The 71285-nt window shown below is 46.8% G+C and overlaps 1 protein-coding gene across 2 annotated transcripts; it reads left to right on the forward strand.

The window, feature by feature from the left end:
- The first annotated feature begins 220 nt into the window (after positions 1-220).
- On the forward strand, positions 221-33999 carry LOC117354483 (zinc finger protein 879-like). Of its 2 annotated transcripts, XM_033932115.1 has the most exons (6): positions 221-501; positions 5664-5790; positions 24707-24820; positions 25447-25560; positions 28366-28494; positions 32524-33999. In XM_033932115.1, exons 1-6 carry the CDS (start codon positions 478-480, stop codon positions 33972-33974), a joined length of 1959 nt encoding a protein of 652 aa, XP_033788006.1. In that variant the 5' UTR covers positions 221-477; the 3' UTR covers positions 33975-33999. The 2 variants fall into 2 exon arrangements, with proteins under 2 accessions (XP_033788006.1, XP_033788007.1); XM_033932116.1 differs by lacking the exon at positions 28366-28494.
- The last annotated feature ends 37286 nt before the right edge of the window (positions 34000-71285 follow it).

A 71285-nucleotide genomic window follows, 5' to 3' on the forward strand; every position in this document is an offset into this window, starting at 1 on the left:
GACAGCAACTGAGCATGTGCAGAGCTCTTCATCCCCACCCCCTACTGTGAGGTCATCCTGGAGTATCCCGCCTCCTTAAGGTAGTTCTGTAGAGACAGCCGTACAGGTAACACACAAGAAAGACCTGTATTTGCTTTTTCTACAGCTCCACCTTAAGGGGGTGGGATATTCCAGGATGAGCTCAGCAAGGGGGAAGGTTGAAGAGCTTTGAGCAGGCTCAGCTGCTTTCTCTACTTCCCCAGAGCTGCAAAACAGGAAAAGATTCAGAAGAGGAAGTAGAAACTTTCTGTGTCCTGCAACTGGAAATCCCTGCAAGCCATAGTCCCAGATCTGCAGGGGAGGAGAAGAGGGATTACATCTGAGACTCAGGAATCAGCCCCGTCTGCTCCTGCCTTGCTCATCTTTCCAGGAAGAGGGAAATCTCCAGCCTGAATCCATCCCAGCTGCTGAAGAATTCAGAGGGAAACAGGGGGGGAAATGTCTGCCCTGGGTTCTGATCAGGTAATTTTTTTAAAAAAAGGATGTAGTCTAATCAAAAGGCATCATCGTCATCTTTGCGTCATTTTCTATTTATTGTCTTGTATCAGGTAAGAAATTCTTCTGTCTACTCTTGTAAAAGGAAAACCTTTCCCTGTGCATCTCTTCCAGCCTTCCCTTCTTTTTTCTAGTTTGCAATACAGTAATAATAATAATTTTTTATTTTCTTATATACCGCCGTACCAATAGTTCTAGGTGGTTCACAACAGGAAAAAAACTGAGACATTTCAGCACATGATACAATTTCAAAACAGCATTCCAAAATTTCCGAATTCTGGGACATAACCAAAAAGCATGACCCAATATATTATCCAACTAGAATTTAAGCCCATTACATTAACGGGTGCTAGAATAGATGTGTGTGTATTTCTTTCTTTCTTTCTGTCCTTGGCCACTTTCTGTCTCTCTCTTTCCTTGGCTGTCCACCATCACCCCTTGCCTGTTCCACCTGCCCAGCAGTAGGCCTTCTCCCTTCCTTTTACCTCCCCCTGTCCAGCAGCACTTCTTACCTGCTCCCCTGTTCCTCTTCCCTGCTCCCCCCTGTCCAGCAGCACTCCTTACCTGCTCCCCCTGTCCAGCATGCGGCTACTCTTCTTTAAAACAACCTACTGGCTGTAACGAACCTCGCAGGCCGCTCTGAGGCATGGTGACATGATACCGTGCATCAGAAGGAACATGCTATCGAGGTGCACAGCGGCCTGCGAGGTTTGCTACAGCCGGCGATCAGAGATGGAGCAGCAGCAGTTGGTGAATGAGGGTGGGAGGGGGGAGTCGCCAGCGTGTCTCCTGCCTCCATGTTCTCCCTGCCTCTGTGTTTGAAAATCGAATTCTGCACGGAAGCACACCTCACGGAGGCAGGAAACATAAAACCCTAAGTGCGCATGTGCGCTTAGGGTTTTATTATAGAGGATTATTATTCTTCCCCATACACATATTTACCAATCCCCATACCCCTTCCACAAACCTACCCAGCCAACCACACCTCCACCACATACGCACAACATCTACCCACCCCACACTCACACATCTTTTCACACCCAACCACAAATATATGTAGGTCTTATGTAAAATGTGACCCATTTTCTAACAAATCTACATGAAAGAAGGGTTTAGACACCAAGAGAAACAACTTCTATCCTGTTCAAATTAGAATTCATCTTGCTTAAAATAAATACCATTCTTTAGTTCCAAAGAAAAGGAAATTGTGGGGTAGTAAATAGACTATTTATAGAGAAAAAAAAGATTTGTTCTCCCAAGCTGACAGTTTTATATTACTTAACAAATATAAATGACTCCCCCCCCCCCCGAGACACGCCATACTGAAAGCTCCGGGGGAAGCTGTTCTCCTATCCCTCGGTGCCGCTGTTGCGCTGAGGGGGGGGCGTCTGCTTCCGTTTCCTGCGTTCTCAGCGCTCCCTTCTGGAAGCAGCGACTCCGACCTTGCACGAAACCTCCTCAGCGGATCCCAGTTGTTTAAAGTAGCGTGGCCCTCCCCCTCCTCCCTTCCTGCCGAGAGTTTGCGTGTGCAGCACTCTCCACATGCTGCTTCGGGGCCTTGTACTGCCCTGATTTACTCTGGCATGTCCCTGATGATATCATCAGAGACGCGGCAGAGCAAATCAGGGCAGTAGAAGGCCTTGAAGCAGTGTGTGGAGAGTGCTGCACATGCTGCTTGAATCGGCGTTTGGATTCGGGCCCGCGAAAAAAGTAGCAGCTGGACTTTTTTTTCTGCGCTTCCCTTCCTACCCCTTGAGGTGTCGCCGCGGCTCCTCTCGATCCCCGCCAGCGTCGGAAGCCTTCTCCGACGCTGGTGCGGCTCGTGAGAAGAGCCGACAGGAGAGCAGGATGTCCAGCACTGGGGTCCAGTCCTTCCGGCGAGTGTAGGTAAGTGCTGGGGATTCGCGCATGCGCACTCCTGCGGCCACGGAACTACTGATCATGGAAGCACGCAGATAGGAGTGCGCATGCGCGAGTTAGGCTTCTATTATATAGGATTTTTTACATTTTAGGCATATTCTTTTCTCAACACAACCAAAATGTAAAGCTTGACCTTGAGAAAAAGAAGCTCTCGAAATAGACTCTCTCTATAATAAGTGCTAGAAATTGATGAAATATCTAGGACCCAAACCATTGGGAAATATGGACCCAACACGGTCCGTGTTTCGACAGTGTTGTCGTCCTCAGGGGTCCTATAAATAACAGCTTAATGAGTGTAATCTTACAATATGTAACGAACGCATTCCTGTCTTTGCGTGTGTAGTGGATGTGCTAAATTAATGAAATTACAAATTTATAAAGTGACTGGTGCAAGGTGCCAAAGTGTATACAAATAAAAATAAAAAAACATTGCATTGAAAATAAAGGACGCCAATTAATTTCATTAATTTAGCACATCACTAGACACGCAAATATAGGAATGCGTTCATTACATATTGCAAAATTACACTCATAAGAACATAAGAATTGCCGCTGCTGGGTCAGACCAGTGGTCCATCGTGCCCAGCAGTCCGCTCACGCGGTGGCCCTTAGGTCAAAGACCAGTGCCCTAACTGAGACAAGCCTTACCTGTGTACGTTCTGGTTCAGCAGGAATTTGTCTAACTTTGTCTTGAATTCCTGGAGGGTGATTTTCCCTATAACAGCCTCCGGAAGAGCGTTCCAGTTTTCCACCACTCTCTGGGTGAAGAACTTCCTTATGTTTGTACGGAATCTATCCCCTTTCAACTTTAGAGAGTGCCCTCTCGTTCTCTCCACCTTCGAGAGGGTGAACAATCTCTTTCTCTACCAAGTCTATTCCCTTCAATATCTTGAATGTCTAGATCATGATCCCTCTTTTCAAGGGAGAAGAGGCCCAGTTTCTCTAATCTCTCACTGTATGGCAACTCCTTCAGCCCCTTAACCATTTTAGTCGCTCTTCTCTGGATCCTTTCAAGCAGTACTATGTTCTTCTTCATGTACGGCGACCAGTGCTGGACGCAGTATTCCAGGTGGGGACGTACCATGGCCCGGTATAGCGGCATGATAACCTTCTCCGATCTGTTCGTGATCCCCTTCTTAATCATTCCTAGCATTCTGTTTGCCCTTTTCGCCACTGCTGCACATTGCGCAGACAGCTTCATTGACTTGTCGACCAGCACTCCAAAGTCTCTTTCCTGGGGGGTCTCTCCAAACACTGCACCGGACATCCTGTATTCGTGTATAAGATTTTTGTTACTGACATGCATCACCTTACACGTTGTCGCCCACCAGGCCTCTAGTCAGGACAGCAGAGGGCGCTGGTGGGGACTAGATTCGGATCCCTGGCGTGTTCCCTTGGAACTAGGGTAACCCTTAGGAGTAAACACTGGCCTGGGAGCTTGCCCAGGTCCAGCTGGTATGCTGGCTGTAATAGCATACCATACAAAACAAGTAGTGAAAAGAAAAAGTAGTCTTTATTTAGCCCTTTCACTGTGCTTAAAACAAAATAGTCAGGCTGGCAATTGTAATTCACAAAGGCAATCCACACCACAGTTTTCATGAAACTCAAAATGAAAGAAAACTTTACAGAGAAACATGCAATGCCAGACAGAAAGATGATACACCATAAACTGCACCACTGAGTTGTAGCTGTTTGCAATGGCTTGTGCTGCAGGTGGTCTCACAGGGTTAATCAGGTCCTGTAATGGCTTTATGCTGGTAAGTACTTCAAAGAAAGGAAGGTTGTACCTTTTCCTCATGGTTGAAGTGGTAAGTGTGGTCTGGCTTGCACAAAGGAGAAAAAATTCACAAATATAGCATTAAACCCCCCCCTCAAAATAAATGCCAATCCTCTTGGTCTGACTTCTAGGGCTCTTGCCTTCTCCCCAGGATCACACTCCCAATAGTCCACACCTGGCTGCAATTACTGCCAAACTGAGCAGCCAAAAAGAAATGCAGGAATTGCAGGAAAAGAAAAAACTCCAAAACACTGATTGAGGAAAAGAGACAAAACTCCCCCAAGTCAGCTTCCTGCTTGTACCTATAGAAGCTTCGGCTTCCCAGCTCCAGCTTACACCAAACAGGCAAAGGATAAAAAAAACCCCCAATTCAAAACAGTTCAAAGGTTTAACCTTTCAGGGACCCACCTCCATAACTTCAGGAAGGTAACTGACCTCCTCTGGCCCACAGGTGGTATCCATGGCTTCCCAATCTGGTGGTTCCCTGGAGGTTTGGGGTGAAGTCAGTCCCTCCTCAAGCATGTCCACCTCTTGGCCCAACCATGGCTCAGCAAGACACTGCTTTGCTCCCTTGGTCCTTTCCACCAGCTCTTGCTGCCTCCAACACTGCTCCTGAGGCTGTTTCACCTGCTTCTCTTGCTTCTTCCCTGGCTCCTCCTCTAGCTGTTCCAAGCCCTGCATTTTATGCTTGGAAGAGCCACGCCTGCTGCACCTGGAGCGGAGGAGGGGAACTGATTGTCTAAGCTGAGGAGCCTGGCTTCCTCCATATTGCTTTTAAAGGGATTGTCTCAAAATAACAGGCTTCTCTTTAAAAACAGTAAACCTTCTTGGCTCAGAAATAAACCTTTCCTGAGGTCTTCTTTGTGTGTGGCTAGGTAACCAGTCCCTGACTTGCTCAGCTTCACTGCCTGGGGAGTAGCCAGCTATCGCCTGACTATGGCTACTGACCTGGTCAGCTCTTTTGGTAAGGGACCGTAAGTTCCTAATGCTGCCTTTTCTTGGGAGTAAGCCAGCACTGGTGCTGGGTTGGTCACAACGTATTCATGTTAAACCTCATTTGCCATGTCGCAACCCTTTTCTGTTATTTATAGGACCCCTGAGGAAGACAATATTGTCGAAACACGGACCGTGTTGGGTCCCTATTTTCCAACGGTTTGGGTCCTAGATATATTTTATGTGGATTGGGAATTTGTATATTTTTAAATAAAGCCTGCGTCTTGAACAGCAAGCACCATTTCCACAGAGTTTTCGTTTTCGTTGGATTTGCATTTTCTGTGAGATTAAGGATCAGTCTCTTGCTTGTTTTCCTGTAAAGTTTATTCATACTATAATGCACCAGAGATCTGCTCTTACTGACAGAAGTCGTATAACAAAGTCTGCTACAAAAACACGATAAGGAAACTGACTGACTGTGTCCTTGTCTACTTTCCAGACATCGGTCACATTCAGGGATGTCGCGGCTTATTTCCTGGAAATGGAGTGGGACATTCTGGGAGAATGGCAGAAAGAGCTGTACAAGAGGGTCATCGAGGAGATTCATGACATCCTCATCTCACGAGGTAAATGCACCTTCTCTATCATCTGTCGCAGGTACATTATGGAATGGGTGCTGACGGGACAAAAGCGCGCGAGACTTTAGCATCCCGACATTGCAGCGATGACAATTCGGCACAAGACACCAGCGCGCTGCCTAAAAAGTGACTTTTAAAGAGCTCCGACGGGGTGTGTGTGGGGGGGAACCCCCCACTTTACTTCTGACTGTTCGCGCTGCCGTTGGGGGGAGTGTGGGGGGTGCAACCCCTCACATTAAAGAGAAAATTTATAGAGAAAACTTAACTTTTTCCTAAAAAATCGGAAAAAGTTAAGTTTGCTCTATAATGGAGGGTTCCAACCTCCCCAAGCCCCCCCCCCCCCCCCCGCAACGGCAGTGCGAAGAGTATGAAGGAAACTGGGGGGGTTCCTCACTCACACCCCACATCGGAGCTCTTTAAAAGTCACAGTCACTTCTGACTGTTCGCGCTGCCGTTGGGGGGAGTGTGGGGGGTGCAACCCCTCACATTAAAGAGAAAATTTATAGAGAAAACGTAACTTTTTCCTAAAAAATCGGAAAAAGTTAAGTTTGCTCTATAATGGAGGGTTCCAACCTCCCCAAGCCCCCCCCCCTCCGCAACGGCAGTGCGAAGAGTATGAAGGAAACTGAGGGGGTTCTTCACTCACACCCCACATCGGAGCTCTTTAAAAGTCACAGTCACTTCTGACTGTTCGCGCTGCCGTTGGGGGGAGTGTGGGGGGTGCAACCCCTCACATTAAAGAGAAAATTTATAGAGAAAACTTAACTTTTTCCTAAAAAATCGGAAAAAGTTAAGTTTGCTCTATAATGGAGGGTTCCAACCCCCCCAAGCCCCCCCCCCCCCCGCAACGGCAGTGCGAAGAGTATGAAGGAAACTGAGGGGGTTCTTCACTCACACCCCACATCGGAGCTCTTTAAAAGTCACAGTCACTTCTGACTGTTCGCGCTGCCGTTGGGGGGAGTGTGGGGGGTGCAACCCCTCACATTAAAGAGAAAATTTATAGAGAAAACTTAACTTTTTCCTAAAAAATCGGAAAAAGTTAAGTTTGCTCTATAATGGAGGGTTCCAACCTCCCCAAGCCCCCCCCCCCCCCCGCAACGGCAGTGCGAAGAGTATGAAGGAAACTGAGGGGGTTCTTCACTCACACCCCACATCGGAGCTCTTTAAAAGTCACAGTCACTTCTGACTGTTCGCGCTGCCGTTGGGGGGAGTGTGGGGGGTGCAACCCCTCACATTAAAGAGAAAATTTATAGAGAAAACTTAACTTTTTCCTAAAAAATCGGAAAAAGTTAAGTTTGCTCTATAATGGAGGGTTCCAACCTCCCCAAGCCCCCCCCCCCCCGCAACGGCAGTGCGAAGAGTATGAAGGAAACTGAGGGGGTTCTTCACTCACACCCCACATCGGAGCTCTTTAAAAGTCACAGTCACTTCTGACTGTTCGCGCTGCCGTTGGGGGGAGTGTGGGGGGTGCAACCCCTCACATTAAAGAGAAAATTTATAGAGAAAACTTAACTTTTTCCTAAAAAATCGGAAAAAGTTAAGTTTGCTCTATAATGGAGGGTTCCAACCTCCCCAAGCCCCCCCCCCCCCGCAACGGCAGTGCGAAGAGTATGAAGGAAACTGGGGGGTTCCTCACTCACACCCCACATCGGAGCTCTTTAAAAGTCACAGTCACTTCTGACTGTTCGCGCTGCCGTTGGGGGGAGTGTGGGGGGTGCAACCCCTCACATTAAAGAGAAAATTTATAGAGAAAACTTAACTTTTTCCTACAAAATCGGAAAAAGTTAAGTTTGCTCTATAATGGAGGGTTCCAACCTCCCCAAGCCCCCCCCCCCCCCCAACGGCAGTGCGAAGAGTATGAAAGAAACTGAGGGGGTTCTTCACTCACACCCCACATCGGAGCTCTTTAAAAGTCACAGTCACTTCTGACTGTTCGCGCTGCCGTTGGGGGGAGTGTGGGGGGTGCAACCCCTCACATTAAAGAGAAAATTTATAGAGAAAACTTAACTTTTTCCTACAAAATCGGAAAAAGTTAAGTTTGCTCTATAATGGAGGGTTCCAACCTCCCCAAGCCCCCCCCCCCCCCGCAACGGCAGTGCGAAGAGTATGAAGGAAACTGAGGGGGTTCTTCACTCACACCCCACATCGGAGCTCTTTAAAAGTCACAGTCACTTCTGACTGTTCGCGCTGCCGTTGGGGGGAGTGTGGGGGGTGCAACCCCTCACATTAAAGAGAAAATTTATAGAGAAAACTTAACTTTTTCCTAAAAAATCGGAAAAAGTTAAGTTTGCTCTATAATGGAGGGTTCCAACCTCCCCAAGCCCCCCCCCCCCCGCAACGGCAGTGCGAAGAGTATGAAGGAAACTGGGGGGGTTCCTCACTCACACCCCACATCGGAGCTCTTTAAAAGTCACAGTCACTTCTGACTGTTCGCGCTGCCGTTGGGGGGAGTGTGGGGGGTGCAACCCCTCACATTAAAGAGAAAATTTATAGAGAAAACTTAACTTTTTCCTAAAAAATCGGAAAAAGTTAAGTTTGCTCTATAATGGAGGGTTCCAACCCCCCCAAGCCCCCCCCCCCCCCCGCAACGGCAGTGCGAAGAGTATGAAGGAAACTGAGGGGGTTCTTCACTCACACCCCACATCGGAGCTCTTTAAAAGTCACAGTCACTTCTGACTGTTCGCGCTGCCGTTGGGGGGAGTGTGGGGGGTGCAACCCCTCACATTAAAGAGAAAATTTATAGAGAAAACTTAACTTTTTCCTAAAAAATCGGAAAAAGTTAAGTTTGCTCTATAATGGAGGGTTCCAACCTCCCCAAGCCCCCCCCCCCCCGCAACGGCAGTGCGAAGAGTATGAAGGAAACTGAGGGGGTTCTTCACTCACACCCCACATCGGAGCTCTTTAAAAGTCACAGTCACTTCTGACTGTTCGCGCTGCCGTTGGGGGGAGTGTGGGGGGTGCAACCCCTCACATTAAAGAGAAAATTTATAGAGAAAACGTAACTTTTTCCTAAAAAAATCGGAAAAAGTTAAGTTTGCTCTATAATGGAGGGTTCCAACCTCCCCAAGCCCCCCCCCCCCCCCCGCAACGGCAGTGCGAAGAGTATGAAGGAAACTGAGGGGGTTCTTCACTCACACCCCACATCGGAGATCTTTAAAAGTCACAGTCACTTCTGACTGTTCGCGCTGCCGTTGGGGGGAGTGTGGGGGGTGCAACCCCTCACATTAAAGAGAAAATTTATAGAGAAAACTTAACTTTTTCCTAAAAAATCGGAAAAAGTTAAGTTTGCTCTATAATGGAGGGTTCCAACCTCCCCAAGCTCCCCCCCCCCCCCCGCAACGGCAGTGCGAAGAGTATGAAGGAAACTGAGGGGGTTCTTCACTCACACCCCACATCGGAGCTCTTTAAAAGTCACAGTCACTTCTGACTGTTCGCGCTGCCGTTGGGGGGAGTGTGGGGGGTGCAACCCCTCACATTAAAGAGAAAATTTATAGAGAAAACTTAACTTTTTCCTAAAAAATCGGAAAAAGTTAAGTTTGCTCTATAATGGAGGGTTCCAACCTCCCCAAGCCCCCCCCCCCCGCAACGGCAGTGCGAAGAGTATGAAGGAAACTGAGGGGGTTCTTCACTCACACCCCACATCGGAGCTCTTTAAAAGTCACAGTCACTTCTGACTGTTCGCGCTGCCGTTGGGAGTGTGGGGGGTGCAACCCCTCACATTAAAGAGAAAATTTATAGAGAAAACTTAACTTTTTCCTAAAAAATCGGAAAAAGTTAAGTTTGCTCTATAATGGAGGGTTCCAACCTCCCCAAGCCCCCCCCCCCCGCAACGGCAGTGCGAAGAGTATGAAGGAAACTGGGGGGGTTCCTCACTCACACCCCACATCGGAGCTCTTTAAAAGTCACAGTCACTTCTGACTGTTCGCGCTGCCGTTGGGGGGAGTGTGGGGGGTGCAACCCCTCACATTAAAGAGAAAATTTATAGAGAAAACTTAACTTTTTCCTACAAAATCGGAAAAAGTTAAGTTTGCTCTATAATGGAGGGTTCCAACCTCCCCAAGCCCCCCCCCCCCCCGCAACGGCAGTGCGAAGAGTATGAAGGAAACTGAGGGGGTTCTTCACTCACACCCCACATCGGAGCTCTTTAAAAGTCACAGTCACTTCTGACTGTTCGCGCTGCCGTTGGGGGGAGTGTGGGGGGTGCAACCCCTCACATTAAAGAGAAAATTTATAGAGAAAACTTAACTTTTTCCTAAAAAATCGGAAAAAGTTAAGTTTGCTCTATAATGGAGGGTTCCAACCTCCCCAAGCCCCCCCCCCCTGCAACGGCAGTGCGAAGAGTATGAAAGAAACTGAGGGGGTTCTTCACTCACACCCCACATCGGAGCTCTTTAAAAGTCACAGTCACTTCTGACTGTTCGCGCTGCCGTTGGGGGGAGTGTGGGGGGTGCAACCCCTCACATTAAAGAGAAAATTTATAGACAAAACTTAACTTTTTCCTAAAAAAATCGGAAAAAGTTAAGTTTGCTCTATAATGGAGGGTTCCACCCCCCCCAAGCCCCCCCCCCCCCGCAACGGCAGTGCGAAGAGTATGAAGGAAACTGGGGGGGTTCCTCACTCACACCCCACATCGGAGCTCTTTAAAAGTCACAGTCACTTCTGACTGTTCGCGCTGCCGTTGGGGGGAGTGTGGGGGGTGCAACCCCTCACATTAAAGAGAAAATTTATAGAGAAAACTTAACTTTTTCCTAAAAAATCGGAAAAAGTTAAGTTTGCTCTATAATGGAGGGTTCCAACCTCCCCAAGCCCCCCCCCCCCCGCAACGGCAGTGCGAAGAGTATGAAGGAAACTGAGGGGGTTCTTCACTCACACCCCACATCGGAGCTCTTTAAAAGTCACAGTCACTTCTGACTGTTCGCGCTGCCGTTGGGGGGAGTGTGGGGGGTGCAACCCCTCACATTAAAGAGAAAATTTATAGAGAAAACTTAACTTTTTCCTAAAAAAATCGGAAAAAGTTAAGTTTGCTCTATAATGGAGGGTTCCAACCTCCCCAAGCCCCCCCCCCCCCCCAACGGCAGTGCGAAGAGTATGAAGGAAACTGAGGGGGTTCTTCACTCACACCCCACATCGGAGCTCTTTAAAAGTCACAGTCACTTCTGACTGTTCGCGCTGCCGTTGGGGGGAGTGTGGGGGGTGCAACCCCTCACATTAAAGAGAAAATTTATAGAGAAAACGTAACTTTTTCCTAAAAAATCGGAAAAAGTTAAGTTTGCTCTATAATGGAGGGTTCCAACCTCCCCAAGCCCCCCCCCCCCCCCCGCAACGGCAGTGCGAAGAGTATGAAGGAAACTGAGGGGGTTCTTCACTCACACCCCACATCGGAGATCTTTAAAAGTCACAGTCACTTCTGACTGTTCGCGCTGCCGTTGGGGGGAGTGTGGGGGGTGCAACCCCTCACATTAAAGAGAAAATTTATAGAGAAAACTTAACTTTTTCCTAAAAAATCGGAAAAAGTTAAGTTTGCTCTATAATGGAGGGTTCCAACCTCCCCAAGCTCCCCCCCCCCCCCGCAACGGCAGTGCGAAGAGTATGAAGGAAACTGAGGGGGTTCTTCACTCACACCCCACATCGGAGCTCTTTAAAAGTCACAGTCACTTCTGACTGTTCGCGCTGCCGTTGGGGGGAGTGTGGGGGGTGCAACCCCTCACATTAAAGAGAAAATTTATAGAGAAAACTTAACTTTTTCCTAAAAAATCGGAAAAAGTTAAGTTTGCTCTATAATGGAGGGTTCCAACCTCCCCAAGCCCCCCCCCCCCCGCAACGGCAGTGCGAAGAGTATGAAGGAAACTGAGGGGGTTCTTCACTCACACCCCACATCGGAGCTCTTTAAAAGTCACAGTCACTTCTGACTGTTCGCGCTGCCGTTGGGAGTGTGGGGGGTGCAACCCCTCACATTAAAGAGAAAATTTATAGAGAAAACTTAACTTTTTCCTAAAAAATCGGAAAAAGTTAAGTTTGCTCTATAATGGAGGGTTCCAACCTCCCCAAGCCCCCCCCCCCCCGCAACGGCAGTGCGAAGAGTATGAAGGAAACTGGGGGGGTTCCTCACTCACACCCCACATCGGAGCTCTTTAAAAGTCACAGTCACTTCTGACTGTTCGCGCTGCCGTTGGGGGGAGTGTGGGGGGTGCAACCCCTCACATTAAAGAGAAAATTTATAGAGAAAACTTAACTTTTTCCTACAAAATCGGAAAAAGTTAAGTTTGCTCTATAATGGAGGGTTCCAACCTCCCCAAGCCCCCCCCCCCCCGCAACGGCAGTGCGAAGAGTATGAAGGAAACTGAGGGGGTTCTTCACTCACACCCCACATCGGAGCTCTTTAAAAGTCACAGTCACTTCTGACTGTTCGCGCTGCCGTTGGGGGGAGTGTGGGGGGTGCAACCCCTCACATTAAAGAGAAAATTTATAGAGAAAACTTAACTTTTTCCTAAAAAATCGGAAAAAGTTAAGTTTGCTCTATAATGGAGGGTTCCAACCTCCCCAAGCCCCCCCCCCCCTGCAACGGCAGTGCGAAGAGTATGAAAGAAACTGAGGGGGTTCTTCACTCACACCCCACATCGGAGCTCTTTAAAAGTCACAGTCACTTCTGACTGTTCGCGCTGCCGTTGGGGGGAGTGTGGGGGGTGCAACCCCTCACATTAAAGAGAAAATTTATAGAGAAAACTTAACTTTTTCCTAAAAAATCGGAAAAAGTTAAGTTTGCTCTATAATGGAGGGTTCCAACCCCCCCAAGCCCCCCCCCCCCCCGCAACGGCAGTGCGAAGAGTATGAAGGAAACTGAGGGGGTTCTTCACTCACACCCCACATCGGAGCTCTTTAAAAGTCACAGTCACTTCTGACTGTTCGCGCTGCCGTTGGGGGGAGTGTGGGGGGTGCAACCCCTCACATTAAAGAGAAAATTTATAGAGAAAACTTAACTTTTTCCTAAAAAATCGGAAAAAGTTAAGTTTGCTCTATAATGGAGGGTTCCAACCTCCCCAAGCCCCCCCCCCCCCCGCAACGGCAGTGCGAAGAGTATGAAGGAAACTGGGGGGGTTCCTCACTCACACCCCACATCGGAGCTCTTTAAAAGTCACAGTCACTTCTGACTGTTCGCGCTGCCGTTGGGGGGAGTGTGGGGGGTGCAACCCCTCACATTAAAGAGAAAATTTATAGAGAAAACGTAACTTTTTCCTAAAAAATCGGAAAAAGTTAAGTTTGCTCTATAATGGAGGGTTCCAACCTCCCCAAGCCCCCCCCCCCCCCCGCAACGGCAGTGCGAAGAGTATGAAGGAAACTGAGGGGGTTCTTCACTCACACCCCACATCGGAGCTCTTTAAAAGTCACAGTCACTTCTGACTGTTCGCGCTGCCGTTGGGGGGAGTGTGGGGGGTGCAACCCCTCACATTAAAGAGAAAATTTATAGAGAAAACTTAACTTTTTCCTACAAAATCGGAAAAAGTTAAGTTTGCTCTATAATGGAGGGTTCCAACCTCCCCAAGCCCCCCCCCCCCGCAACGGCAGTGCGAAGAGTATGAAGGAAACTGGGGGGGTTCCTCACTCAAACCCCACATCGGAGCTCTTTAAAAGTCACAGTCACTTCTGACTGTTCGCGCTGCCGTTGGGGGGAGTGTGGGGGGTGCAACCCCTCACATTAAAGAGAAAATTTATAGAGAAAACTTAACTTTTTCCTACAAAATCGGAAAAAGTTAAGTTTGCTCTATAATGGAGGGTTCCAACCTCCCCAAGCCCCCCCCCCCCCCCGCAACGGCAGTGCGAAGAGTATGAAGGAAACTGAGGGGGTTCTTCACTCACACCCCACATCGGAGCTCTTTAAAAGTCACAGTCACTTCTGACTGTTCGCGCTGCCGTTGGGGGGAGTGTGGGGGGTGCAACCCCTCACATTAAAGAGAAAATTTATAGAGAAAACTTAACTTTTTCCTAAAAAATCGGAAAAAGTTAAGTTTGCTCTATAATGGAGGGTTCCAACCTCCCCAAGCCCCCCCCCCCCCGCAACGGCAGTGCGAAGAGTATGAAAGAAACTGAGGGGGTTCTTCACTCACACCCCACATCGGAGCTCTTTAAAAGTCACAGTCACTTCTGACTGTTCGCGCTGCCGTTGGGGGGAGTGTGGGGGGTGCAACCCCTCACATTAAAGAGAAAATTTATAGAGAAAACTTAACTTTTTCCTAAAAAATCGGAAAAAGTTAAGTTTGCTCTATAATGGAGGGTTCCAACCTCCCCAAGCCCCCCCCCCCCCGCAACGGCAGTGCGAAGAGTATGAAGGAAACTGGGGGGGTTCCTCACTCAAACCCCACATCGGAGCTCTTTAAAAGTCACAGTCACTTCTGACTGTTCGCGCTGCCGTTGGGGGGAGTGTGGGGGGTGCAACCCCTCACATTAAAGAGAAAATTTATAGAGAAAACTTAACTTTTTCCTAAAAAATCGGAAAAAGTTAAGTTTGCTCTATAATGGAGGGTTCCAACCTCCCCAAGCCCCCCCCCCCCCCCGCAACGGCAGTGCGAAGAGTATGAAGGAAACTGAGGGGGTTCTTCACTCACACCCCACATCGGAGCTCTTTAAAAGTCACAGTCACTTCTGACTGTTCGCGCTGCCGTTGGGGGGAGTGTGGGGGGTGCAACCCCTCACATTAAAGAGAAAATTTATAGAGAAAACTTAACTTTTTCCTAAAAAATCGGAAAAAGTTAAGTTTGCTCTATAATGGAGGGTTCCAACCTCCCCAAGCCCCCCCCCCCCCGCAACGGCAGTGCGAAGAGTATGAAGGAAACTGGGGGGGTTCCTCACTCACACCCCACATCGGAGCTCTTTAAAAGTCACAGTCACTTCTGACTGTTCGCGCTGCCGCTGGGGGGAGTGTGGGGGGTGCAACCCCTCACATTAAAGAGAAAATTTATAGAGAAAACGTAACTTTTTCCTAAAAAATCGGAAAAAGTTAAGTTTGCTCTATAATGGAGGGTTCCAACCTCCCCAAGCCCCCCCCCCCCCCGCAACGGCAGTGCGAAGAGTATGAAGGAAACTGAGGGGGTTCTTCACTCACACCCCACATCGGAGCTCTTTAAAAGTCACAGTCACTTCTGACTGTTCACGCTGCCGTTGGGGGGAGTGTGGGGGGTGCAACCCCTCACATTAAAGAGAAAATTTATAGAGAAAACTTAACTTTTTCCTAAAAAATCGGAAAAAGTTAAGTTTGCTCTATAATGGAGGGTTCCAACCTCCCCAAGCCCCCCCCCCCCCCGCAACGGCAGTGCGAAGAGTATGAAGGAAACTGAGGGGGTTCTTCACTCACACCCCACATCGGAGCTCTTTAAAAGTCACAGTCACTTCTGACTGTTCGCGCTGCCGTTGGGGGGAGTGTGGGGGGTGCAACCCCTCACATTAAAGAGAAAATTTATAGAGAAAACTTAACTTTTTCCTAAAAAATCGGAAAAAGTTAAGTTTGCCCTATAATGGGGGGTTCCAACCCCCCCAAGCCCCCCCCCCCCCCCGCAACGGCAGTGCGAAGAGTATGAAAGAAACTGAGGGGGTTCTTCACTCACACCCCACATCGGAGCTCTTTAAAAGTCACAGTCACTTCTGACTGTTCGCGCTGCCGTTGGGGGGAGTGTGGGGGGTGCAACCCCTCACATTAAAGAGAAAATTTATAGAGAAAACTTAACTTTTTCCTAAAAAAATCGGAAAAAGTTAAGTTTGCTCTATAATGGAGGGTTCCAACCTCCCCAAGCCCCCCCCCCCCCGCAACGGCAGTGCGAAGAGTATGAAGGAAACTGAGGGGGTTCTTCACTCACACCCCACATCGGAGCTCTTTAAAAGTCACAGTCACTTCTGACTGTTCGCGCTGCCGTTGGGGGGAGTGTGGGGGGTGCAACCCCTCACATTAAAGAGAAAATTTATAGAGAAAACTTAACTTTTTCCTAAAAAATCGGAAAAAGTTAAGTTTGGTCTATAATGGAGGGTTCCAACCTCCCCAAGCTCCCCCCCCCCCCCCGCAACGGCAGTGCGAAGAGTATGAAGGAAACTGAGGGGGTTCTTCACTCACACCCCACATCGGAGCTCTTTAAAAGTCACAGTCACTTCTGACTGTTCGCGCTGCCGTTGGGGGGAGTGTGGGGGGTGCAACCCCTCACATTAAAGAGAAAATTTATAGAGAAAACTTAACTTTTTCCTAAAAAATCGGAAAAAGTTAAGTTTGCTCTATAATGGAGGGTTCCAACCTCCCCAAGCCCCCTCCCCCCCCCGCAACGGCAGTGCGAAGAGTATGAAGGAAACTGAGGGGGTTCTTCACTCACACCCCACATCGGAGCTCTTTAAAAGTCACAGTCACTTCTGACTGTTCGCGCTGCCGTTGGGGGGAGTGTGGGGGGTGCAACCCCTCACATTAAAGAGAAAATTTATAGAGAAAACTTAACTTTTTCCTAAAAAATCGGAAAAAGTTAAGTTTGCTCTATAATGGAGGGTTCCAACCTCCCCAAGCCCCCCCCCCCCCCCGCAACGGCAGTGCGAAGAGTATGAAAGAAACTGAGGGGGTTCTTCACTCACACCCCACATCGGAGCTCTTTAAAAGTCACAGTCACTTCTGACTGTTCGCGCTGCCGTTGGGGGGAGTGTGGGGGGTGCAACCCCTCACATTAAAGAGAAAATTTATAGAGAAAACTTAACTTTTTCCTAAAAAATCGGAAAAAGTTAAGTTTGCTCTATAATGGAGGGTTCCAACCTCCCCAAGCCCCAACCCCCCCCCCCCGCAACGGCAGTGCGAAGAGTATGAAGGAAACTGGGGGGGGGTCCTCACTCACACCCCACATCGGAGCTCTTTAAAAGTCACAGTCACTTCTGACTGTTCGCGCTGCCGTTGGGGGGAGTGTGGGGGGTGCAACCCCTCACATTAAAGAGAAAATTTATAGAGAAAACGTAACTTTTTCCTAAAAAATCGGAAAAAGTTAAGTTTGCTCTATAATGGAGGGTTCCAACCTCCCCAAGCCCCCCCCCCCCCGCAACGGCAGTGCGAAGAGTATGAAGGAAACTGAGGGGGTTCTTCACTCACACCCCACATCGGAGCTCTTTAAAAGTCACAGTCACTTCTGACTGTTCGCGCTGCCGTTGGGGGGAGTGTGGGGGGTGCAACCCCTCACATTAAAGAGAAAATTTATAGAGAAAACTTAACTTTTTCCTAAAAAATCGGAAAAAGTTAAGTTTGCTCTATAATGGAGGGTTCCAACCTCCCCAAGCCCCCCCCCCCCCCGCAACGGCAGTGCGAAGAGTATGAAGGAAACTGAGGGGGTTCTTCACTCACACCCCACATCGGAGCTCTTTAAAAGTCACAGTCACTTCTGACTGTTCGCGCTGCCGTTGGGGGGAGTGTGGGGGGTGCAACCCCTCACATTAAAGAGAAAATTTATAGAGAAAACTTAACTTTTTCCTAAAAAATCGGAAAAAGTTAAGTTTGCTCTATAATGGAGGGTTCCAACCTCCCCAAGCTCCCCCCCCCCCCCCCGCAACGGCAGTGCGAAGAGTATGAAGGAAACTGAGGGGGTTCTTCACTCACACCCCACATCGGAGCTCTTTAAAAGTCACAGTCACTTCTGACTGTTCATGCTGCCGTTGGGGGGAGTGTGGGGGGTGCAACCCCTCACATTAAAGAGAAAATTTATAGAGAAAACTTAACTTTTTCCTAAAAAATCGGAAAAAGTTAAGTTTGCTCTATAATGGAGGGTTCCAACCTCCCCAAGCCCCCCCCCCCCGCAACGGCAGTGCGAAGAGTATGAAGGAAACTGAGGGGGTTCTTCACTCACACCCCACATCGGAGCTCTTTAAAAGTCACAGTCACTTCTGACTGTTCGCGCTGCCGTTGGGGGGAGTGTGGGGGGTGCAACCCCTCACATTAAAGAGAAAATTTATAGAGAAAACTTAACTTTTTCCTAAAAAATCGGAAAAAGTTAAGTTTGCTCTATAATGGAGGGTTCCAACCTCCCCAAGCCCCCCCCCCCGCAACGGCAGTGCGAAGAGTATGAAGGAAACTGAGGGGGTTCTTCACTCACACCCCACATCGGAGCTCTTTAAAAGTCACAGTCACTTCTGACTGTTCGCGCTGCCGTTGGGGGGAGTGTGGGGGGTGCAACCCCTCACATTAAAGAGAAAATTTATAGAGAAAACGTAACTTTTTCCTAAAAAATCGGAAAAAGTTAAGTTTGCTCTATAATGGAGGGTTCCAACCTCCCCAAGCCCCCCCCCCCCCCCGCAACGGCAGTGCGAAGAGTATGAAGGAAACTGAGGGGGTTCTTCACTCACACCCCACATCGGAGCTCTTTAAAAGTCACAGTCACTTCTGACTGTTCGCGCTGCCGTTGGGGGGAGTGTGGGGGGTGCAACCCCTCACATTAAAGAGAAAATTTATAGAGAAAACTTAACTTTTTCCTAAAAAATCGGAAAAAGTTAAGTTTGCTCTATAATGGAGGGTTCCAACCTCCCCAAGCCCCCCCCCCCCCCCCCAACGGCAGTGCGAAGAGTATGAAAGAAACTGAGGGGGTTCTTCACTCACACCCCACATCGGAGCTCTTTAAAAGTCACAGTCACTTCTGACTGTTCGCGCTGCCGTTGGGGGGAGTGTGGGGGGTGCAACCCCTCACATTAAAGAGAAAATTTATAGAGAAAACTTAACTTTTTCCTACAAAATCGGAAAAAGTTAAGTTTGCTCTATAATGGAGGGTTCCAACCTCCCCAAGCCCCCCCCCCCCCGCAACGGCAGTGCGAAGAGTATGAAGGAAACTGAGGGGGTTCTTCACTCACACCCCACATCGGAGCTCTTTAAAAGTCACAGTCACTTCTGACTGTTCGCGCTGCCGTTGGGGGGAGTGTGGGGGGTGCAACCCCTCACATTAAAGAGAAAATTTATAGAGAAAACTTAACTTTTTCCTAAAAAATCGGAAAAAGTTAAGTTTGCTCTATAATGGAGGGTTCCAACCCCCCCAAGCCCCCCCCCCCCCGCAACGGCAGTGCGAAGAGTATGAAGGAAACTGAGGGGGTTCTTCACTCACACCCCACATCGGAGCTCTTTAAAAGTCACAGTCACTTCTGACTGTTCGCGCTGCCGTTGGGGGGAGTGTGGGGGGTGCAACCCCTCACATTAAAGAGAAAATTTATAGAGAAAACTTAACTTTTTCCAAAAAAATCGGAAAAAGTTAAGTTTGCTCTATAATGGAGGGTTCCAACCTCCCCAAGCCCCCCCCCCCCCCGCAACGGCAGTGCGAAGAGTATGAAGGAAACTGGGGGGGTTCCTCACTCACACCCCACATCGGAGCTCTTTAAAAGTCACAGTCACTTCTGACTGTTCGCGCTGCCGTTGGGGGGAGTGTGGGGGGTGCAACCCCTCACATTAAAGAGAAAATTTATAGAGAAAACTTAACTTTTTCCTAAAAAATCGGAAAAAGTTAAGTTTGCTCTATAATGGAGGGTTCCAACCTCCCCAAGCCCCCCCCCCCCCCGCAACGGCAGTGCGAAGAGTATGAAAGAAACTGAGGGGGTTCTTCACTCACACCCCACATCGGAGCTCTTTAAAAGTCACAGTCACTTCTGACTGTTCGCGCTGCCGTTGGGGGGAGTGTGGGGGGTGCAACCCCTCACATTAAAGAGAAAATTTATAGAGAAAACGTAACTTTTTCCTAAAAAATCGGAAAAAGTTAAGTTTGCTCTATAATGGAGGGTTCCACCCCCCCCAAGCCCCCCCCCCCCCGCAACGGCAGTGCGAAGAGTATGAAGGAAACTGAGGGGGTTCTTCACTCACACCCCACATCGGAGCTCTTTAAAAGTCACAGTCACTTCTGACTGTTCGCGCTGCCGTTGGGGGGAGTGTGGGGGGTGCAACCCCTCACATTAAAGAGAAAATTTATAGAGAAAACTTAACTTTTTCCTAAAAAATCGGAAAAAGTTAAGTTTGCTCTATAATGGAGGGTTCCAACCTCCCCAAGCCCCCCCCCCCCCGCAACAGCAGTGCGAAGAGTATGAAGGAAACTGGGGGGGTTCCTCACTCACACCCCACATCGGAGCTCTTTAAAAGTCACAGTCACTTCTGACTGTTCGCGCTGCCGTTGGGGGGAGTGTGGGGGGTGCAACCCCTCACATTAAAGAGAAAATTTATAGAGAAAACTTAACTTTTTCCTACAAAATCGGAAAAAGTTAAGTTTGGTCTATAATGGAGGGTTCCAACCTCCCCAAGCTCCCCCCCCCCCCCCCGCAACGGCAGTGCGAAGAGTATGAAGGAAACTGGGGGGGTTCCTCACTCACACACCACGTCGGAGCTCTTTAAAAGTCACTTTTTAGGCGGCGCACTGAAGTCTCGCACACGAATGACTATGAGCCGTTATTTTCTCAACCCTGGAGAGATCCCAGGTATTGGAACCTGTGATCATCTGAAATTTATGCCCTCCCATATCCAAGTTTCCAAGTTTATTCCAAATTTGATATACCATCTATCAACGTGTACCTAGAGGGTTTACAATGCTAAAAAATGTAAAAGAGGGTAAAAAAGAAACTTAAAAGAAATATATGTATATAGACTGGCTATAGTCAAACAGAAACATAATAACAGTTTTATATACCACAGGACCGTGAAGTTCTATGCGGTTTACAATGATTAAAAATGCTACAAATTGAGTAGAACTAACAAAGTTAAAAACTAGTGACGAACAGCTCTTGAGATCAGTTATTGTGGGAGAGATTGTACAAATCAGCTGCCTAAGTACTTCAGAAACAGATATGTTTTTAGGTGTCTCCTAAATTCCCCATAAATATTAGCAAGCATAAGTAATTGTTCCAGATCTTTACCCCATAATGCTGCCTGATGTAAGAAAAGATGTTGATGATGTTTTTTTAAATTTACATCCTCTAACCGGTGGGGAAACAAAATTCAAGTGTGAGCTTCTCTTATGTCTATTGGTTGAGAAAGAGTAAAGGTCAGTTATATATTTAGGGGCTAAACCGAATAGTACCTTAAAGCAAAAACATCCAAACTTAAACTTCACGCGTGCCTCCATCGGCAACCAATGCAGGAGTCGGTAGGAAGGAGTTACATGGTCGAACTTCTTCAACCCCCAAATCAGCCTGACCGCCACATTTTCCACCAGTTGTAATCGCTGCATATTCTTCTGGGGCTAGGCAAGAGTGAAATACATTGAGATGAAATAAAGTTTAAAAAGGGTGGTAAAGGGGGAGGCGAAAAACAAAGCGGAAAGGGATTACGCTTCTTAAAAGCGGTTGGCAGGGCCGCCATCAAGGCAGTACTACCAGTCCTGCATTCAGGGGCCCGGAGCTGACAGGGGGCCCGGGCTCCCCCAGGGTCCTAGGGCAGTGTTCCCTCTAAGGTGAGCGCATGAGCGATCGCTCACTATTTTCAGTGGCGTCGCACATACGCTTTCCCCTGTCGCTCACTCGAGGGCGGGAGGGGGTGAGAGGAAGCGGCGGCGGCCTGTATTTTAAAGTTAAAATATGCAGCGGCGGCTCCTCTCAAGATCCCTGACTGCATCGGACTTCCGACGCAGGTGGGGATTCGTGAGAGGAGCCGCTGCCACGTCTTCAGTGTCCTACCAAGGGGGGGGGTGGTCCACCCTGGCTGTGCACCCGCCCTAAGGCTGCAGTCGGAGAGGAAGTTCGGGCCAGCCAATTGCTGCCTGGCTGGGCAGAACTTCCTCTCCAACGGCAGAATTGACGTTGGGGGAATGCTGGTTGGCCCGGTGGGAAGCAGAGAGAACTTGGGGCAGCCGCAGCGGTGGCTTTGGGGCCTGCTTCCTCCGATGGTTGCGGCGGTGGCTTTGGGGCCTGTTTCCCCCAATGGTGGCAGCAGTGGCTTTGTGGAGGGTAGGGAGAAAGAAAGGGGGCAGGCAGGGAGACAGAAGGGAAACAGAAAAAAAGAAAGGGGGCATTAAGAGGAAAAGAAAGGGCAAGGAGAGAGGAAGAAAAAGTTAGGGGAGGGAATGAGGTCTGGAGGAGAGGAAGCATACAGGCTGAAAGAAGGGAAGAAAGATTGGATGCACAGTCAGAAGATGAAAGTGCAACCAGAGACCCATGAAATCACCAGACAAGGTAGGAAAAATGATTTTATTTTAAATTTAGTGATCAAAATGTGTCTGAATTTATATATGCTGTCTATATTTTGCACTATGGCCCCCTTTTACTAAACCGCAATAGTGTTTTTTAGCGCAGGGATCCTATGAGCGTCGAGAGCAGCGCTGGGCATGTAGCGCAGTTCCCTGCGCTAAAAACTGCTATTGTGGTTTAATAAAAAGGATGGGGGGTATATTTGTCTATTTATGTATGGTTGTTACTGAGGTGACAATGCATAGAGTCATCTGCCTTGACCTCTTTGAAAAAAACCCAGAATAGGAATGATAATTAACATTTTCTCAGCTTATAGTGTGCTTTGTGTTTTTTAATTTTATTGTTGGTAGATCATTTTGACTTGGTCATTTTAAAGTAGCTCGCAAGCCCAAAAAGTTTGGGCACCCCTGAGCTAGAGCGTTGAAGCTGTGTATTTCTATTTTATCCCTTTTACAAAACTGTGGAGCGTTTTTTAGCGCCATCCGTGGTGGTAGCAGCTCTGATGCTCAGAATTCTATGAGCGTCAGGGCTGTTACCACTGTGGCTAAAATCCACACTACAGTTTTGTAAAAGAGTGAGGGGTTAGTTTGTGATGACATATTCCATACTAGGCGAAGGTGTTTTCTGTGTTCTGTGTGTTCGAAAGACATGGTTTTCTGTTAGGATTGACGGTGTAGGATTGATCTGTGCTGGTCTGGCTTGTTTAGTTTTACAATGGGTGTATTGATGTACTGCTCACTGCAGTATGTAAGATGCTGCCTTTTCCTAGGTACTCATGTGTGACGTGTGGTTTGTTACTAAAAATCATGTTTTTCTTACAGATGGGGGGGGGTGCCAAAAAATGATGGGCCCCGGGTGTTACATATGCTAGGTACGCCACTGTATGTAAAGATACCAGAAAGCTGGCGAAGCAAAAACTTTAAGTAAATTGTTATTCTTCTAAGTTTTGAGTATTTAACCCTCCCACAATCTCACGGGCACTCGTTTCAAGTTTCATGTTTATTGAGATTTTGATTTAAACGCAATATCAAATATTTTCAATGCGTATAACAAAAATAAATTTGGGGAAATAAATAAAACCATTTGAACAATAAACATACAAACATATCCATAGATGATTAAAATTACATAAGGAGTACAAGGATAAACTACATTTGTTTAAAAATGCGTCCTCCGTGCCTGCTCATAAATTTGTGGATGTAACTTGTCGCTCATGCATATTTTTTTTTTGCACACACCTCATCAATCCTTAGAGGGAACATTGGTCCTAGGCCACCATAGCACAAATTCCTGTATTATGCTTCTGCTGTGCACAACAATAAACACTGCTGTCATACTTTTTTTTGTCCCCTACCGATTTCCTGATAGCAACCCCCCGGACAAAAGTGGGGGGGAAGGGGTGCGTGGGGGGGCCCAATAGGATTGCTCAGTATGGGGCCCAGAAATTTCTGATGGCGGCCCTGGCGGTTTGTATTCATTTCTGTGTACGAAGTGAGTAGGTTGGGTGAATCGTCCATTCTCGTGTTAGAAAGGCGTCCCTGAATAAGAGACTTTTTAATTTGGTCTTAAATTTGTCCAATGATTCTTCCAATCTGATATCCAATAGGAGCCGATGTAAGGAGCCTCTAATTTGAGGTCTTTCAACTTCAGCTGGAGTCGGTCCGTTTTCTAAACTGCAAAAAATTTGGTACAGAAGGCCAGGGGAAGGATTTACTTGTCAGATTTCTTGCTGAGAACTACAATATCCTGTGTAAGGCCATGACATGTCTAACCCCCTTCAGATGGTAACAGATGCCACCAAGAAGATAGCGACTGCAGTGTCTTCGCCTAGGAGGGCCATGAAGAGAAATATCTCTACTAACAAATCTCTAAGGTTGATTCTTAATCAAGTGGTGGGCTGTGGCTGCCTTTTTTTCCTCTAAGCTTTAAGCTTTGTCAGGCATATACTCAAAATTCCAATATAGATAGATTCCTCAATACACACTAGAGGCTGACCAGATTTTAGTTACAGGCCCAAAAGTGGCCCAAAATTTTTCTTCTGCCTGGATATGGTAGAAACTGACTGCGTGTTTTTGGTGGAAGCTGAAAATTTGTGCTTCATCCTGTTTGTCTCTCTCCCCTCTAAACAGGAGTTGCCTTTAAGAACATAAGAATTGCCATACTGGAACAGATCAAAGGGCCATCAAGCCCAGTATCCTGTTTCCAACAGTAGCTAACCCAGATCGCAAGTATCTAGCTAGATCCCAAGTAGTAAAACAGATTTTATGCTGCTTATCCTAGGAATAAACAGCAAATTTCCTCAAGCCATCTCAATAATGGCCTATGGCAGTGTATTGCAAACTGTGTGCCTTCTGAGATGTCAGGTGTGCCGCAGTACACTGGGGAAGAGGAGAGATACCGGCGCTGGCTGACTGTCTACAGGATGTGCCTCTCGCGAAGAGCCGGGGACACTAGGTTTAACGTGCCCCAGCTCGAAAAAATTTGCGAGACACTGGCCTATGAACTTCTCTTATAGGAAATTAGCCAAGCCTTTTTTAAACCCTGCTAAGCTAACTGATTTCACCACATTCTCTGGCAATGGTTTCCCACTTGTAGGTGCCCCCCGGGGGCCTATTTTACAATCCCTGGCAGTGAGGGCAAGAGTGATCCTCAGTTGCTGCCCCCGCTGGCTCTGCACTCGAAATTGCCACAGAAACACATGGAAATAAATGAGATTCTACAAATATAATGTAAATATCATTTTCCTATTTCTTATTAACAGGTTATCTAATCGTTAATCCTGATGTTATATTCAAGATTAAAAAAGAAGATGAGAAATATTTTGCACAACATTGTGAATTGGAGGGAAAAGACAACCCGAATGAGCCCAGCAAGAGTAAGCAGCTGTGTTGTATTTAAAGGGCTTTGCATTTTCAGAGCACAAGATTGGCATCATACATTTAGGGGCCCTTTACGAAAGCTTAGAGAGTGCTAATGGAAGTGGTGCACGCTAAATCCTTAGACAACCCATTTTTTTTTTATGGGCTTCTTAGTATTTAGCATGCACTAATACCACGAGCATGCTCTAAGCTTTAGCGAAAGGGCCCCATAGAGACTTACCCCCTCTTCTATTAAACTGCGCTGAATGGCCCGCGCTGCTCCTGACGCTCATAGGAACTCTATGAGTGTCGGGAGCAGCGCGGCTCATCGTGCTACGAAGAAGAGGCCCTTAGAGGGGCTGATTCTATAAATGGTGCTTAAATGTTAAAAACTTAAGTGCCTGAAATGTAGGCCAGGGTTTTAAGAGCCTACATTTCAGACGCCTGTTTATGGCTCTGCTCACAGAAACGCCCACTTAGGCGTAGGCACCACTAAGCGCCATGCCTATCGCCCAATTAATTTCCCCCCTCCCAATTATTGAGGCTGTTAAAAGTATTTTGCCAATGAAGTTAGGCCCCAAAATCTATTTCCCAGTTTATTATCAGATTCTTGGTGAATCCTTGACATGTTTTCTTGTAACAGGGTTTCCGATTGTAACATCCATTTTCTCGCTGAGTGTTGAACAAGACGTCGATCTCCCCTTCATAGATCCTCCTGAATCGCAGACATCCGAACAGACTCATCTTTCTGTAAGGAGTAAGTATCAAATTTCTCCTGCACAACTTTACTAAGTTCATCCGAGACCATTTAGGAAATCAGTGGTGGTGGTGAGAAGCCATCCATCCTCCCTTCTTCCAAATTTATTTAAAACGTACAATACTGTAGCCCCTGGTCTCCCATAAGCACCCTGTGGCCAGAAGGACCCAATCAGGTAAAAAGGAGAGTAAATAGGACAAACAGAAATTCCCCATTTTACCAGTATATTCAGGGTTCTGGTACGCCAATCCCCAGAACTATATGCATAGAGGTAGCCTGCTGCTTAGAGAATTCCAGCTCCCACAAAGCCACCAACCAGAGAGAGACAAGACTGTTTCTCCCTTCTCCCTTCCCCAGAGAATTGCGACTAAGATGGTTAAGGGACTGGAGGAGTTGCCGTACAGCGAGAGATTAGAGAAACTGGGCCTCTTCTCCCTTGAAAAGAGGAGACTGAGAGGGGACATGATCGGAACGTTCAAGATAATGAAGGGAATAGACTTAGTAGATAAAGACAGGTTGTTCACCCTCTCCAAGGTAGGGAGAACAAGAGGGCACTCTCTAAAGTTAAAAGGGGATGGATTCCGTACAAACGTAAGGAAGTTCTTCACCCAGAGAGTGGTGGAAAATGGAACGCTCTTCCGGAGGCTGTTGTAGGGGAAAACACCCTCCAGGGATTCAAGACAAAGTTAGACAAGTTTCTGCTGAACCAGAACGTACGCAGGTAAGGCTAGGCTCAGTTAGGGCATTTGCTTGAAGGGGATATTGTTTGTGAACAAACACCTACGTGAATACTTCTTCAAATATACCAGACCCTTCATAAAGCCTTGATGGTAGGCGAAACAGGTCCCGCCAGTCATGGGGATTTATTGAACAGTTATTCTCTCCTTTGAACAATGGATGCTGGCAGGCGCTGATTAAGATAAGTCCCACTTTGACTTACTGTCTTGCACTAATCATCAAAAAATTGGTAATTTAAAATATTTTCTGAAAATTGAAAAAATATAATAACGGTTTGTTCAAACCACCAATAGAAGAATCATTATAAGCTATGGTGTGGTTTAATTCAGAGGTTCTTTTAGGTCTATGAAAGAAACCGGAACCCCAGTTTATGCAGACTGATTTTATTCTTTGTGGATTGTTTGCGGGGTTCCTGAGACCATTTTCCTCGCGATATAGAAGTGACTAGTCTTTGACTGGTTAAGGAGATCATATTTTCAGTAGGAGAGGCTTCTACCCCATTAAATGGTGCCGAGCTGCCCAGGAGGGGATATTCAGGGTCACTGACCCAAAAACCGCCCCTAAATATCTCCTCTGACTGCCACAGCACTATCCCAGAGCTGGTCATGGTGGTCCCAGAATTTAACTGGGTAGCGGTGGTGATCAGTCCACTTCTCAGTCAGCTCACTGAGTAAAGTTAGGACATTTCTGTGTGCTAAACATCACAAGGCATTAGCACACGCTAAGCGTTGGCAAAAGGGCCCCTTAATCATTTTAATTCTTTTATATTGTGCTTGTAACTCATTATTTTAATTGTAACCGGTGAGATGTTTTGCAAATTCAGCTGAATATCAACTAAACTAAACTAAACCTTAAGTTTATATACCGCATCCTCTCCACGGAAGTGGAGCTCGGCACGGTTTACAAGAACTTAAAATATAAGAAGAGAAAGGAAAAGGTTTACATGAGCTTATATATAGAATGGAAGAGTAAGGGGGAAAATAGAATTATATGTTAGAGAAGAGCCAAGTTTTCAGTTGCTTGCGGAATAGTTGGAGAGAGCCCAGGTTCCGCAACGGGATAGTAAGGTCGTTCCAGAGACCTGTGATTTTGAAGAGAAGAGATTTTCCCAGTTTACCTGCATAGAGAATACCGCGTAGAGAGGGGAAGGATAGTTTATATCTTTGGGGCGGGTCTGGTGGAGTCAGGACTCGAGGAGTTAAATAGTGGGATTAGGGGAGGAAGGATGCCGTGAATGATCTTAAAAGCCAGGCAGGAGCATTTGAAATGGATTCTGGAAATCACTGGGAGCCAGTGAAGATTGGACAGGAGTGGGGAGACATGGTCAGATTTGCGTTTTGCAACGATCAACTTGGCTGCAATAAATGAACCTGAACTTACTGGGGGCTATAGAGACCTCTCCAGCTCTGTCTCATTAAATCAGAACAATTTAGCAGACCTCCATTCGGGGGGGGCATATTTAAATGTTTCTAAATCAGTCGATCTGTTCTTCGTCCTGTTGCTATAGATCAGAAACCAATCTATGTAAAAACAAACAAAACAAACCTAACATAGTAACATAGTAGATGACGGCAGATAAAGACCCGAATGGTCCATCCAGTCTGCCCAACCTGATTCAATTTAAATTTTTTATTTATTTATTTATTTATTTTATTTTTTTTCTTCTTGGCTATTTCTGGGCGAGAATCCAAAGCTTTACCCGGTACTGTGCTTGGGTTCCAACTGCCGAAATCTCTGTTAAGACTTACTCCAGCCCATCTACACCCTCCCAGCCATTGAAGCCCTCCCCTGCCCATCCTCCACCAAACGGCCATACACAGACACAGACCGTACAAGTCTGCCCAGTAACTGGCCTAGTTCAATATTTAATATTATTTTCTGATTCTAAATCTTCTGTGTTCATCCCACACTTCTTTGAACTCAGTCCCGATGAACGGAGCTGTTTGTAGCTCTTGAGGAAAGGAGTCGCCCAATTCAGTAGTAAGATAATCAGGACCCGAGGTAACTTTTTTATTTTTTATTTTTTTTAACCATAGTGTAATAATGAAGACCATTGTCCCATAACAGGCTCGCACAATATCAAGCCTGACATTTTAATCCGATTTGAGCAAGAGGGATTCAAGACTGAACCTCTGGGATCTGAGGAAAGAGGATGTCTGACCACCGCAGGCTCGTGTGAGGAACAGTATGAAACAGGTGATGGAGCTTGAATGAAAGCCAGTAATGACGCGCTACAAACTTTTCCTTAAAGAAAGACTCCTCCTTCTAATCACAGTCCCTCCTTTAACCTTTGTTGTGAGGATTATGTATGTGTTCTGTTCCCCTATTTTTACTTGTCAGTTGTGCTTTTTTACTTATTTATTTAGGGGGGTTATACCTTCTCTTTTTCTTATTCTCCCTCACCATTTCCCAGGTCTCTCTCCTTTCTCTTCTTCATCTTTCAATACCTATTTCTCATCCTTTATCAGTTGATTAAATCTTCCTTATATCTTTAGTTCTGATCTCTCTTGGTGCTGCTCCAAGGTGTGACTGACTGGTAGAGCTGCTGCCTCTGCACCCGGCGGTTGTGAGATCAAATCCCAGTGTTGCTCCTTCTGACCCTGGGCAAGTCACTTAGGTCTAGATTCACTAAGGGCATGGATCGGAGGGGGTGTTCCTTAATTGTGCTGGTAAAGGATTCTACCAGTTTGCTGCCAGGTATGGGAAGGTTGTAGAGTGAATAGTTTTGTGTTTGGTTCCTCTAGGATTTGGGAATCATATTCTCATATGGTTTCTGATCAGGTTGTATTTGTCTTTGGGTGATATTTTGATTAAGTTCAACATGTAGTCTGGTGTTTCCTCATGGAAGACTAAAAAGATTAATACACATGTACACTTCTCCCTCGGTATTGGCGGGGGGGTTAGGGGCAGAGCCGGACCGCGAAGTGTGAAAAATCGCAAATAACTTTGTGCCGGCTCTGACCCATCCCGGACCTTAGCTGGTGGTCTCCGCCTCCGATCGCCTCCCTCTGTCCGTGTTGCGTGTTTGCGGGGGGCCAGTGCGGATGCTTCGGTCTCCTCTTTCCCTGCTTCGGTGTCGGGCCGGGGAAGTGAAGAGGCAGCGGCGGGAGGATGCAGGTATGAGGCACTTGCCGTGGGGAGGCGGGTTGATAGCTGGGGTTATAGGATGCTGAGAGCAGAGATCATTCTTCTCAGTGCATAGGACCTGGGCCGGGCAGCCTATGTCGGGAAAGGCTGGGGAGCAGCTGGAGCCTGCTTGCGTGCATGTGTTTAGGTCTGTGTGGACCCCAACCGCTCTCTCCAGGGTCTGGCTCCTCGGTGCTCTTCGTTTCTCTCACATCGCCGTGAAGACGAACCAGTCTGTTATTTTGATGAGGCCTCCCTCCGCCTCCAATTGCCTCCCTCCTCGCCCCTATCCAAGTCCCGGGACCGTTTTTTTTTTTTTCAATTCTCAGGAGGGGGGAGGCTGGGGAAAAAAAATTGTGAATAAGTGAAACCGTAAACGTCGGAACTGCAAATAGGGAGAGGGAAGTGTACATAGTTTAAAAATATACCTTGCTTCGGAGGGAAGCCAGTGTAGTTTGAGGTACAGGGGTGTCGCTTCATCATATTTGGTTGCTGAGAAAATAAGTCTGGCTCCTATATTTTGAATGGTTTGTAGTTTTTTCCCATATATTTTCTTTGCATCCTCTATAAAAGATATTGTAATAATCTAGTTGGGATAGTACTACTGACTGAACCATAGGCGTTGGAACGGGGGGGGGGGGGGGTGTCACAGGGGCCCTGGCCTCCCCATAAATTGCCCATCCTGTGGGTGATCCTGTGTGTGTGTGTGAAAAACCACTTCTTGCGAGGCTGGGAGCAGTACCCTGTTACAGACCAGCGTGCCTGCTGGTCGGCACTCTCTGCCATGCCCGTTCGCCGGCATCTACTCCTCCTCCCTCCCGCCTGCTTAGTCGCCCGCCCGCCGCGTGTCTATGTTTAACTTCTTAGAAAAGCGCTGCACCGTCCTGCCGCTGGCCCCAGCGTCTTCTCTCCACTGCGGCCAGCCCTAGCGGAAACAGGAAGTTGTCAGAGAAGGCGGGCCGCAGTGGAGAGAAGAAGCCGGGGCCAGCAGGAGGGCAGCGCAGTGCTTTTCTAAGAAGTTAAACGTAGACGTGCGGCGGGAGGGAGGAGGGGAGTGTAGATGCTGGCAGGGATGCGGCATAGTGCCGACCAGCTAGGTTTAGAAAACCAGTAGAGAGGAAGCATATGGGACTGGTGGAAGGGAGAGATGTTGGACTCAGATGAGGGAAAGAAGAAGAGGAATGGAATAAGGGAGGGAGGGAATGATGTCAGATGTGGGAGAATTGGATTTGGGGGATGGCAGATGGGGTAGAAGGAGGACAGAGAGAGGTGGCAGAGGGGGGCAGAAGGGGGACAATAAAAGATGGATTTGGAGAAGGACAGAGGGAGTAAGAGGGAGAGATGGACATGCGGGAAGGCAGAGGGGGAAAAGGGAGAAATGGATGTGGAGGGAGAGATTTGGTGGAGGGGCAAGATGGGGAAAGAGAAAGAGATTCAGGGGAGGTGACAGAAGGGGGAGGGAGAGATGGACAACTAGGGAAAAGCAGAGAAGGAAGCGAAGACATGGCTAGGGAAAGGTGGAGGGGATATGGCCTGGGGGCCAGGAGAAATGAGAGATGTCATACTTGCGAGCACACTAGGACCACTGGCCATACTCTGCAGCTGGAAAGAAGGAGGAGGAGACTTATTTGGATGTTTTAGAGCCAGCCAGACCACAGGTACACACTCTTGGGAGGGGGCATGAACTTGGAACACAGAAGGGAGGGAGGAAGAGAGGCATATTGGGTCACAGGAGGGAGGGAGGGGCACATTGAGACAAGGAAGGAAGTGAACGTGAATGGGACAAATAAGGGAGGGGGCATGAATTTGGGACACAGAATGGAGAGAGGGGACATGTTAGGACACAGAAGCGAGAGGGGGGCACAAACTTGGGACAAAGGCTTGAAAGGAGGGAGGGAGCACTAACATGGGACACAGAAGGGAGGGAGGAGCTTCTCACCCTCACCACGCCACTGTCGCTACCTATCTGCCAGGCATTTTGTTTGTGGAGGGTCTTCTCTCTCTTTTGATTTTGTGTTTACCAGTACTTCCTTTGTGGCACTTCTGATGTGGTCTACCTTTTCTTTGAAATAGTTTGCCAGTTTAGCTTCTATTGGGGTATTTGTTGATTTGGTGGTTAATTCAGTTGGGTCAGCTAGAAAGTGCGGTATTTGAAATAAAAAATTTTTTAAACCTGTTTTCCCTTTTCCGATTTGTTCAGCTATGTTTGGGGTTTTTTTTTAGTGGCTGATCTTTTTTCTCCATGAGATTTTTAGGGGCATAATAAACCCCCCCCCAACTAAAATGTCCCCAAAACCGCCTAAGTTGGCACTTGGACGTTTTGCTTGTCTGTATGGCCAGTCCATTACAATGGACACCATTTGGATATTATTTCAGAAAGGCTTTTGACTGTGAATCCCTACAGACGCTTCCTATCCCGGAATAAACAAAACCAAAACAACATTATCCCTTTAACCTCGTGTGTCTTTCCTTTGTTTTATTAAATTCCCCTTTCCCTTATAAATATTGTAACTCATCCCTTTCCTGAATATCTTCTTGTCCCAGTTTGTTTAGAGTATCGGCCTTTCCCCTGTCTGGTTTGTTTGTTTTTTAAATCCTGTACCCATTGATTTTAACTTTGTTAACCACCTTGATTTGACTACAATCATTAAGAAATGTGGTATATCAAATAAACTAACTCTAATTGTACTGTGGGCAGGCTTATCTGTTTCTCCTTAGATGTCTGGCACTACTTTGGTACATTAGCTACAGTATGGACTCCTGTATTGCAGCTAATGGGTATCAACAGCTATGGTATGGACTCCTGTGTATATTTACAGAAAGAAGATTAGCATTTTCACATAGAGGTTTTGGTTAGTGAATGTAATCGAAGTAAAGGGAATCACTGCAGAGACTGGAGGGGAGGATGAGATGTTCAGAACCAGCAAATGAGATCAGGGTGTTCTATTTACATATTTTCATGTGCCATTGCTCTCCTGTCTATAAGCAAATGACTTTAAAGGCTCCTGTGGGGATATTTGCCTATATATGTCTTACAAATAGCTGTACATACTTATGTACATACTTATTTATGTACATACTTTCATATTTATCCGACAGATAACAGATTTGGGAATAAGAGAATGAGAGTATGTGATGGGCAGCAGAAGGAGGAATGGACACACAAAGACCCTTCCAGAGGCAGCCCAGATTCTTCAGCTGATGAAAATACCCCAAAAGGAGAGAGCTCAAATGTATGTACAGAACAAGAGAGACATTCCACCAACTGCTCAAATCTCAGACAAAATGAGATAATAAGCAGGCAGAAACATTGTCAGAGCACTACATGTGAGGAAATGTTCACTGGGAAGTCAGACCTGACAGGACCAAAAAGATTTCAGAGACGAGACAAACTGTTCCACTGTATGGAATGTGAAAAATCATTTACATATAGATCAGGACTTATAATTCATGAAAAAGTGCCTGAAGAAAGAAAACAAACAAAATGTTCTGGACATGATAAAAACTTCAGCCAGGTATTTGAACTGAGAAGACATGAATTAATCAGCATTAGCAGGAAACAAGTGCATCAAATGAACCTCAAGGGAGCGAAGCTATTTAAATGTTCTGAATGCTATAAAAGCTTCAATCAAAAAAGTAACCTCATACTTCACAAAAGAATCCATACTGGAGAAAAACTGTATAAATGTTCTGAATGTGGTAAAAGCTTCAATACTAAAGGTAGCCTCAGAACTCATGAAAGAATCCACACTGGAGAAAACCCATATAAATGTTCTCAATGTAATAAAAACTTCAACCGCATAAGTACGCTCAGAAGTCATGAAAGAATCCACAATGGAGAAAAACCATATAAATGTTCTCAATGTGGTAAAGGCTGCACTACTAAAGATAAACTCAGAATTCATGAAAGAATCCACACGGGAGAAAAACCATATACATGTTCTGAATGTGGTAAAGGCTGTAACACTAAAGATAAACTCAGAATTCATGAAAGAATCCACACGGGAGAAAAACCATATACATGTTCTGAATGTGGTAAAGGCTGTAACACTAAAGATAAACTCAAAATTCATGAAAGAATCCACACGGGAGAAAAACCACATACATGTTCTGAATGTGGAAAATCTTTCAATAATACAGGTAGCCTCAAAAATCATGAAAGAATCCACACAGGAGAAAAACCATATCAGTGTTTTCAATGTGATAAATTCTTTAGTAATACAAGTGGCCTCAAAAATCATGAAAGAATCCACACGGGAGAAAAACCATATAAATGCTCTGAATGTGATAAAAGCTTCAATCAAAAAAGTAACCTCAGAACACATGAAAGAATCCATACTAGACTATATAAATGTTCTCAATGTGATATATGTTTCAATCGTACACGTAGTTGTAGAATTCATGGAAAAATCCATACCAGAGAGAAACTATATCAGTGTTCTGAATGTGATAAAAGCTTCAATCAGAAAAGTAATCTTGGGTGTCATAAAAGAATTCATAGTGGAGAAAAACCGTATAAATGTTCTGAAAGTGATAAAAGCTTCAATTGAAAAAGTCACCTTAAAATTCATTAAAGAATCTACATTGAAGAAAAGCCTTATAAATGTGTACCTTTTGAACTCATGAAATAATTCACAGTGGGGAAAAAGCCATAGAAATGTGCTGATCTGATGTTAGCAATCTGTAACTTGTCACTAAAATCATCCATAGTACCTGAAGATTGGAGAGGCAATTCTTAAAAAGGGTTCCAGGGGTGCTCTGGGAAATTACAGAATAAGCTGACCTGTGCCAGGCAAAATACTGGAAAGTATTATTTTAAAAAAATTAAATTACTGAACACATAGACAAAGATGGTTTAATGGAACAGATTCAGCATAGTTTCAGCCAGGGGAGGTCTAGCCTCACCAATTTGCTTGATTTCTTTGAAGGTGTGAATAAACATGAATAAAAGTGAACTAGTTGATTTAGTGCAGGGTCAGGCAATTCCAGTCCTCGAGAGCCGGAGCCAGGTCAGGTTTTCAGGATCTCCACCATGAATATGTATGAGATGGATTTGCATGCACTGCCTCCTTGAGATGCAAATCTATCTCATGCATATTTATTGTGGATATCCTGAAAACCTGACCTGGCTCCGGCTCTTGAGGACCGGAATTGCCTATCCCTGATCTAGTGTATCTAGATTTTCAGAAAGCTTTTGACAAAGTGCCTCCTATTCCATGACTCTAATTTTCTCAGGAGTCCCTGGAGGATATGGACTAGGAATTGATTATTAGGACAGAAAACAGAGGGCATTTATATATTTATTTATTTAGATTTCTATCCCGTCCTCCCGTGAGCTCAGAACGGGTTACAGAAGCATGCACACAGTAGATTACAGTCAGATATATTAGACATTCAAGGGTACATTACAATTATACAGACATTCAGTTATAAGGACATATCAGTTAGTTATGTTAAACATTCAAGGGTAGGGTTAAATGACCATTTTTCTCATTGGAAGAGGGTGAATGATGGAGTACTGCGGGGATCGGTAGTGGGACTAGTGCTATTTAACATATTTATAAATGATCTGGAAATTGGAACCGAAAGTGAGGTGATTGACCCCCTCCCCCTCTACAAAACCGCACAAGAAGCTTTTAGGGCCGACTGGCGCACTGAACGCTCTACGCTGCTCTGACGGTCATAGAGATCTTATGAGTGGTGGAGAAGCGCAGAGCATTCAGCGTGTCGGCAGGCGCTAAAAACCTCTTACGCAGTCATAGAGACATTTGGAGCATCGAGATAAAGCAGTATATTTCTGCGTCTCGATGGCTACGAATTTGGACTTTGAGGATGAGATGTTCAGCGTCGGCATCTATGAGACAAATCTGGTTTTCCTTTAACATAGATCTTTTTGGACCCCTGTTAGGTTACACAAGTTAGACATAGATGCTGGCACTGTCATCTGGACATAGGGACACTGGGACATAGGGATCATCTATTATTCTATTGTCCTTTGATACTCAACTTTTGGAAATCAATATGGGGACATATTAATTTGATTATGGAGACAGGGATTCCATTATCTTATGAAACAGTAATCTGTGGGACACTATTATCCCTTAAGCCACCAATAGATAATTTAATTTAATTCTTATATACCGCTAATAACCGTGAGGTTTCTAAGCGGTTTACAAAAATGATGCATTAAAGATACAATAAATAAAAACTAAATAAATAAGATAGGTACTTGGAAATTCCCTAACTGTCCCAAAGGCTCACAATCTAACTAAAGTACCTGAAGAAACAGTATGAAAAATAAAAATAAAAAGACAGAGGTAGAGATAGAGGTAGAAATGAAATATTCCAACAAGTAATGAATAAATAATTTAAAGATAGAATTAAAATAATAATTAAAGTAAACAAAATAGAGATAAAAATAAGCATAGAGAGAAACAGAAACACACTCCAATAGGCCTAAAAACAGATTGTTAGGAGTGATTACATTACATTAGTGATTTCTATTCTGCCTTTACCTTGCAGTTCAAGGCGGATTACGTAAGAATTGTTATGATATTAAGAAGTACATATTGAAAAGATATTAAGAAGTACTTAAGAATAGTTTGAACATTTTCTAATTTGCTAAGGAGTAGTTGGTAATGTAGGCGGGATTCGGAACATTATTGGTTGTGTCATGACTGGGATAGACATACACATGATCACTTCAAATTGGAAGAACTTTGATCGGTTAAACTTTAGTTTCTGGTGGCACTCACTATGCCTTTGTTATAGGATGGAAAACATGATTGCTGATCAAAGGGGAAATTTTAAGTTATTTCAATTAATATGGAGTCCATTGACTAACTTTATTACATTACATTACATTACATTACATTACATTAGGGATTTCTATTCCGCCATTACCTTGCGGTTCAAGGCGGATTACAAAAGGTTAATTTAAAAAAGCAGAGTTACAATGATTAGCTAGAGAGGTAAGTTGTAGATCTTATCAACATTTAACGTGTTGTTGTGGGTGAGGTGGTTTGTAAAAGAATTAAAAGGTGGTCACAGTGGAGGTTCTTTTGTTATTATTAGTGCGTTAATGGGTAGATCTAATGTCAGTTTTAGAGTTACTAAGAGGTCGTGATGTTATTGCTGCTTCAGGAATTTCTTGAAAAGTATGGTTTTTATTTCTTTTCTGAACGTCCTATAGTCTGGGGTGGTCATCAGAAGGTTGGAGATTTGGTTGTCCAGTCTTGCGGCTTGAGTGGCTAGGAGGCTGTCGTGTAGTTTTGTTCTTTTGACTTCCTTGATTGGGGGGGGTATGAATGGGGAGTGCGTTTTTCTGTGTCTGGTAGTGGGTGCTTGGATGAGGCGATTGTTCAAGTATGATGGGCTGTCTCCGTGTAGGGTTTTAAATAATATGCAGTAGAATTTGAATTGGATTCTTTCTTGGATTGGAAGCCAATGTGAGTTGATGAAGGCTTCAGTGATGTGATCATGTTTTCTCAATGAATAGATGAGTCTCAAAGCTGTATTTTGGATTGTTTGGAGTTGTCTAATCGTCGTTGCAGGGCAAGGAAGGAAGAGGATGTTGCAGTAGTCCAGTATACCTAGTATTAGGGATTGCACTATATGTTGGAATTGTGTTCTTTCAAAGAATTTTCGGACTTGTCTCAGATTTCTCATGATTGCGAATGATTTCTGGATTGTTTTATTTATTTGCGGTTGCATAGTGCCGCGTCTGTCTATGGTCATGCCAAGTAGTTTTATGGTGGTTTGGATGGGGTATTTGATTGCGTTTATATCTAGGTTGATTGTGGTTTGGACCTTGTCATTTTCGAGAAGGATGAATTTGGTTTTGTCTTGGTTAAGTTTGAGTTTGTGGTTTTTCATCCAGGTTGTGACTGTTTCAAGTGTTTGGTGAAGTTTGTCTGTCATGGTAGGTTTAGAATGATCGTATGGGATGAGGATGGTGATGTCATCGGCATAACTATAGGTGGTTATGCCTAGATTGTCCAGATGCGTTCCTAGAGAAGCAGTGTAGAGATTGAAGAGGGTAGGGGATAGTGGAGATCCTTGTGGTACGCCGCAAGGGTTTGACCAGGATTCTGACTTTTCTTTGTTAGATTTTACACTGTAGGTTCTGAGTTTTAGGAATCCTTCAAACCAAGAGTATACTTTATCTGAGATGCCTATTGCGTCTAAGATCTGTAGAAGGATGTTGTGATCCACTAAGTCGAATGCCGCAGTTAGGTCCAGTTGTATGAGCAGCATTTTTTTCCCTGTACTAAGGTGTTGTCTGACGGTATCCATAAGGGAGCCTAGTAGTGTCTCTGTACTGAAGTTTGTTCTGAATCCTGATTGCATGGGGTGGAGTAGGTTGTGGTCATTTATGTAATTGGTGAGGAGTTTGGTTACTAGGCCTTCTATAATTTTGACATATAGCGGAATTGAGGCTATAGGTCTAAAGTTAGATGGGTGGTTTTGTGGTGCTTTTGGGTCTTTTTGGATTGGGGTGATGATGATTTCCCTGAGGTCAGCAGGGAATGTGCCTTCTGTGAGCGTGAATTGAATCCATTGTAGAATTATGGTGCGGAATTTTACACTAGAGGTGGTAAGGAGATATGAGGGGCAGTGGTTGAGGTCACAGGAGGCATGACTGTATTTTTTGTATAATTTGTTGAATTCTGACCATTGTATGTTGGGGAATTGAGTCCAAATTCTGTCTGCAGCAGTTGCCTCTTTTCCTGAAGGGTGGATTGTGATTGTGTTTTGATGGGATGGGTTAGTGATGAGAGTGGCTCTGGCGTTTGTAATTTTGTTCTTGAAGTGTTCTGCTAAGAGGGTGGGTGATGGTGGAGGGGTGTTCGTGGTGGTTGTGTATGGTTTGGTGTCTGTTAGTTCTTTCAGGATTTGGAATATTTTTTTGGAATCTTGGGTTTCCGTGCCTATGAGATTAGTATAGTAGCTTTTCCTCTTATCCCTTAGTAGATTTTTGTATTGTTTGTTGATTTTTTTCCAGTCGATTTTTGTTTGATCTTGGTTCTTTTTTCTCCATTTTCTTTCTAATCTTCTACACTGTCTTTTGAGTTGGAGCAATTCATTATCAAACCATTGGTCTGATTTCCTGCTGGTTCTGGTTTTGGTTTGTAGGGGGGCCAGATCATCAAGGATGTTGGTGGACACTTTTTTCCAGTGGGAGATGAAGTTTTTTGGGTCGCAGTCTTGGATAGTTTCGTCTACATTTGACCAAAAAATGGTTGGGTCGATATGTTTGCGTGTGGTATATGTGGTTTTTTTAGCTTGATGTGTGTGTTTGGTCTTGGTCCAGTTGATGTTGAAGTTGTATGTGTAGTGGTCTGACCATAGGGATGGAGACCATGTTCCGTTAGGAATTTGGATTGCTGGATTGGATGGTTGGTGAGTCATGAATGCAGCAATGTCCAGTTGATGACCTTTTTCATGGGTGGTTTGTGGGTTTAGGATCTGGAAGGATAAGGCATTGAGGAAGGATAGACAGTTATTTGCTGGTGTGGAGGTTGTGTCTTCTAGGTGCAGGTTTAGGTCTCCTAGGATGAGGTTATATTCGGCTGTTAATGAGTTTTGGTAGATGAAGTTTTCAAATTCAGGTTTTACTGTGGTCCAGTTTCCTGGTGTTATGTAGCAGAGCAAGCAGTTTAGTGAGTTTTTTAGTGTTGGGTTTGTGAGGTGACACGCTAGGAAATCCATTTGCGGAGTGGATGTTTTTTCAAGTATGTTTAGAGTTAGTGAGTTCTTGAATATTATTGCTAGTCCTCCTCCTCTTTTTTTTTCTCTGCAGGTTACTGTTATTTTGTATCCCGGCGGGCAAACTTCTTTTATTCTAGGGTCTGTGTCTGAGGTTAACCAGGTTTCAGTGAGGAATAGGCAGTCAAGTTTTTCTGTTTTTATCCAATTTTTTATGTTTTCTGTTTTGGGTCCTAGTGCTCTGATGTTAACATAGGCACATGTGAGGGAGGTCGTGTCAGTCTGGGGTATGTGAGTTGTTTCCGGGTATATGAGTGTTGTGGGAGATGGATGAGATTTTGTTTTCGGAAGTGTTGATCTTCTTCTCCAGGTAACAGTGATGGAGTGTTGAGTGCTGGCGTGGTGGTTCGAGTTTCTTGATGTGAGTATTCTTCTGTTGGGAAGTTGGAAGTTGGTTGTACTGGAGGATGTGGTTGTGGTGGGTAAGTTGTTTGCTGCTGCTTTCCAACTAGAAATGAGGAGGATTATCAAAAGGGTGGCTAGAGTGTGTGTTTGCATGGAGAGCTTCATTTTTGTTGTCTGGTTGGGAGTGTTAAATAGAAGGAATGGTTCTCCCTTTGAGTCCCGGCTGGATCGGGAGTGGCAGGTTTTTTTCGTGCTGGGAGGAGGAGGAGGAGCGGGGAACTTACGCTCCTTACATTATGTTGGAAGTCGGCGGGGGGTCCTGTGGAGTGGTATTTGGGGCGTAGGTGTTCCCGGTTCCAATGTCCGCAAGTGCTCCTCTCAGGTGCTCCACGAAGGCGCTCACTAAGGCGCAGGCGCCTTTGTCGTGCGCCTTCGTCGGCACGCCGAACGGCGGTGCGCCGTTGGCGCTGGGTCGTTTTTAAAAGTAAGATGTCCTCCGGCTGGATCGGGGGGGCGGAGCAGGGCTCCCACGCCGGCCCGATCTGGCTGGCTTCTTTGTAGTGTGGTGCTGGGTCGTTTTTAAAAGTAAGATGTCCTCCGGCTGGATCGGGGGGGCGGAGCAGGGCTCCCACGCCGGCCCGATCTGGCTGGCTTCTGTGTAGTGTGGCGCTGGGTCGTTTTTAAAAGTAAGATGTCCTCCGGCTGGATCGGGGGGGCGGAGCAGGGCTCCCACGCCGGCCCGATCTGGCTGGCTTCTGTGTAGTGTGGCGCTGGGTCGTTTTTAAAAGTAAGATGTCCTCCGGCTGGATCGGGGAGGCGGAGCAGGGCTCCCACGCCGGCCCGATCTGGCTGGCTTCTGTGTAGTGTGGCGCTGGGTCGTTTTTAAAAGTAAGATGTCCTCCGGCTGGATCGGGGGGGCGGAGCAGGGCTCCCACGCCGGCCCGATCTGGCTGGCTTCTGTGTAGTGTGGCGCTGGGTCGTTTTTAAAAGTAAGATGTCCTCCGGCTGGATCGGGGGGGCGGAGCAGGGCTCCCACGCCGGCCCGATCTGGCTGGCTTCTGTGTAGTGTGGCGCTGGGTCGTTTTTAAAAGTAAGATGTCCTCCGGCTGGATCGGGGGGGTGGAGCAGGGCTCGCACGCCGGCCCGATCTGGCTGGCTTCTGTGTAGTGTGGCGCTGGGTCGTTTTTAAAAGTAAGATGTCCTCCGGCTGGATCGGGGGGGCGGAGCAGGGCTCCCACGCCGGCCCGATCTGGCTGGCTTTTGTGTAGTATGGCGCTGGGTCGTTTTTAAAAGTAAGATGTCCTCCGGCTGGATCGGGGGGGCGGAGCGGGGCTCCCACGCCGGCCCGATCTGGCTGGCTTCTGTGTAGTGTGGCGCTGGGTCGTTTTTAAAAGTAAGATGTCCTCCGGCTGGATCGGGGGGGCGGAGCAGGGCTCCCACGCCGGCCCGATCTGGCTGGCTTCTGTGTAGTGTGGCGCTGGGTCGTTTTTAAAAGTAAGATGTCCTCCGGCTGGATCGGGGGGGCGGAGCAGGGCTCCCACGCCGGCCCGATCTGGCTGGCTTCTGTGTAGTGTGGCGCTGGGTCGTTTTTAAAAGTAAGATGTCCGGAGGTCACGTGATGTCGAGCTGCTGAGCAGACGTCGGTGGGGTTAGCTCCCGATCCCATTCCCACCATCGGCGATTTTTGACCCCGGAACGCCGCGATTTCGCCGCAGATTTTGGCGCTGGAGGTGGTGTGACTCTCTCCCAGTGTTTTCCTGCCATCGGGGCTTTATGACCAGCAAGCTGCCGCGCCGGGAGAGGGATCGCGGTCGCGCGGGTGAGTCCAAGATGGCCGACCGCGAGTCTCCTCCGCCGCTCCCGGCGCCGACCGCGTGGGTGTCTGAAATAGTGGCCGAAGTGAAACTGCTGCTGGAGGGATCCCTGACCACGAAACTGCAACCGATTGGAGACAAATTAGATTCTGTGGACACTCGGCTGGAGACGCTGCAGGGAGAGTTTTCCTCCTATCAGCAGCGTCTCACCACGTTGGAGGATAGAGTTCAGCAACGTGAAGGGGACCATCAACAACTTCGAGCTCAGCTGGCCGCTATGGAAGCAAAGGTGGAGGACCTTGAGAATAGGTCCCGTCGGGGGAATCTGCGACTGGTAGGCTTACCTGAATCAGTGAAGGATGGTGAGCTCCATTCCTTTCTGGAATCTTGGCTGCAGCGCTCTTTAACCTTATCTGAAGCACATGGTCCCCTGAGAATTGAACGCGCTCATCGTTTGGGCCCGCTGGGAGCACCAGGCTCGCGAGCTCGAACTGTCATCCTTAAGTTATTGAACTCTGCCCATAAACAAGAGATTCTGCGAGCCATTCGCACCTCGGGCCCTCTGCTGTATGACAACTCCAGGGTGTTATGTTTCCAGGACTATTCCCCAGCTCTACAAGCCAAACGGAAGGAGTTTACTACCATCTGCTCCCAGCTGTTTCAGATGAAAATATCTTTTGCCTTGCTGTATCCTGCACGTCTGCGGATCCGACATGCTGGTCAGACTCACTTCTTTGTGGTGGCGGCTGAGGCGCTTCGCTTCGTGCAATCCTTGCAGGCCCCAGACCCTGCTCCTTGATAGCCCATTGGTTCTTTTCAGCTGGAGTTCCACTGATCGTTATATGCCTCCTCTGTCTGATGTGTCCTGGAAGCCTTGATGCCAGATGGCCAGCTCCCGTGGTGGTCTGCTCTGGGCAGTACTTATTTTGAGGGCTGGCGGACCTTGATGTGGTGCAGGCGCGATGGACCGATCTGGACTTCCTTCGGACAATATTTTTCTTATCCTGCCTGGAATGTGTGGATGACTGGGAGGGGAGTGCATGTTTCGTTTGAGTTGGATGGAGTGTTTTGTATATAGGGAGCGCTTCTCCCTTCCCGAGTGACTGTATGATTGAGGGATTAGCGTGGCTGGGTAAGACGGGGAGGGAATATTTGAGTGTTGGGTAGTGGGGGTTGATGGTACCTATGGTGGCTCCGTTGAGCATTTGCTTGTTGATTTCTATTGCATTGTTTCCTGATGGGTGGTTGCCCAAATTTAATGCCTAGTCTGTTATGGGGCATCGGGCGGGCGAGGGGTGGTTGGTATTGTTTCTGTGTTGTTTGGGGTGGATACTGGGGTGCATTGCACTTTTTTTTTGACTGCCTATGGCTAGGGTTGCTTTGACTCGGCGAGGGTTGTTTCTTGAACATATGGTCTGCTAGGGGGGGGGTTGGGAGCTACTTCACAGGGCCCTTGGACCACTAGTGGGTCACAAGAGGGATGGGGGGGGGATGGTGGGAGGACGGGGTGGGTGGGTGGGTGGGTATGTGGGGTTTTCTTTTTGTTTTTCTCTTTCTACTTCTTTTTTTTATTTTCTTTTTCTCTTTTTTCTTCCCTTTTCTTTTGTTTATTTTTGTGTGTTCCTGGTGCCCTACAGTTGGCCTTTTGTCTGGTGGTGGAAGCTCGGGTCTGGATTGAGGTCCTGGGAGCTGGTCGCTGGCTGGGACGGCCTTGCTCTCGGTTCTCTTTTTGGATTTTTGCCTGTCCTTTGTCTTTCTAATTTCATTTATGAAGCCTCTTAGATGTATTTCCTGGAATATAAATGGGGTCACTTCACCTATTAAACGACAAAAAATTTTGAGAGCCTTGAACCGTCAGAGAGCTGATCTTGTCTTCTTGCAGGAGACGCATTTGTCAGCGGCAGAGCATGCAAAACTCCAGACTTGGTGGGTTGGTCAACATTTGGGCGCACCGGCGAACAACCGTAAGGCGGGAGTTCTGATTTTGATTCGGAAGGGGTTGCCCTTTGTCCTTCAACAGCAGTGGGTGGATCCTGGGGGACGGTATATCATTGCTAAGGCGCTTCTTCATCGTCAGCCTGTGATTCTTTGTAATGTTTACGCTCCTAACAGCTATGACTCTCGGTTTTTCTCCTCGCTTATTCGCCTTCTTGGTCAACATTCGGATATTCCTTTATTGGTGGGAGGGGACTTCAATTGCGTTCATGACCCTTTGTTGGATAAATCACTTCCTACTCCCCAAGACAGGGTGCATCCTACTAGGGGTATTTCTTTACTTTGCTCATCATTGGATGTTCTTGATGTCTGGCGGACGCTTCATCCAGGTGAGCGTGATTATACTCACATTTCTAGGGCTCATGCCTCTTTATCCCGGATTGATTACTGGTTGACTTCTAGCTCTTTGTTTTCTCAGATTGAGTCGGCCACGATTGGTTCCTTTGATGTCTCTGATCACACCATGATTTTGTTGACCTTGCATTTGGATGTCTCTTCCCCGGGCTCCTTCCGCTGGCGATTTCCGTTCCGTTTGTATAAGGATCCGAAGTTTCAGGAGTTTCTGCTTCGGAAATGGTCTGACTATCAACATCATAATATGGAACATCGGGCTGACTCTACTCTCTTCTGGGAGGCTGCGAAAGCGGTGCTGCGCGGTGAGATCATGTCATATTCCAGCCATCAAAGACGTGCTCGAGATAGGGAGATTTTACACTTGGAACGTAGGGTAGGTGACCTACGTCGGCTTTACGGTCATTCTCACACTTCCTCTTTGCGTTCTCAGCTCTTGGCCTCCCAGTGCAAGCTTCAGGAATTGTTGCATGCTAGAACGGTCAAGTCGCTTGCTTATTATAGGTATCAACTTTTTCGCCATGGGAACCAACGTGGGACGCTCTTGGCAAGGGTGGTCCGTCGGTCAGCGGGTCGTACTCCTGTCCTCCAACTTCGCTCAGATGGGGGGGCCATGGTCCGGACGGATGCCGAGATCAACGCGGTGTTCTATGACTACTATAGACAACTTTATTCACAACAATCTGATTTAATGGATGGCACGGCCTATTTAGATGGCCTTTCCCTTCCAGGCCTGTCTGCTCAGGCAGTGCTGCGTCTTAATGCCCCTATCACGGCTGAGGAGGTAGCAGGAGTAATACAGAATGGGTCGTTGCTGAAGGCCCCCGGGCCGGATGGTTTCCGGATGGAATTCTATAAACTCCTCCATCCCACCATAGCACCAGTACTGGCTGAGACCTTCACGGCCGCTGTCCAGCGGGGCACCCTTCCGGATTCTCTCTCCTCTGCTCAAATAATCGTGCTGTTGAAGCCTAATAGGGATGCTGCCCTTTCTTCTTCTTACCGTCCTATCTCACTGTTGAATGTGGAGGCCAAGATGTTTGCCAAGGTTTTGGCTAATCGATTGGCTTGTGTTCTTCCTGATTTGATTGCTTCCCCTCAGGTGGGATTTGTGCAGGGGCGTACTAGTGTGAAAAACATTAGATCCATATTGGCTTCCTTGGAATTTGTGGAGAGGACCCGGCTTCCTTCCCTATTGGTCAGCTTTGACGCGGAAAAAGCCTTTGACCGTGTTTCTTGGAACTTTTTATTTGCGGTCTTAACTCGGTATGGCATAACAGGGTTTTTTCAGGATGCGATTCGGGTGCTTTATCATTCACCTACAGCCTTCGTTTGGGTCAATGGCCATAGTTCTCCTCTGTTCCCCATCCGTCGTGGTACGCGTCAGGGCTGTCCCCTTTCTCCATTGCTCTTTGCTCTGTCGTTAGACCCCTTGATCCGTGATATTCAGCTTAATAGAGCTATTTCAGGCATTCGAATTGGTTCTTCCGAATTCAAGATCTCAGCTTTTGCGGATGATCTCTTGGTTCATATTTCAGATCCCATTGTATCTCTTTCCAATCTGATGGCCACTTTTCAGGAATATGGCGATTATTCTGGTTTTAAGCTTAATCTTGACAAATCTTTAGCGTTGGCCACGTCCTCGTCGTTACGGGACTCTTGGCCTGGGCCCTTCCCGCTTCAATGGGCTTCCTCTTCGTTTCGTTACTTAGGGATCTTGTTGACGCCTTGCACTTCGACGTTATATCGCGTCAACATTGATTCTTTGTTCTGTTCCTCGACTGCGTGTTTTGCTCATTGGTCTCCTCTTCCACTGTCTTTATTAGGCAGGATCCATTTGTTTAACATGATCCTTTTTCCAAAATGGCTTTATACTTTGCAATTACTTCCTTTGTGGCTTCTGAAACGGGACATTACTAAATTGCATTCTATGCTTTCTAGATTCTGCTGGGGGGGTCGACGACCATGGGTGGCGTTGCGTTACCTGTTTGGCTCGTGGGGAAGCGGGGGACTGGGGTTACCGCAGTTCCGGTTATACAATGCGGCCTGTTTGTTGCGTTACCTGGGGGAGTGGCTTTCGGATCGCCAGGATTTTACTCCGAAACCTTATGAGAAGGATTTTTTTGCCCCTTGGCATATTTTGTCCTTGGTGCAGTCGCCTCGTTCTGCCTTACCGGTGCCATTTAGGGGAAGTGTGTTGTTACACTCTCTACGCATCATCTGGTCTTATGTATTGCATTCCTGGAAGGGTACTCCCTCGACTACCAGATACTTACCTATTCAGGGGAATCTGCAATTTAGCCCTGGTAGTGAGAATGCTTGTTTTCGTAAACTGGCATCTCGGGATTATACGCTGCTTGCTCATGTTCTCCAGGCTGATGGCTCTTTAACATAAGAACATAAGAACATAAGCAATGCCTCTGCTGGGTCAGACCTGAGGTCCATCATGCCCAGCAGTCCGCTCACGCGGCGGCCCAACAGGTCCAGGACCTGTGCAGTAATCCTCTATTTATACCCCTCTATCCCCTTTTCCAGCAGGAAATTGTCCAATCCTTTCTTAAACCCCTGTACTGTACTCTGCCCTATTACTCCCTCTGGAAGCGCATTCCAGGTGTCCACCACTCGTTGGGTAAAGAAGAACTTCCTAGCATTCGTTTTAAATCTGTCCCCTTTCAACTTTTCCAAGTGTCCTCTTGTTCTTTTATTTTTCGAAAGTTTGAAGAATCTGTCCTTCTCTACTCTCTCTATGCCCTTCATGATCTTATAAGTCTCTATCATATCCCCTCTAAGTCTCCTCTTCTCCAGGGAAAAGAGACCCAGTTTCTCCAATCTCTCAGCGTATGAGAGGTTTTCCATCCCTTTTATCAAGCGTGTCGCTCTCCTCTGAACCCTCTCGAGTAACGCCATATCCTTCCTAAGGTACGGAGACCAATATTGGACGCAGTATTCCAGATGCGGGCGCACCATCGCCCGATACAATGGCAGGATAACTTCTTTTGTCCTTGTTGTAATACCCTTCTTGATTATGCCTAGCATTCTATTTGCTTTCTTAGCGGCTGTTGCGCACTGTGCCGTCGGCTTCATTGTCATGTCCACCATTACCCCCCAAGTCCCTTTCTTGGTTGCTCTCATTCAATAATATCCCTCCCATCGTATAGTTGTACCTCGGGTTTCTGTTTCCAACATGCAATACTTTACATTTCTCAACGTTGAACTTCATCTGCCATCTCGCCGCCCATTCCCCCAATTTGTTCAAGTCCCTTTGCAATTCTTCGCATTCCTCTTTAGTCCCAGCTCCACTAAATAGTTTTGTATCGTCCGCAAATTTTATTATCTCACACTTCGTGCCTGTTTCTAGATCATTTATGAATATATTAAATAGCAGCGGCCCGAGCACTGAGCCCTGCGGAACACCACTCGTGACCCCCATCCAGTCCGAGTAGTGGCCCTTCACCCCTACCCTCTGTTTCCTACCCGCCAACCAGTTTCTGATCCATCTATGTACGTCTCCGTCCACTCCATGGTTCTTCAGTTTCCGGAGTAGACGTTCGTGAGGCACCTTGTCAAAGGCTTTTTGGAAATCAAGGTATATGATGTCTATGGGGTCTCCTCTGTCCATCCGTTTGTTAATTCCTTCGAAGAAGTGCAATAAGTTCGTTAGGCACGATCTCCCCCTGCAGAAACCATGTTGGGTTGTTTTCAAAAGTTCGTTTCTTTCCAGATGTTCATCGATGTGTTCTTTAATCAGTGCTTCCGTCAGTTTCCCCGGAACCGAAGTCAAACTCACTGGTCTGTAGTTTCCCGGGTCACCTCTTGATCCCTTTTTAAAGATGGGCGTGACATTGGCTATCTTCCAATCCTCCGGGATCATGCCTGTTTTCAAGGATAGGTTGCAAATTTGCTGCAGTAGTTCCGCTATCTCCTCCTTTAATTCCTTCAGAACCCTGGGATGGATTCCGTCCGGACCCGGGGATTTGTCAGTTTTAAGTTTTTCTATCTGCCTGTGTACATCATCAAGGCTCACTTCCATGGATGTTAATTTTTCTGCTTGATTTCCATTGAATATTTGTTCAGGTTCCGGTATGTTGGTTGTGTCTTCGTTTGTAAATACAGACGAGAAGAACATGTTGAGTCTTTCTGCGACTTCTTTCTCCTCCTTCACCGCTCCCTTCCTGTCTCCTTCGTCCAGCGGTCCTACCTCCTCCCTAGCTGGCTGTTTCCCTTTAACATATCTGAAGAACGGTTTGAAATTTCGTGCCTCCCTGGCTAGCCTCTCTTCATACTCTCTTTTGGCTTTTCGAACCACACGGTGACATTCTTTTTGATACTTCCTGTGCTCCTTCTGGTTCCCTTCAGTTTTGTCCTTTTTCCATTCCCTGAATGAATTTTTCTTATTGCCTATCGCTTCCTTCACTATTTTAGTCATCCATACTGGGTCTTTTGTTCGACCCTTTTTGCACCCCTTTCTGAATCTGGGGATGTGCAGATTTTGTGCCTCGCTCACTGTGTCTTTGAAAAAAGACCAGGCATGTTCTACTGTTTGCCATTTTTTGGAAGTGTTCCTAAGTTTCTTCCTTACCATTTCCCTCATTGCTTCATAGTTTCCTTTCCTGAAGTTGAAAGATGTCGCTATGGTTCTCTTTCCGTTCGGTATGCCTACTTCAACCTTGAACTTGATCATATTATGATCACTGTTTCCCAACGGTCCCACTACTTCCACTTCCTTTGCAGGTCCCCTTAGTCCATTTAGGATTAAATCCAGAGTGGCATTTCCTCTCGTCGGTTCTCTAACAAGCTGCTCCATGAAACAATCTTGTATAGCCTCCAGGAATTCTGTCTCCCTAGCGCATCTTGAGCTTCCAAGACTCCAGTCTATCCCAGGATAGTTGAAGTCTCCCATAACAACTGTGTAACCACTTTTGCATTCTCGCTTCATCTCGGCATCCATTTCTTTATCGCTATCTCCGGTTTGCCCGGGTGGACGATAGTATAGGCCCATCTTTATTTCATGCCCTTTCCTACCCGGTATTTTAACCCATAGCGATTCCAGTTTGTTGATCATCTCCGCTGTGTCCATTCTTGTCGATTGTATGCTTTCTTTTACGTATAGGGCTATTCCTCCTCCTTTCTGACCTGACCTATCCCGGCGATAGAGCTTGTACCCCGGCAGTGCTGTATCCCATTTGTTTTCCTCATTCCACCACGTTTCAGAGATTCCAATGATGTCTATGTCCTCTGCATTGGCCATGGCTTCTAGCTCCCCCATTTTGTTTCTTAAACTCCTTGCATTAGTATATATGCAGTTTAGATCCTGGCATTTTGTCGTCTTCATTTCTTTTCCCTGTGCTTCAGTCTTTGGTGTCTTCTCTTTTGCTACAATCTTTCTAACCTCCTCTTCTGGGTTAGTTGACTCCTGTAATTTGTCTCTTGTTTCTTCCCTGCCTTTTTTCCCCTTAGTATCTTCACGGGATACCTTCTTCCGAATCATCGACGCTAGGTCGACTGTCGGCTTTCCCCTTTCTCTTAGTTTAAAGCCTGTTCTATTCCTCTCTTGACGTTGTTTGCTAGAAGTCTTGTTCCCGCCACGCTCAGGTGCAGTCCATCTCTCCTGTAGAGCTTGCTCTTGCCCCAGAACGTTGTCCAGTTCCTCACGAAGTGGAACCCTTCTTCCTCACACCATCTCCTCATCCATGCATTTATTGATTGTAGTTCTTCCTGCCTTTTCACATCTGCCCTCGGTACCGGTAGGATCTCTGAGAATGCTATCTTCTGGGTCCTCATCTTCAGTTTCCTTCCTAGAATCTTGAACTGTTCTATCAGCGTGCCTCTTCTGTAGTCTCTCCTGCTGACATCATTCGTCCCGATGTGGATCATTACTGCGGTCTCTTCCGTCTCTGCTCCTTCCAAGACCTTCTCAATTTTGTCCACGATGTCCTTGGTTCTCGCTCCTGGGAGGCAGGTCACCAGTCGATCCTCTCTTCCTCCTGCTATGTGGCTGTCTACATGCCTCAATATCGAGTCTCCCACCAGGATCGCTGACTTTCCCTTCTTCAATTTTCTTATCGGTCTCAGGTCAATGTCCTCGGTGTGCTTAGCTCTCTCTTCTTCTGGGCATCGACTAGCCAATTCTTCCCCCTCGTGTGGTATTCTTCTGTGGGTGTCTTCTTTGAGGTCATCTGCTTCTTGCTCCCCCTTCCAAGTTGGTGTTGCATCATCTCTCATCTGGAGTTCGTTCTCTTCCACCCTCCTCCTGTATGCTTCCTCAATGAATTCCTCGAGTTCCCTGACTTCCTTCTCGATGTGTTTCTCACTCCTGAAGTCTTCAAATGCCCTGGTAGGGTCCTCCGTGGTGTAAAGTCCTTCTAGCTCCTGTATCTTGTCCTCAAGTCGCTTGACTTCTTTCTTCAAGCTTTTCAGCTCCTGACACCGACTGCATACGTATGACTGTCTCCCCGAGGGGAGGTAGTCATACATATGACAGTCCGCGCAGAACACTGGAAAGCTCATCTTCTGGTTACCTTCTGCTTCCATTGGGGTTACTACTTTAAGAAAACAGATAAGTTTACGTGTTCCTTCGGTGCCTGCTTCCTTCTGCACCTGCTTCTTGCTTTACTGCCTTCTGCCTTTGTATGGACTGCCTACGCTCTACCTTTCCTTACTTTTGTTTGTGTGATTGTTCGCCGCGCGCCTAACGGCTGTGCGCCGTTGGCTCCGCCCCCTTTTATGGGGGGTTCGGGTGCTGACTCCTCTGACGCGGTGGGGGTGGGCGGAGCTAACTCTCGCCCAGCCCCTAGCCTCCTGCTCTCCTCTGTCTCCCTCCTCTGCTCGTTTTTGCTTCTAAAACTGCTTTTCTCCCTTGCTGCTTCTACTCCTCTTGCCTGATGCTGTGCACCACGTTCGTCGTTGGCTCCGCCCCCTTTTATGGGGGGTTCGGGTGCTGACTCCTCTGACGCGGTGGGGGTGGGCGGAGCTAACTCTCGCCCAGCCCCTAGCCTCCTGCTCTCCTCTGTCTCCCTCCTCTGCTCGTTTTTGCTTCTAAAACTGCTTTTCTCCCTTGCTGCTTCTACTCCTCTTGCCTGATGGGATGTTCTAGTCCGGTCTGGAATTTTTTCTGTGGGTGATTTTTTTGCGTTTCGGCAACTTCATCATTATATCCAATCTCTCCCCCGAGCCGCTTTGGCGTTTCCGATTGAGGATAGATTTGCGACACTACTGGATCCCTATTTGGAGACTGGGTTTACGGTTTCAGGTCTTTATAAAGATCTCCAGCGTTGGTTAGGTCCGGCTGATCGTGCTGCACTCCAAGCTCGCTGGTGTCAAGATTTGGGGATGGCTCAGGACGCTTTGGATCTCCCTTCCTTAATTTCCAGAATTCCAGGAGTGTCTGTTAATGCAGATCTCCGGGAGTGTCAATTTAGGGTGATTCATCGCGGCTATTTTACGAAAAGTCAGTTATATTATTCAGGTTATACGGATTCTCCGTTGTGTCCCAAGTGTCTCCAGCAACCCCACTCGTTTATTCATGCCTTTTGGTCCTGTGTGAAAATTAAACTCTTCTGGAGACGGGTTTTATCTTATGTGGAGCGCATTTTTGGTAAAGCACTCCCCCTTTCTGCTGCTGGTCTCCTGCTGGATAAATATGAGGCCTTTTGTTTGTCTGATTCGGGTCAGCGGCAGTTTATGAGACGGGTGGGTGTCCTGGGGAAGAAGGTGATTCTGGCTGTTTGGATTGGAGATACCTTGCCCTCCTTTTGGGCTTGGAGGAATCGTTTGCATGCTCTGCTGCTGTTGGAGCGGAAGGATGCGTCTTTTAGCCTGCGAAGAAAACGCCAATTTCTGCGGATCTGGGATTCTTATCTTTTTTCATTAGCACCACGTGCTCGAAGTGACATCCTGAATTTATTGTAATTCTCTCTGGGCCCCGAGCTTGTTGTATTTTTGTGAGGGCACCAGGGCACCTTCTATTTTCTTTCCCCCCCCTCCCCCCCCTTTTTTTTTTTTTTTTTTCTCTCTTCTCAGTGTTGGAGTTTAACTTTTCTCGCTGGCAGTGGGTTATCTGAGTCCAAGCCTACTGCACTAGGGTTCTGCTATTTGTCAGATTAGGGGGTTTGGGGTGGGGGTGGGGTGGGAGGGGTGTTGAATCCGATCTCTTGTATCTGATTATTCCTTGTAATTGTGATTCGTGTTTGTTGGTTTGTGTTTTTGTATATTTTGATAATAAAAATTGATTCAACATAAAAGTAAGATGTCCTCCGGCTGGATCGGGGGGGGGCGGAGCAGGGCTCCCACACCGGCCCGATCTGGCTGGCTTCTGTGTAGTGTGGCGCTGGGTCGTTTTTAAAAGTAAGATGTCCTCCGGCTGGATCGGGGGGGCGGAGCAGGGCTCCCACACCGGCCCGATCTGGGCTGAACGATTATAAGTTACACATCCAAGGGGTGGGAGGGAGGAAGGGAAGGGGGTTTCTTTGACTTTTACAGAAATTAACAGGGGAGAGGTTATTGATGGAATCTATTCGCCTATCCCCCACTCAAGGGAACTCAGCGAAAGAAGATGTATGACGGCCTCCTAGCAACGCCGGCAGCGAAACTGGACCCCTTTATCTCCAATTTGCTGTCAACAACTATCGACTTCAAAACCCTACTTTTCAAAAAAACTATACAACCTCCCAACCGAACCTAACAAGGAACCAAGCCTAAACCCTTCTCCTAAATTGTAATTTCCGGCATCTATTATGTAAGCATCATCCAATGATAACTTCCTAGAAAACCCCAGCTATCCCCCTCTATTCTACGCCTGATCTGTATACATCCCCTGAATTGTAACTTCCTGGATATGTCCAGCTGTCTTACACTGTAATCCGCTTAGAACTGGAAGGTAAAAGCGAAATATAAGTCACTAATGTAATGTAATGTAATGTATAGTTGTTATTTGGGTGGGAGGAAGGGAGGGGTGAAAATGATTGCTTATGGTTTATTGAAAGTTATAAGTGTTTTATCTGAATTTATTAGATGTCTGTGTAATTGTAAATGCACTGTTGATAGTTTGGAAAAGCAATAAAGATATATATATTAAAAAAAAATAAAGTTTAAAAAAAAAAATTAAATACAGCGTTTGATAAAACCGTGTGTTTGTAATGCCCTACCATACAAGCGTGTTAAGAAAAGCCCAATATGTTTCAGCAGCAGACTGCCTGTGGCAGGGGCACATTAAGTCCTTATCATAGGAATAAGTGCCACATCTAAAAACAATTATATAGCAAAGTGGATCTTTCTATATCACATCCAACCCAGATCAATAAGCGTTAACAGAATAATAGGGTTACTGGATATTAGAAAATCTGTTATAGATAATCAAAGATGACCGACATGTGCCTAACAATAAATCCTTCTCCTCCTAGTATATCACCTAAGAAACTAAGGATTGTTTTTTAAGGGGATAAGATAATATAAAAAAAAGGGAATAGCGGAGACTTAGAGGAGACATAATAGAAACCTTCAAAATCATGAAGGGCATAGAGAAGGTAGACAGGGACAAATTCTTCAGGCTGTGGGGAGCCACAAGTACAAGGGGGCACTCGGAGAAATTGAAAAAGGACAGGTTTAGAACAAATGCTAGGAAGTTCTTTTTCACTCAGAGGGTGGTGGACACATGGAACGCGCTCCCGGAGACTGTGATAGGCCAGAGCAAGCTACAGGGGTTCAAGGAGGGTCTAGATAGGTTCCTAAAAGAAAAGGGGATTGAGGGGTACAGATAGAAGTAGAGGTAGGTTATAGGATTAGTCAGAAACCACTTCACAGGTCATGGACCTGATGGGCCGCCGTGGGAGCGGACCGCTGGGCACGATGGACCTCTGGTCTGACCCAGTGGAGGCAACTTCTTATGTTCTTATTGTTCGGCACATGTTGGCCATCTTTGATTATAACAGATTTTTTTAATATCCAGTAACCCTATTATTCTGTTAAACATCTTAAAACAGCTAGAATGCTAGATTGTTCGGGGGTCTCAGTTTATATTTGAGTTCCCCCCCAAAAAAAGTACCATTCCTATCACCCTCCCTCCCACTAGGGGAGAGTGTGGCACAGTGGTTAAAGCTCCGGCCTCAGCACCCTGAGGTTGTGGGTTCAAACCCACGCTGCTCCTTGTGACCCTGGGCAAGTCACTTAATCCCCCCCATTGCCCCAGGTACATTAGATAGATTGTGAGCCCGCCGGGACAGAGAGGGAAAACTGCTTGTGTACCTGAATAAATGCATGTAAAACCGTTCTGAGCTTCCCTGGGACAACGGTATAGAAAATTTCATAAATAAATAATGTTCCTTTTCTGCTTCAACTGCCGCTACCATCAACCCAGCCCCCTCCCCCCCCACCAAACTGGGAGACTTTTCCCCCACGGTCAGCACACCCCCTACAAGAAAAGAGAGCATTCCCCCTCCCTCCCTGAACAGATACCACCAATCCCCTCCTGAACCCAAAGGAAGGACTCCAGGCCTACCTTGTTTTCCTGGTCTAGCGGCCCACTGGGGCAGAAGCGATTCCTGAGGCAATGAGTAGCCTTGCAAGACTGCCGCTGGAAGTCTTGGCAGCTATTTTCATCGCTGAAAAAGCAAGGGCAGGAGCGAGTGGGAATCACTCCTGTTCCAGCTTGTCGCTAGACCACCAGGGAAATAAGGTAGATCTGGGGTCTTTCCTCTGGGTCTGGGAGGGGAGGTTGGTGATGTCTGTTCAGGGAGGGAGGGGGAACCCTGCCTTTTCTTGTTGGGGGTGGGGAGTGCTCATGGTATTTTTTAAAAGTTATTAAAAACAAAACAAAAAAATAATGTCCAGTCATCTGGATTTTTGATTATCTGGACTGCTTCTCTGCCGAGGTTAGGCCGGGTATTCTACTGTAATAGGACAGAGCACAAAGGTTGCTTGTGCTGGGTTCATAGACAACGGCGCGAAAGACAAAGGCGCGCCCAGACAATTGAGCGCAGCGCGGAGGCGCGTGCCGCTCAAAATTACTGTTTTTAGGGGCTCCGACGGGGGTTTTTGTTGGGAAACCCCCCCCACTTTACTTAATAGACATCGCGCCGGCGTTGTGGGGGGTTTGGGGGGTTGTAACCTTCCACATTTTACTGTAAACTTAACTTTTTCCCTAAAAACAGGGAAAAAGTAAAGTTTTCAGTAAAATGTGGGGGGTTACAATCCCCCACACACCCCACAACGCCCCCACAACGCGGCGCGAAGTCTATTAAGTAAAGTGGGGGGGGTTCCCCCCATGCCCCCCCGTCGGAGCCCTGAAAACATTAATTTTGAGCGGCACGCGCCTCCACGCTGCGCTCAATTGTCTGGGCGCGCCTTTGTCCCGGCGCGCTTTTGACCTGACACCCTTGTGCTGAGCTCCACGAGGCCACTATAAATAGCTCAAAAGAAAACCACAAGGATTGGTCATTTTAAAAGGCAAACCTGCATCGAGTCATTTATTAAAACAATAGTATTTCAAAGTAATTAAGGCACTACTACGCCTAGGAAAAAGCTAATAATACTCTTAAGAGTATATAAACATATGTATATGGGACTGAATTCTATAAATTGTGGCAAAATATTGACATGGCAAAGGCACTATTTTGTTACATCCCTTCCAGATTCCATATGCTAGGTCAGGGGTGGGCAACTGCCATCCTCGAGGGCCGGAATCCAGTCAGGTTTTCAGGATTTCCCCAATGAATATGCATGGAGATCTATTTGCATGCACTGCTTTCAATGGATATTCATTGGGGAAATCCTGAAAACCTGACTGGATTCTGGCCCTCAAGGACCAGAGTTGCCCACCCCTGCACTGTGTTCAATCCCAATCCACAATCCAGGGGTTGCAGAAATCCTAAGAAAGCACTTTTGTGAGCACATGCTCCTCCCTCTTAGACTGAGAGCTAGAAACATATCCAGTTTCAATTTCTGCAAGCAATCTGTGCAGAAGTCTTTTGCAGTTGCTCTGCTTCCTTATTTTTTTTCCTTAACATTCATTATATTCAGTGGCTTTGGTACCTTGAGACCCCTTTCAGCAGTCCCCTATCGGAGGAAAGGATGCAGTCCCGTGGAGCCAGACTGCTGCTTCACAGAGAAATTCTGGTGGATCTGCGGGGCCAGCCTGCTATGTGCCCCCCTTCTTAAGCTCAGGGTTCCTTCCTCTGGGGGTTCACTTGCCCGCTGACTTTGTCATAGTGCGTCTGGAGCAAAACCCCTAGGTTTCAAGGCATAGGCTGCTTTTCCTGCATCCAACCGTGTGGCAAGGATCCGTGGTAGCAGAGGTCACAGTCTGTGTCCGTCCGACTGGCAGTACGGAGATCAAGTCTGGTCATTTGGAGCAGTTTCTGAGACAAAAAAAACCCTTTACATATCTCATATTATTTAACTTTAAAATTACAACTTGAAATGATTTGTCTAGTAATTTGATAGCTATGATTGTCCTGCTGTCTTAGAAATAAGTCATTTTATTCTGTTATTTTAACTGCATTATTCTATGTGTTTATGTCTTATTATGGTTTCTTTATGTTTGAATACGAAGTCTTTTTATATAGTTTAAAGAGAATAGAGCACAATAATCCACAGGGCTTCTGGCTCCGCGGATGAAATTGAACTGAGGACCACGAGGTGGAGATGCGCCCTCTAGTGGGCAAGAAGGCTAGCACATGCGTGGTGCAGTGTGCAAACTTGAAACTTCTAGCAAGTTTGCTTGAAAAGCTGTCCGCGCTGGGGCTCCGTAGATGACGTCACCCATGTGTGAGAATATCATGCCTGCTTGTCCTGGGATAAAATGTCTTCTCGTCATTACATTGTGTCATATCTCTTCATGTTTTCAAAATCAGACACGCACTATTGTTTCTTTATCCTATTAACTTTTCATTCTTATGGCTTCTCTTAGGCACTTTATAGATTTCTGTGCTTAATCTTATACTCTAATACACACCATGGCACTTTTTCTTCTCGGCCTTTTTTGGCACATTTTTTCCTCTTGTGTCTCTTGTCTGATCACACTTGGCTCACTTGTTTTATCTTGCAGTCAAATATAGACACTAATATGCGTGCTCCAGATTGGCATCACAGTCACTTCTTATCTTTCTATCTTTCTCTTTATCATTATTCATCATTACCTCTTCCTTTTAGGATCCCTGAGGAAGGTGTGCTCGCCGAAACACGGACCGTGTAAGGTCCGGTTGGATTTGTATCACTGTATTTTTTATTATTGTACTTTTTAAATTGCATTTTCATGTTTTTATATGTCCGTGTATAATAAATTATCTCCAGAACATCTGTATCCACAGTTTTTTGTCACTGTGAAAGTGCTGACAGGCCAGAACTGCTGGAACTGCGAGTAAACCTCCATTATTTCCTATGGTAACTTCGAGGGTGGCTATTTAAAGTTGTTTAAAAGCATTTTTCAGTTTCTGAGGGTAGGGTTCAGGTTCCCCACCTCTCAGATCCCAAATAGCTATTTTTACTTTTTTTTGTTTTTGTTTATTTTTGCCGTTTTAGGCACAATATTGTGATGGTGGCCATCTTGGATTTTAAAAATGATCTTTTTTTTCTAACTTTTATTTCTGCCTCAAAAATCTTCAATTTGATACAAAATCAGTTGAGATGGATTCCACGACCCCTAATCAGTTGAATGTGTGCATTGATTGTGCCGGACTGGCGCCAGATCAGCGACCGTGTACCACGTGCCATAGCACACTGGGGGAGGGGGCGGGAGCTTCGGACTTTGTCTCCTCTGGGTACTCTAGAGACCAGGATTAGAGAATGACATGGTGGCTGATACCCGCAGCTAGCCACAGGGACGGGGACAAGACCACTCACCGCCCCATGGAGTGGTGAATAGTTTTGTCTCTGCGGGAAGTTGCATCAGAGGAGAAGATTCAACTGAAGCAGCCCTGCACGCACAACTTGTTGAAAGTGTGCCGCTGGGCGAAAAACAATTAAATTCGGCACATAAAATGAGGGGAAGGTAGAGAGGGAGATGGTAGGATGCGGTGATCGGGCGGCAGGGGGTTGCTGGACTGTGTGATCCATGACCACGCGTGTTCCCTCACAGTAGGAAGGAGGAAGTGAAATGGAGATGCTGGGCCAAGGGGATGAAAGTAAAATTATGTTCTTACCTGATAATTTTCTTTCCTTTAGAAGCAGCAGATGAATCCAGAGACTAGTGGGTATAGCTCACATCGACCAGCAGGTGGAGATAGAGACACTGATTAACAGTTGGCCTTAAAGCCTGGTGTTCTTCCTGTTGATTCAGTTATGCATCTTGCCCAAGCATCCCGAGATAGGAGAATGAGCCTCTTCAAAACTTCATTCCAGTAATACATGTGTAATTTAGAAATGCAAAAATACCATTACCAACTATAGCCCCAACTGAAATATGTCCTTAAACACACCGACAGAAAAGTTACTGGGGTGGGGCTCTGGATTCATCTGCTGCTTCTAAAGGAAAGAAAATTATCAGGTAAGAACATAATTTTACCTTCCTTAGCAAAGCATCAGATGAATCCAGACTAGTGGGATGTAGCAAAGCCAATTCAAACTGGGTGGGAAGTCAATGCCGCCTCCGCAATCACCGAAGCGCCAAAACTAGCCTCCGCACGGGCAGCCACATCCAAACGGTAATGCTTCGAAAAGGAATTTCCAGACGACCAAGTAGCCGCCCGGCAAATTTCCTCCAAAGCAAGACCACCGGACTCCGCCCAAGACGTGGCCAGAGCTCTAGTCGAATGAGCCCGAAGTTGCTCCGGGACTTGTTTCCCTGACAACAAATAAGCCGACGCAATAGCTTCTTTGACCCAACGAGCAATGGAAGCTTTGGACGCAGCCAGCCCCTTATTCTTTCCCGCGAATAACACAAACAGGTGATCCGAGCGATGAAAGTCGTTAGTCACCCCCAAATAGTGTAAAACCATTCGGCGAACATCCAGTAGACGCAAAGACGGGAATCGTCTTCCCCAATCCTCCTTTCGAAAGGACGGAAGGAATAAACTCTGGTTCAAATGGAACGAAGAAATCACCTTAGGAAGGAATGACAGCACTGTCCTTACTGACACTCCCGCATCCGAAATACGCAAAAAAGGCTCCCTGCAAGAAAGCGCCTGTAGTTCCGACACCCGTCTTGCCGACGCCAAAGCTACCAAAAACACTGTTTTCAACGTGACATCTTTCAAAGTCGCCGCAGCCAGCGGTTCAAAAGGAGCCGCCTGCAATTTCCCAAGGACAAGTTTAAGATTCCAAGCCGGACATGTACGCTTCATCGGCGGCCGGATATGGTGCACCCCCTTGAGGAATCGAACCACGTCAGGCTGCGAAGCGAGCGTCGAGCGAGACACCCGGCCTCTGTAACAGGCAATGGCCGCCACCTGAACCTTCAGAGAATTATAGGCTAAGCCTTTAGATACGCCCTCCTGAAGAAACGACAGAATAGCCGATAGAGATGCCCGAAAGGGCGCAATACCCTGCCTACCGCACCATGACTCAAAAATTTTCCAGACTCTAGCATAGGAGACAGAAGTAGAAAGCTTCTTAGCTTGAAGCAGAGTGGAAATCACCTGTTCTGAATAGCCCCGCTTCCTCAGCCGCGACCGTTCAATAGCCAGGCCGTAAGACCAAATTGGGCCGGATTTTCTATCGAGATTGGACCCTGCGTCAGTAAGTCCGGCGTCACCTGGAACGCTAACCGCTCGCCTGTTGAGAGTTGAATTAGATCCGCGTACCATGGCCGATGCGGCCAATCCGGAGCCACCAGGATCACTCTGCCCTGAAAGAGAGAGATGCGATGCAACACTCGACCTATCATCGGCCAGGGAGGAAATACATACAGAAGGGAATTCGGAGGCCACGGGAGAGCTAATGCGTCCACCCCCTCCAAGCCCCTCTCCTTGCGTCTGCTGAAGAACCGCGGGAGTTTTGCATTGCGGGACGAGGCCATCAGATCCATCGCTGGAAGCCCCCATCGAAGGACTATCAGCTCGAATGCCCGAGGAGACAGCTCCCATTCGCCTGGATCGAGCAGATTTCTGCTGAGGAAATCTGCTTGAACATTTTCGTGACCCGCAATGTGAGCCGCTGACAGAAGAGGAACATGCCCTTCCGCCCACCGAAGCAGCAATATTGCTTCTTCGGCTAACTGAGGACTCCGGGTACCCCCCTGACGATTTATATATGCTACCGCCGTGACACTGTCTGAAAAGACCCTGGTCGGACGGTCCTGAATGAGGGACTGAAATGCCCGAAGTGCAAGCCTGATAGCTCTCAGCTCTAGTAAATTGATTGAACATTGGGCCTCCTCCGAGGACCATACCCCCTGTACTGAAGCTTGCAGGCACTGAGCCCCCCAGCCTAGAAGACTGGCATCCGTCGTAATCACGACCCATTCCGGCGTCGCTAGCGGCATTCCCCGGAAAAGATGAAACTCGCGTAGCCACCAGAGCATGCTGCGAGCCGCCTGAGGACTCCACTGGAGACGCAGATTGTAGTCTAGAGACGCCAGGGACCATCGAGAAAGAAGCGACTTCTGCAACGGCCTCATGTGGAACCGAGCCCAGGGAATCACCTCTAGAGTCGCTACCATCGAGCCCAGAACCTGTACATAATCCCAAATTCGAGGTCTGGGTGACTCGAGAAGGCACCAAATCTGAGACTGCAATTTCTCTCCCCGAACTCGTGGTAGAAACACCTTCCCCAGACAAGTGTCGAACCTGACCCCCAGATGCACCAAAGACTGGGACGGGGACAGAGAACTCTTGGGAAAGTTCACGATCCACCCCAACGACTGAAAGAGAGAGATTACTCTTTGAGTCACCGACAAACTTTCCTGTTTGGAAGAAGCTCGGATCAACCAGTCGTCCAAGTAAGGGTGTACTCGAATTCCTTCCTTGCGCAGAAAAACTGCCACTACCACCATTACCTTTGAAAAGGTCCGGGGAGCCGTCGCCAGGCCAAAGGGCATTGCCCGAAATTGAAAATGCTGGCCGAGGATCGCAAACCGCAGAAATCGTTGATGCGGAGGCCAGATCGGGATATGGAGGTACGCCTCCTTGAGATCGAGGGACGTGAGAAACTCTCCTGGCCTTACTGCCGCAATAACAGAATGAACCGTCTCCAAGCGGAAATGACGAACACTGAGAAACTTGTTGACACCTTTGAGATCCAGCACCGGCCTGAACGACCCCCCCTTTTTGGGTACAATGAAGTAAAGGGAATAAATACCGAGGCCCACCTCTTCCGGTGGCACCGGCACCACCGCCCCCAGATCTAGAAGTACCTGAAGAGTTGAGCGGACAGCGTTTCCCTTGGCCGCCCCATAGCACGGGGACACCAAGAAAGAATCGACGACGGGAGAGGCGAACTCTAACTTGTAGCCGTCTCGAATAATGCCCAACACCCATTGATCCGACGTAATCTTGGCCCACTCCGCCAAAAAGGCTGAAAGCCGACCCCCTAAGGGACAGGCGGAGGGGGCCAAGACCCCGTCATTGGGGATTGCAACTCGCTGGGGCACGGGCAGGTTGAGCTGAAGGAGGCTTCGTCGTACGAAAGGAACTCTTCTGCTGAAACCTAGGTCTCGAAGAAGAAAAAGAACCTGAAGCGGCTCTGAAGAAAGGTTTACCAGATCTGTATCTCCTAACATCCCTGAAACGCGGCCTGGCCGAAGAGGATTTCAAAGGGGGCCTAGGCATATCTTCCGGCAACCGCTGAGTTTTGGTATCACCAAAATCCTTCACTAATCTATCCAAGTCCTCTCCAAACAAAAAACCCCCTTTAAAAGGGAGTTTCACTAGCCGCAACTTAGACGCCGCATCAGCTGCCCAATGACGGAGCCATAACGATCTGCGAGAAACCACCGAAAGCGACATCTGCTTAGCAGAAGCGCGAATAATATCATATAAGGAATCTGCCAAATAAGCCAAACCTGACTCCAAATCAGCTAGTTCCGAAGGGACAGAACCCCCGGCCTCTAAATTATCCGTCATAACTTGAGACCACTGTAGACACGCTCGCGCTGCGTAAGAGCTACAAATCGCTGCCTGTAAGGTAATTGCAGCCACTTCAAAAGACATTTTCAGAGAAGATTCAATCTTCCTATCCTGGGCATCCTTCAGCGTAACACCCCCATCTACCGGCAAAGTAGTCCTTTTGGTAACCGCCGCCACCAAAGCATCAACCCTGGGCAATTTAAACCTGTCCAGTTCGGTCGGGTCAACTGGATATAAGAGCCGCATGGCCTTTGCCACTCTCAAACTGGCCTCCGGCGTATCCCACTGCGCCTAAATAAGCTCCTGCATGGCCTCATGCACCGGAAAGGACTTAGTCGGCCTACGCGTACCCGCCATCAGGGGATTACCCGACGCCTTAGCGTCTTCCTGTGAGATGTTTAAACTCTGCAAAGCTTTGGAAATTAGAGACGAAAGCTCTTCTCTATGAAAAAGGCGGAGAGCGGAAGGGTCATCCACTTCCCTACCTGGGGGATCCTCCTCTTCCCAATCCAAAACTTCCCCTTCCTCTAAAGACTCAGGAAGAGAAGAAGGGGGAACTATACCAGGATTTTTCTCATCCGCTGACGCAAACCTGCGCTTCTTTAAAACAGGTGATCTAACTGGAGAAAATGGTTCGCCCCCGGTCGCACCCGCCATTCTCTGAAACCCCGAGGTGGAAGGCACCGGAAGGACCGGCAATGTAACCGGAACCGGCTGAGCCGGCTGACCACTCTGTAACATGAAGGCCTTATGCATAAGCATAATGAACTCCGGAGAGAACGAGCCCAGTCCAAATGCCATGGAACCAACATGGTCAGCGCCTGAGAGCGGGACCACTGGTGCTACCGCTATCCCATCCGATTCCCCGATCGCTGCCGAACTTCCCTCAGCCGTGGGAGAGCCCTGCAGCCCGACCAAGTCGACCTCAAGGGCAGGGGACAAAGCACGCTCCTCCCGGACCCGGGAAATGGCGACGTTACATGCCTGCAAAAAAGAATCCTCAGCCGGTGCATCTAAACACCCGACTGAGCATAAACCCGACGGTGTTGAGCGCTTCCCATAGCGCGAACACCGCTGACTTGCCGCCGCCATCCCCCGTTCCGGCAAAAAAAACTTTTTTTTTTTTCTCAATGCTCACGGAGAAGCCGCCGCCGCCGCCGCCCTTAATAAACCAGCATTCGCGCACAAACCCCCGCACAACAAACTCAAAATGAAGCAGAAGGCAAAAACTACTCACCACCACACACGCCGACCTCCCCACATGCGGCAAGGATAAAGCTGGTAAGAGTACTGCATGCTGCCTGAAACGGCACAGCCCAGCAAAGCAGGAAGTAAAGAAGTGGTTTTTTTAATTTTTTTGTATACTGGAATGAAGAAATCACCACCGGAGAGCACACGGAACCCCTCAATCAAATGGAGGGGAGGGTGGAGAAGGGACCTGGGAGGGCCCAGGTATAACCCCAAAAGCCGGCACTACGTAGCCAGGCACCCCTATCCTGCTGAAGAGAGCTAGTCTCAACAGAGGAGCAGCCACGAACACCAATGCACCCGATAATCCAGGAGCTAGAGAGATAGCTCCACCCCTGCTAGGAGATAGAGCAAAACTGAATCAACAGGAAGAACACCAGGCTTTAAGGCCAACTGTTAATCAGTGTCTCTATCTCCACCTGCTGGTCGATGTGAGCTATACCCACTAGACTCTGGATTCATCTGATGCTTTGCTAAGGAAGAGGGAGACAAATATTAAACCCACAGCAGGAAAGAGAAAGGGGAGGACAGGCAGGTGAGCCAGATGCTGGAAGCAGAGGGAGAAAGAGGGAAAGAAGCTAGATGGAGTTGGAGAGGAGAGAGACACATTGGTGTGGAAGAGGAAGAGAGGGGAAATCTGGACATAGGAAGGTAACAAAAACAGAGGGGAAATTATGTGCATGGGGGCATAGGGACAGAGACAAAAAGGGGAGATACATGAGGGGGGATTATGTGCATGGGGACATAGGGACAGAAACATAAAGGGGAGATACATGGAGGGGAAATTATCTGCCACAACTCTCTCCATTCCACAGGGCCATTAGCAGGTTTGAGAATTAGTGATGAGAAAAATTCCATCCAGGTGTGTTTGTTGAAAGAACAACCGTGCTGTTTGAAACTTTGGTGCCATGAAAATGGCTATGCAAGTTACATGAATATGTGTTCACCGTACCTGAGAGTGGAACCTATGCTGTTGGGAAGATAGAAGCAGTGCTTTTACTCATAGAGCTAAAGGTAATTCTTTGTAGAATCAAATCACAGGCACCTCAAAAGATTAATCAGTTGAGGAATGGTTCAGTCTAAGAACTCATTGATAACTCTTGCTCAGGTTTGTGGGGGGGAACACCCAAAGGACTTCCAATCAGCGGACATGGTTCTGGTGGAAAACTCCTCTTGGGTGCCTAATTGTTAGGGTTCAGATGCAGCTGCCTCGTCTTTTTAGGAGTCCAACAGTGTGTTTGTGCTTCTCTTCACTCTAGGTGTTATTTTCAGACTGTGACGTGACATATTCTCCCACAACTTCTGCTTTCTACTTTTGGCACAGGGCCATCAGCAGGATGGCAATCTGGAACTGAACATTGTCCAACAGATGTCTTTCTAACATTTTCCCTCTTTTCGCCAGATTTCAGATTGACTATGCTCATCTCCCCAGGGTGGCTAATGACTCCCGCTGTGTTTCCCAGAGGCCAGAGCAGGTCTCTTAAAATTGGCTTCAGCACACCAGCTTGCACCTGGGCAAAGAGTTCTTGCTAGCAGATCAAATACCCAAACATAGTATTCTACTATATTCTACTAAGTAGATGACGGCAGATAAAGACCCGAATGGTCCATCCAGTCTGCCCAACCTGATTCAATTTAAATTTTTTTTTTATTTTTTTTTCTTCTTAGCTATTTCTGGGCGAGAATCCAAAGCTTTACCCGGTACTGTGCTTGGGTTCCAACTGCTGAATTCTCTGTTAAGACTTACTCCAGCCCATCTACACCCTCCCAGCCATTGAAGCCCTCCCCTGCCCATCCTCCTCCAAACGGCCATACATAGACGCAGACCGTACAAGTCTGCCAAGTAACTGGCCTAGTTCAATCTTTAATATTATTTTCTGATTCTAAATCTTCTGTGTTCATCCCACGCTTCTTTGAACTCAGTCACAGTTTTACTCTCCACCACCTCTCTCGGGAGCGCATTCCAGGCATCCACCACCCTCTCCGTAAAGTAGAATTTCCTAACATTGCCCCTGAATCTACCACCCCTCAACCTCAAATTATGTCCTCTGGTTTTACCATTTTCCTTTCTCTGGAAAAGATTTTGTTCTACGTTAATACCCTTTAAGTATTTGAACGTCTGAATCATATCTCCCCTGTCTCTCCTTTCCTCTAGGGTATACATATTCAGGGCTTCCAGTCTCTCCTCATACGTCTTCTGGCGCAAGCCTCCTATCATTTTCGTTGCCCTCCTCTGGACCGCCTCAAGTCTTCTTACGTCTTTCGCCAGATACAGTCTCCAAAACTGAACACAATACTCCAAGTGGGGCCTCACCAATGACCTGTACAGGGGCATCAACACCTTCTTCCTTCTACTGACTACGCCTCTCTTTATACAGCCCAGAATCCTTCTGGCAGCAGCCACTGCCTTGTCACACTGTTTTTTCGCCTTTACATCTTCGGACACTATCACCCCAAGGTCCCTCTCCCCGTCCGTGCATATCAGCTTCTCTCCTCCCAGCATATACGGTTCCTTCCTATTATTAATCCCCAAATGCATTACTCTGCATTTCTTTGCATTGAATTTTAGTTGCCAGGCATTAGACCATTCCTCTAACTTTTGCAGATCCTTTTTCATATTTTCCACTCCCTCTTCGGTGTCTACTCTGTTACAAATCTTGGTATCATCTGCAAAAAGGCACACTTTTCCTTCTAACCCTTCAGCAATGTCACTCACATACATATTGAACAGGATTGGCCCCAGCACCGAACCCTGAGGGACTCCACTAGTCACCTTTCCTACCTTCGAGCGACTTCCATTAACCACCACCCTCTGGCGTCTGTCCGACAGCCAGTTTCTGACCCAGTTCACCACTTTGGGTCCTAACTTCAGCCCTTCAAGTTTGTTCAACAGTCTCCTATGAGGAACTGTATCAAAGGCTTTGCTGAAATCCAAGTAAATTACATCTAGCATATGTCCTCGATCCAGCTCTCTGGTCACCCAATCAAAAAATTCAATCAGGTTTGTTTGGCACGATTTACCTTTTGTAAAGCCATGTTGCCTCGGATCCTGTAACCCATTAGATTCAAGGAAATACACTATCCTTTCTTTCAGCAACACTTCCATTATTTTTCCAACAACTGAAGTGAGGCTCACCGGCCTGTAGTTTCCTGCTTCATCCCTGTGACCACTTTTATGAATAGGGACCACATCCGCTCTCCTCCAATCCCCAGGAATCACTCCCGTCTCCAGAGATTTGTTGAACAAGTCTTTAATAGGACTCGCCAGAACCTCTCTGAGCTCCCTTAGTATCCTGGGATGGATCCCGTCTGGTCCCATCGCTTTGTCCACCTTCAGTTTTTCAAGTTGCTCATAAACACCCTCCTCCGTGAACGGCGCAGAATCTACTCCATTTTCTCGTGTAACTTTGCCAGACAATCTCGGTCCTTCTCCAGGATTTTCTTCTGTGAACACAGAACAGAAGTATTTGTTTAGCACATTTGCTTTCTCCTCATCACTCTCCACATATTTGTTCCCAGCATCTTTTAGCCTAGCAATTCCATTTTTTATCTTCCTCCTTTCACTAATATATCTGAAGAAATTTTTATCTCCCTTTTTTACATTTTTAGCCATTTGTTCTTCCGCCTGTGCCTTCGCCAAACGTATCTCTCTCTTGGCTTCTTTCAGTTTCACCCTGTAGTCCTTTCTGCTCTCCTCTTCTTGGGTTTTTTTATATTTCATGAACGCCAACTCTTTCGCCTTTATTTTCTCAGAAAGAATAGATGAGAATGATATATTGCAGCCTTTGTTTGCTTACTCTAGATCAGTGTTTTTCAACCTTTTTACACCTATGAACTGGCAGAAATAAAAAAATGATTCTGTGGACCGGCATCGGTCTGTGGACCGGCGGTTGAAGAACACTGGACTAAGTCATGGGCCAGACCCCGTCCATCTCTACCCAATCTCCACACCAGACCCTGCCCCCATAATAGTACTAATTGCACCTTGCACGTCCTTTGCCTCATCTGGAAGCCTTGCCTCTGACGTTGCAACGTCAAAGAGAAGGTTTCCGGTTCAGGCGCAGGATGCCCGTAGGAGCCACTGCCCGTGGCTTTGTGCACTGAATCAGTTAGGAAGAGGGAGCTGGCTCAAAGATAACGCCGCATCGATCGCACTGTGGACCGGCAGTTGAAGAACACTGTTTTGGGTCTGATACATGTGTTGGCCTTGTGGACCGGCACTGGTCCATGGACCGGTGGTTGAAGAACACTGCTCTAGATATCTTTCACTTGACTGTAAATTTTGCTTACTATCTGCACAATTATAACTATACTTCTTCCCTAAGTAGCCCTTGCGATGAATTAAATACACCTTCACAATACTAACATGTTTCACACTTTTTTTTCTTGCTATCGTGTCTCATACCTTCACAAGGGTGTACTTCTTGATGAATTTCTGAGTGAAAAAGTATATTGGTGATAGTTTTGTGCTCATAAGACACCATTCCATTGAACGATCTGTTGCTTCTACATGCATTCCTGCTCAGTCATATTTTGCTATTTATTTAATTATGTCTATCCCTTCAAAGGAACTCAAAATAAGTGAGTAAACAGGTGCTTTATCTGATATACCTGGAGCAGTGGAGGATTACAAGTGATTTGGCCAGGCTCACAAGGGATAAGGTGAGATTTGAACCCACAGCATCAGGGTGCCATGGCTGTTGCTTTAACCACTACACCACGGTGAGATCTAGATATAGTGTGCCAACCCATACTATTTATATAACCTAAGCAACTCAAGCTAAAGGGGGTTAAAACATTGATTCAGGTAAGGGAGGACAGATTTAGATTTTGGGGCTGAACCTTCTTTTTCTGAAGCAATAAATATGGTAAACCCTAGGACCAAACATGCTTCTCCTCTTGTCCGTTTTCAGGTGTTCTGGACAGTCCAGTGTAGTTCCTGCTGCAGTTCTGGCAGATCTTGTTCCATCTTACTGATACTGGTGCATACGGGAGCATCTTTGTAGTTTTTAGGGAAAAATCTTCCTTTTTACACACCTGGTTTACCAAAGCAGTGTACAGGCTCCAGTAAAAGGAGGATGGATTGAGAAATCTGGTTTTACTTCCCTTGCCTACAGTGGAAGGAAGGAAAACCCAGATGTCTCATTTGGTCATCCTCTTGTTCTAGAACAGGGGAGTCAAAGTCCCTCCTCGAGGGCCGCAATCCAGTCGGGTTTTCAGGATTTCCCCCAATGAATATGCATGAGATCTATTAGCATACAATGAAAGCAGTGCATGCAAATAGATCTCATGCATATTCATTGGGGAAATCCTGAAAACCCGACTGGATTGCGGCCCTCCAGGAGGAACTTTAACTCCCCTGTTCTAGAGCCTGACTTCTCCTAGCCGCAGCCCTTTATTCTACAATTCAACCACAGTGACATTTTTCCTGTTCCTCACATAGGCTTCTGCTTTGGAACCTGGAGTGGCTTACTTTGCATTTCATAGCTACATCTAGCTACAGTTGCATAACATTACACTCGCTTGCTGCTTTCTTAGATTCTACATCCGAGTGGCTAGGAGATACTAGAATTACAGAGACCAATAAAGATCTTAAAACTTTTTATATGTCACCTTGTTCTTATTTTGAAAAGGAATGCCGGGGCCCATTCAGCGGTACCTTCTCAACCCTATCTCCCTTCTGAAGATAGCAGAAAGAGAAAACCACACAGGACACCTATAAACCAATATAAGCCTTATTTTATAAAATATTAAAACTTTTTTTTTTAACTATATAATAAACAAACTATGTACAATTAAAGGGAAAGAGAGGGCAGGTGTCCCCCAAAAGCAGCTTGAGCTACCTCAGGAGGAGTCAGCAGGTTGGAAAAAGGGCAGTCATGGAGAGAACTCTGGCACGTGGACCCCGAGGGCATGATCCACCCTGTCCAAGCGTTCCCTCCATGACTGCAGCTCTTGGATTAATGTCATCATGGCCTTCTCTAGCGCCCTCAACCTCTCCAAAATGCGGTCTCCAGGGGCAAGGACATCTGCTGCTGAAGCTGCCCCTGTCCCTGGATCTCTCTGTGTTGGAGAGGTTGATGGAGCATGGAGGAGGCCAGCCTCCTCCTGAGGCTGGTCATGGTGCTGAGGGGGGGGGGAGCGGAATGGGGTCTGGAACCAGAAGGGGAGGGAAGGGGTTAGGGCAGGGGATGTGTCCTTGTCCAGGGCCCTGTCCGGGACCTCCTCATGGGTCCTGTCTCAAGCTTTCGCCTCTGCCTCCATTTCCTCCTCCCAGTCCTGCTCCTCCATATGGCTGGCTCCTGGACCTTCAGGAGGTGCCTGCGCTGCAGCTGCTTCAGCTAGACAAGAAGGAAACAGGATACAGTCAGGTAGGTAAACTAGTTTTGAACATGACATTCTTTACTGCTTTCTTTCCTTCAAATGTTAATAAATGCACACACATAATAAGGACTCCACTATAGACTACATGCAGGGGAAGGAATAAAAAGCATCAACCTCCTACAAGGTACATTATTAACATTTGGGTGACAGGCAAGACCCTGTGACATCTGCAAACCCTGCTGCTAGGCCTATTTGTGCCAAACCAGTGCCTATTTCTAGGGAATGAAACATAATTGGGGAGGCAGAGGTGAAATTGGCATGGAAGTATGTGAACAGGGTTTAAATTAAACTAAAACTAAACTAAACCTTAAGTTTGCATACCGCATCATCTCTATAAAGACACAGTTTACAGGTAATTCAATACATGAGGGAAGGACATAATAAGAAATTAGAGGTTATGAAAAGGATAGCTAGCTTTACATTTTAAATATGGAGAAAAGCCAGGTTTTCAGATGCTTTTGGAATAATTGGAATGAGCCTAGGTTCCGCAGCGGGGCAGGGAGGTTATTCCAAAGCTCAGTGAATTTGAAGAAAAGGGATTTGCCTAATTTACCTGCATACATGACGCCTTTTAATGAGAATGAGAAAGAGAGAAAGAAAAAAGAGAGAGAGAGGAAGAGAGAGAGAGAGAGAAAAAAGAGAGAGAGGAATAGAGAGAGAAAAAAGAGAGGAAGAGAGAGAAAAAAAGGATAGAGGAAGAGAGAGAGAGGAATAGAGAGAGAAAAAAGAGAGGAAGAGAGAGAAAAAAAGGATAGAGGAAGAGAGAGGAATAGAGAGAGAAAAAAGAGAGGAAGAGAGAGAAAAAAAGGATAGAGGAAGAGAGAGGAATAGAGAGAGAAAAAAGAGAGGAAGAGAGAGAAAAAAAGGATAGAGGAAGAGAGAGAGAGGAATAGAGAGAGAAAAAAGAGAGGAAGAGAGAGAAAAAAAGGATAGAGGAAGAGAGAGAGAGGAATAGAGAGAGAAAAAAGAGAGGAAGAGAGAGAAAAAAAGGAGAGAGAGAGAAAAAAAAGAGAGAAACGAAATTAAACGAAACCTTAAGTTTGTGTACCGCGTCATCTCCATAAAGATAGAGCTCGGCAGGGTTTACAGGTAATTCAATAAATGAGGGAAGGACATAATAAGAAATTAGAGGTTATGAAGAGGATAGCTAGCTTTACATTTTAAATATGGAGAAAAGCCAGGTTTTCAGATGCTTTCGGAATAATTGGAATGAGCCTAGGTTCCGCAGCGGGGCAGGGAGGTTATTCCAAAGCTCAGTGAATTTGAAGAAAAGGGATTTGCCTAATTTACCTGCATACATGACGCCTTTTAACGAGAGGAAAGATAGTTTGAGTATGTGGGCGGATCTGGTAAGTGTCAGGTCTCGAAAAATTCCAGGATAGTGGGATTAGGGAAGCCAAAAAAGCTTTAAAAAAAGCCAGCTTATGCCACGGAGAGCAGTTAAACAAATGATTATTTTGATAAGAGGGTAGAAATGGAGGTTAGAATTAATGTTCGGGAACAGGAGTATGAATGGACTTTGAAGCTAGGGGAGGGGGAGTCCCAGCACAGGTCAATTTTGAAGCCAGGTTTAAAAGTCAGGTGGCCTTGTTTTTGGTGAGGAATAAGACGCCAGACTATCAGAGGCTGAAACTTTTCATATAATTTCTCTCAGAATGGTTTACATGTATTTATTCAGGGACTCAAAAGCATTTTCCCCTATTTATCCTGGTAGGCTGTCAATCTATCTCATGTACCTGGTGCAATCGAGTGACTTGGTCTTGGTCAAGAAGCACATGATTGACCATTGTGCCACACTCTTCCTGCATACTATCTGGCATAGAGGTATACTTATTAGTCACCAGCCTGAGTGTGAAGTTCTTCCCGCACCCCCTGCAGGAAGGCCTGTTCCTCTCGGCGTAGGAGCCGGCCACGCTTTCGTAGATCTTCCATCTGCATAATGGAGAAAGAGAGAAAGAAAGGA

This window comes from Geotrypetes seraphini, chromosome 2, assembly GCF_902459505.1.
Source record: "Geotrypetes seraphini chromosome 2, aGeoSer1.1, whole genome shotgun sequence".
NCBI classification, from domain to species: Eukaryota; Metazoa; Chordata; class Amphibia; order Gymnophiona; family Dermophiidae; genus Geotrypetes; species Geotrypetes seraphini.

Coding starts and splice junctions, on each gene's coding strand:
- LOC117354483 (XM_033932115.1), top strand. CDS start 478: ATGTCTGCCCTGGGTTCTGATCAG. Junction 502..5,663: donor CTGCCCTGGGTTCTGATCAG/GTAATTTTTTTA, acceptor TCTACTTTCCAG/ACATCGGTCACATTCAGGGA. Junction 5,791..24,706: donor TGACATCCTCATCTCACGAG/GTAAATGCACCT, acceptor TCTTATTAACAG/GTTATCTAATCGTTAATCCT.